Source organism: Arvicola amphibius, chromosome 8 (genome assembly GCF_903992535.2).
Source record: "Arvicola amphibius chromosome 8, mArvAmp1.2, whole genome shotgun sequence".
NCBI lineage: Eukaryota > Metazoa > Chordata > Mammalia > Rodentia > Cricetidae > Arvicola > Arvicola amphibius.
In genome coordinates this window covers 77,154,205-77,225,376 of record NC_052054.1, presented here as the reverse complement: position 1 = coordinate 77,225,376, position 71,172 = coordinate 77,154,205, and the positions used below count along the sequence as shown (strand labels likewise).

Below are 71,172 nucleotides of genomic sequence, written 5' to 3'. Positions count from 1 at the left end.
TAAGAAGTCTCTGTGTGGTTATTTGGGAGCTGTCAAGTGGGAAAGAGGAAAACTCACTACAAATTATGTCAAACATATAAACATAGGCCCTGAGAAAGCAAAAAGAAAAAAGGCTGGACAAAGCCAGATGTAGCTTCCCAGTCCTATAGTCTCTCAGGTAGGCTAATTCTCAGTGATGTACAGAAACATAGCTACCAATCACTGCCTGGAGGCTGGAGTCAGCCACCAGTGCCATGTGCTGCATAGCATGCAATCAGAGAATGCTAGAGGGGCTCAGTAAAGATAGTCCAAACAGGAAAAACTCTAAACAGGTTATAGTGTGTGTTTAAAAAAATTTGCATAACATAAAAAGAAAAAGGGTATGGACAGTCATAGAAAAAGTTGCTTATAAATAAAATAAAGTTTAAAGGCGAAAATAAAATAATATAAAAAGAATAAGCCATGTAGAGATGGGAAATACACAAAGGGTCTGGATCATATATGGTGTTATATTGATTTTAAATTGTTTGATTACTGATGAGAAAATGATACCTGCTCAGAGGCACTGAATTATAAAAACTACTAAATTAAACCAATCTATATATTTTTTAAATGTCTTTGCTTCAAAATGGAAGTAAAAAATATGTTACATTGGGGAAGAGGTTATGCCTTTGTTTCCATAGAAAATGAAAGGCTGTGGATTCCTTCTTGATAAAGATCAGATTTGGTCAGGGAAGACTCCCTGAAAATTCTGGCTACAGACATAAAAAAAACACTAGAAAAACTACAAGACAGGTGACATATATTTATTCTATTTTTACATATATTCACTTACTCAAAAAACAAAAATCATCTTTGGCTGGTTTGTGTACAACACACAATCCATACTTGTGTTAATGGTTCAAGGCTGCTGGCTGAGATGGTCAAGCCTCACAGACTATCAAGCCAGAACTTGACCATCATCCTAATTTTCTCAGAGTCCCCCAAAGATACCAACACCATCAGACAACAAGAAGCAGCCTAGAGAATGCAGAAGTACAATGGATGGGTTTTGGCCAATCGGTGGGCTATGAATACTTGTCATTGTTGGGGGGGGTTGGTTACAAGCTGTTATTGGTAATGGTCAGGGAAAAAGGTTGAACAAAGAAAATTAGATTCAGGGAATTATTCTGAAAAGAAAAGGAGGGATACAAAAATTACAAGAGAAAATTCAAGCTGGTATAGCCCCTTTGGATGTCAGTGTGGTGATTTCTCAGAAAATTAGGAAACAACCTTCCTCAAGACCCAGTAATACCACTTTTGGGTATATATTCAAAGGATGCTGAATCGTGCCACAAAGACATGTGCTCAACTATGTTCATAGCACCATTATTTGTCATAGCCAGAAACTGGAAACACTGTAAATGCCCCTCGACCCAAGAATGGATAAGGAAAATGTGGTACATTTACACAATGGAGTACTACGCAGCAGAAAAAATAACGACATCTTGAAATTTGCAGACAAATGGATTGAGTAGAAAACATTATTTTGAGTGAGGTAACCCATATACAGAAAGACAGTTATCACATGTACTCACTCATAAGTGATTTTTAAACATAAAGCAAAGAAAACCAGCCCATAAATCACAATCCCAGAGAACCTAGTCAACAATGAGGACCCTAAGAGAGACATACATAGATATAATCTACATGGGAAATAGAAAAAGACAAGGTCTCCTGAGTAAATTGGGAGCATGGGGACCTTGGGAGAGGGTTGAAGGGGAGAGGAGAGGCAGGGAAGGGAGTAGAAAAAATGTAGAGCTCAATAAAAACAATAACAATAATTTAAAAATTACAAGAGAAAATAACATGATTGGATCTACTTTAAACTAAAGCAACTATTAGTCTCTAACATTTTACTTTGGTATGGATTTCTGTATACTGACACAAATTTAAGATTACTTTTGTTATACTGTATATGTTTCTACTCTTGCTTAAGATATTTTGTATATTTGATAAAAATTTAAGGCTATTTTTGCTATGCTTTATATATGCTTCTATTCTTATTTAAGGTATTATACCTGTGTAGCTCAATTAAAAATGTAAAGTTTTAGTCCTTGAAAGCTACTTAGGGTAATAAACACAAGTTAATAGTCAACTATAATTATTAAATTTTTAGTCATGTTAGGTATGCTTTCAACATCATACAGAGATATAGTTTAGATAGGTGATTTTAAAATATTTCAAAGATCTACAGAATATGGCAGTTAAAATGTTTTAATAACATGTGACATTTCTTGACAGTGAGAAATGTTTGTCCCTTGCAGTACCAATCTACTTCATGAAAGGATTATGGGCAAAGAAGAACCTCCAAATGGAGCTTGCTTTCTTTGTATCAAAAGCTAGATATTTGAGCAAGAAACTGCTCAACTGACAACTGCTGACAACATCCTATTCAAATTGAACAAGCAAGAAACAAAAGAGCAACTGCCAAACTTTGCCAAGATAGAGTAGGAGAGTCTTTCAAAATTCTTGCTTCACAGAAAAGTCTATCAGATATTTTAGGCCCAATGTATAGAGGAACCTGGGGTGAAAGTCTAGACAGCCAGCTGTTTCTGTCATTTCTTATTGTTTTGGAAGTTGCTTGTTCTACACTCCTGTTTACTCAGGTAATATATCCTTCCCAGGTCTTTAATGGTGTTGAAGACTAGACAGCTATAGTTAAAGTTTTCGTGATTCATGACAGAAAGTAAATTAGTACAAAATTCTGGATCCATCAAAGAAGAATAGTGAATAAAATATTTTCTCTGAATTTGTTGACTACAATGGACACTATGAATGTAATTCTTACTTGATAATTATTCTTGTTATATATACTTTCATTTTGTTGTTCCAATTCATGTTGTTCCAATCTATTTAGACAAAACCTGATACTTGTTCTTATTGTATATCATTTTACTATACTATGATAGAGTTAAAACCTTAACTTTTTAGACAAAAAGGGGGAAATGTTGTTAAATAATCTTTTTGTACACTGAATATTTGTCACTCAGATGGGTTTAATAAAAAGCTAAACTGTCAGCTTTTTATTTTATCTACATATAGACAGATATACATGAAGGTAAAATAAAAAGCTAGGAGAGATTTTTAGGAGAGGACACTGGGAAGAAAATGGAGATGCCAAGAGAAGTAAGGAGATGCAGAGCAAGCAAGATGGGCACTAAAGAGATGAGGTGATAAAGACATGAGGCAGAAAGTAAATTAATAGAAACAGGTTAATATCAGTTATAACAGCTAGCTAGAAATAAGCCTAAGCTATCAGCCAAGCTTTCATAAATAATAAGTCTCCATGTAGTTATTTGGGAGCTGGCACGGGACAGAGAAAGACTTGCTACAGAATAGGAAGATGTTCTGCTTGGACATGTGACCAGGGCGGCGGGTGAACAGACGGTGCGGTGGCAGGTTAACGGCACAGACCCAGAAATAGGCATAAATCTTTATTAAAGGAGAGGAGAGAGAGAGAGAGAGAGAGAGAGAGAGAGAGAGAGACAGAGACAGAGAGAGAGAGGAAGAGGGATGGGGGAAGCAGAGAAGTGGGGAGAGAGGCAGAAGCGAAGCTGCCTCTCTGAGAGGATAATGGAAAAGAGAGTGAGCTCAGGCCGGAAGCTGAAGATCAGCCTGCCTCAGCGGATGGGGGAGGGAGTGGGCGTGGCTTGTCTCTTAAAGGGACAGGGACCAAAACCATAACATTAATAAACTAGGAACAGCAGGGCATGGCAGTGCATACCTTTAGTCCCAGAAGTTGGAGGCAGAGGCAGGTGGATCTCTAAGTTTGAGGCCAGTCTGGTCTACAAAGTGAGTTCCAGGACAGCCAGGGTTACACACACAAAAAAAAATCCTGTCTCAAAAAAAAAAGTGAGAGAAACAAAATCAAGTTAGACACAAGCTCCTGGAATGACAATAATGTCCTGCCTGAAACATGTGCTAGGGCCATGGTGACACAAAGCTTGTGGGAGTAACCAACCAATATATGATTTGACTTAAGGGTCATTCCATAAGATAGAACCCATTCCCAACACTGGATGACTGACCAAGACCTGAGATTAAACAGCCAAGGGATCTAGAGTAAAATCAAATACTATTGTTCTTAAAAAAAAAAAAAGCACAAAGCAATAAAATACCTCCTAATGGCATTCTGCTACACTTATAGATCAGTGCCTTGCTCGGGCATCATAAGAGGAACTTCCTTCTGCAGCAACTAAGAACAAAAACAGAGATCCACAGCCAAATACTATGTAGAGAATGAGAGACCTTGGGATACTCAGCCCTAAAAGGGATGTTTCTATCAAATCTCTCCCTTCACATTCAAAGAACCCTGTGAAAAAGGAGGTGGAAAGAAACAATGTAAAATCAGTGAGATGGAAGACACCAAGAAAATAAGACCCTCTGTGTCAAAATGATCAATGTTCTTTTGATCTCACAGAGGCAGCATGCACAAGGCCTGCACCACCCAACCTGCACCAGGTCCTGTGCATAAAATGAATGTGGGCTCCCATTTAGTGTGCACATGGGATTCATGAGTGTGTAAACAATGGGGTCTCTATTTCTTGTGCCTTCTCTTGGGCTCTTTTACTCTGGTTTTGTTGTTGTTGTTAAAGTCCAATATGTCAGTTTTTGTTTTAACGTATTGTACTGTATTATATTGTCCCTTAGGAGCATGTTTGTTCTCTAAGGACAAAGAGTAAGGGAGTAGATCCAGAAGGAAGGGGATGAAGGGAGGAGAAACAGGGAGGAACAGAGGGAAGGGAAGCAATAATAAGGATATACCATATAGGAAAAATTACTCTCAATAAAAGAGGACAAAAATAAGACTAAGGAAACCAAATAATAAATAAACTCAAGAAGTTTGACACAGAAATTTCCAGAAAACTAAAATCAACAAAAATCTCAATAATCAAAATGGGAAAAACCATAAAGAAAACTGTACTTCCAGTAGTCCTCCTGAGATAATAATTTTCTTAGGATGATAGTAACAGGTTGTTTACAATACCGAGGACTGATGGAAGGTTGTTAGCGGATAATATCCTGCCAGCGGATACAAGAAATTCTTAGAATATTAGTGACTTACATTCAAACAGTCCAACAAAAAGTTTTAAACATGTAGTTGTAGACATAAATACAGCACATAAAGACAAATATTATCAATTAATATACTTAGGTAATATTTTTAAGCTGTTCTAATGGGAGGTAATTGCTTCTGTAATTTGGTTGGGTTTATTATTTTTGTTTTTAATGATTCACTTATTTTCATTTTATGTGTTTATGTGAGTGTCTCCACGTATGTATGTATATCATTTGCTTGCCTGGTCCCCAAGGAAGCCAAAAGAAAACCTCAGATCCTTTGGAATGGACCTATAGGTAGTTGAAAGCCTCCACATGGGTTAGAGAAACCATGTGGGTATTAGAAAAGAAACCTGGGTCCTCTGTTGTTGTCTGTGGTTTCTGTCCTGCCCGGTTCCCGCAGTTGTTAAGTCCCAAAGAAATCACACAGAGTTCAACATTAGTTATAAAACTGATTGGCCCATTAGCTCAGGCTTCTTATTAACTCTTATCATGTATATTAGCCGATTATACTTATCTGTGTTAGCCACATAGCTCAGTACCTTTTTCAGCGAGGCAGTCACATCTTGCTTCTTCTGTGGCTGGGCCAGGACTGTGGACCAAGCTTTCCTCTTCCCAGAATTCTCCTGTTCTCATTGATCCACCTATACTTCCTGCCTGGCTACTGACCAATCAGCGTTTATTTAAAATATAATTGACAAAATACAGACCGCTGTCCCACAACACTCTGTAACATCAGCAAGTGCTCTAAATGACTATACCATCTCTCCAGTCCCTCTGTTTTGAGATGGTCTCATGTCACCTAGGCTGCCCTCAAACTCAGTATGTAACAGAGGACAATCTTAAAGTTCTCATCTTCCTGCTTCCACCTCCAAAACCCTGGTATTACAGATATGTGCCCTGTACTAATCAGGGTTCTCTAGAGGGAAAGAACTTTTCATTCTACATTTACAGAATTTATGTGAGTGGGTGACAGGCTGTCACCCAGCTAGTCCAACAATGGGTGTCTAATAGCAGAAAGTCCAAGAATCCAGCAGTTGTTCACTCCACAATGCATGTCTCCACTGATCTGCAGTACATGCTGGGATCTGAAGTAGGCTCTCGTGCCAATGAAGGAAAGGACTTGCCAGCAGAGTGAGGGAAAGCAGACAAGAATTTCCTTCCTCCACATCCATTTAACAGTATGCCACCAAAAGGCGTGGCCCAGATTTAAGGTGGGTCTTACCACCTCAAAAGATCTGCATTAAAGGTGGGTCTTCCTACTTCAAATGACTTAAGAAAAATCTCTCACAGGTGTGCCCAGATGTTTAGACTTTGGTTAGTTCCAGATGTAGTCTAGTTGACAACCAAAAAGAGACATCACAGCCCCCATGCCAAGCTATGGAGAAGGCTGTGTTGTGTGTGTGCTCACATGCTGTTTCCCTGGCTTGTCCTCTACTCTTTTTGAGTCAGGGTCTCTCTTTTACTTGGAACTTGCCAAGTAAACTAGGCTAAATGTTAGCAAGACAAGGGATCTGCCTTTTCCACATCTTCAGTGTAATAATAAAAAGCACAGGCTACGACCATCATACCTTGTTTAGAGAGACTATGAAGACCTACAGTTAACATATTTAGTATTCCTCACTATGTTACTGCATTTACTTGTGTTCAAATTGTCTTATCATTGGATCAGTGGCTAAGAGCACTGACTGCCTTTCTGGAGGACCTGGTTTGATAGCAGTTATAGTATTGACCTGTAACTCCAGTCCCAGGATCTTACAATCCCTTATGGCCTCTTTGGGTACCTGTAGACACACACACACACACACACACACACACACACACACACACTACATTTAAAATGATAGAAAGAAGGTAACTGGTCCAGTATGAGGGAAGAGGGGAGAACAACTTAGTGACTCATGAACCAGCAGCCCTTGTGGCAGCTTTTGCTATGACCTTGACTTCCTTCCCAGGTCTCAGGCACATTCTTCCACAGGCCCTGTGGCTCTGAAGGGAGTGTGTCAACCCCGGGTCAGGCGTGGGGACCTCTCCGGCCACACGCTGAGATGGCAATGCTGCAGCCCTGCCTTCCTTACTCACCTGGGCTGGGCCTGTCTGCTTCTCCCGTCACAGCCATCCAGGGCTCTCTCTCCTGCTCTAGTAAGGTGATCAGATCGGGTTTGGAAATGGAACTTCCCACTTAAAAGAAAGAAAAAAAATGACACATGTGGAGACTTTTCCTTTAAGACTTGGTCCCTCTAATTATCCCAGGATGTCCTGGAACTCAATATGTAGACCAGGCTGTCCTGGAACTTCCTTAATCAGCCTGCCTTTACCTCCCAAATGCTGGAATTATGGGTGTGTACCAACACAAGCTACCTGTAAAGATTTTTTAAAATGCAGGTGTATTTATTATAATATATGTATATATATATATATATATATATATATATATATATATATACACACACACACACACACACAGGCTGACATGGTGGATCATTCTGTAAGCTCAGCAGATAGAAGAATGAGCCAAGCCAGTCTGTGCTGTATAGCAAAACCCATCTTATAAAAACAGATTAAAAAAAAAAGAGTAAAGAATCCAAATAATGCTGAGAAAAGACTTAAGATAAGAAAAAGAAGCAACCTCAGTGAGAAACCGACTGTTTCAGAAAAAAGTTTATATAAATGCAGATCAGGGCTTGCCACTTAAGAGGAAAGTATAATTTAGTGGGAGGTATCATGAACCCTTAGGCTACACTGTCGATAGAGATGTAAACCCCATCTCTACAGCTCAATAATAATGCCATTTATTGGGCAAGTCCCACCAGATTCTATGCTCAATGTTTCCATCTAAAAACTTGGCATAGTGGCACACATATGTAATCACAATATCTGGGAGGATGAGAAGTTAAAGTGTAAACAGAGCCTTTGGTCCCGCCCGGTCCCTCAGCTGACTTTAAAATAACCACTCAGACACTTATTTATAAATGTTTAGCAGACAGCTCAGACTTATTACTAGCTAGCACCTACATTTAAATTAACCCATATTTCTTATCTATGCTTTATCACATGATTCATGGCTTGTTACCTTATTTTTTTTTACATGTATTGCTTCCTCAGGAGCTGACTGGCATCTCCCTTGACTCTGTCATTCTTTCTCCCTGTATTCCTGCTTGGATTTCCTGCCTCACTCTATCCTGCCTTGCCACAGGCCAAAACACCTTTATTTATTAACCAATGAGAGCAACACATATTCTCAGCATGTAAAGACATCCCACAGCATTTCCCCTTTTCTGTCTAATGAAAAGGGAGATTTTAACTTTAACATAGTAATATTACATATAACAGAACAATTATCAACCAAGAATTATAGTTATGATGTTTACTCTATTTACATTTGGCAAAATTAAAGAAAATATCTAGTCTATCTTTATGAGTCTAGTTTCATATCTAATTTATCTTTTGTTATAACTAAGGAAAACTATAATTATAATTATCTATTCTTCAACTCCATCAAAGACCCCAGAAGGATATAATACTACCTGAGTAAACAGGAGTGAATTGCAAACAACTTCCAAAACTCTAGAAATGACAAAGACATCTGGCTACCTGAATAGTCACTGAAATTTCTCCCGTAATATTGGGGTGTCCATCCTTAGCATACAGGCCTAGAGTATCTGGCAGACATTTTCAACGAAGCAGGAAATTTGAAGGACACTCCCACCTCTATTGGCAAAGCTTGCCAGTCACTTTTCTCTGGGTCCAGAAGAATGTCTGGCAGTTTCTTCTCTAAACAGGAACCTGAAGGACCATCTGCCTTGTTCTGGCAATGTTTAGCTGTCATTTTCCTTTGGGTTTTGTATGTCCAGTTTATGCAGAGTACTGTTAAGCAGTCCAGGTAAAAGCAGTTTCTTGCTCAAAAGGCTAGCCTTGCCACATTGAAGGCAAATTTCATAATGAGTTTCTTCAATGCCCATCACACTCTTTGAAGTAATTGGTGCTGCCAGGAGCATACATGTCTCACTGTCGAGAAAAGTTCCTAAAACATTTTAAATGCCATATTCTGTAGGTCTTTGAAGTGTTCAAGGATTGCATACATAATTGAAATATATTTTTGTATACCTAAAAAAAACCCTAACTAATATGACTTTAAGTTTGACTATTATAGATGACTATTAATCTGTAATTTTCCATTTTCCATTTTTAAATCGGCTGCATGAACACAATACCTTAAACAAGAGTAGAAATAAACATACAGTATAACAAAACTGATCTTAAATTTATACCAATAAACTAAAATCCATACCGATGTAAAGTATTTTGAGAGTAACAGTTGCTCTTTGGACTAAAGTAGATTCAATGATCACCCCTTTTTTGTCCTAATAATTTCCCCATTTCCCCATTACTTCTATATCAATCAAGACCAGGTTTAGTTTCATAGCGAGTCCAAAGCCCCCTAGGCTACATAAGACATAGCTGCAAAGAAATAAATTAATAATAATTAAAAATAACAGATAATAATTTAGATTGAGTTGATAATATCTATTAAATAGGGTTGATCATGATATTAAGTATTACAGTTAAATATTTTGAACACTGTCTGACCTATACTAATGTAGGATCACTAACGTTTTAATCTTTGTTTATTTATTTATTTCTGTCATATATTAGGGATGGAACAGCTACATCCCTAGCCATGAAAAGTGTTGGCATTACTGTGATTTAAGTTGCCTTCTTTCGATTTACACCTCATTCTTACAGATATGATTAAAGAAAAGGACAAATTCATAGCCTGAAACTTCTACAGCAAAGCAAGTAAAGGAAGTACTCCTTGACGGAAACAGAATGGCTCCACTTCTGCTTTAAATGGACTCTATGGACTCATCATTAAGTAAATCCATAAAGGTTCTTATATTTAGCTCTATATGCATGCATATACAGTGTATGTTTTTATGAGGGTGTGTACACAAGTGTGTGTAGGCATGCACGCGTGTATGTGTGTATGTAGGCCAGAGAGTAGTGTGATGTATCATCTATATTACTCCCCACTTTGTTTTTTGAGACAGAGTCCCTCTCTGTGCCAGAGCTCATTGAGAGGATCTCCAAGGTATGAACAAAAAGCAGGTACCTCATGAAGCTCCTGTTTTCAACCAAAGAGATTCCACATTATTCCTTTGAGAAAAAGGAGGAACTCAGCCACCTCTTTAAAATTCTATTGAAATAAATTTATTTTATTTTATGCAAATATGAGTGTATGTATGAGCACCACATAAGTGCATGGTGCCCATGAAGGACAGAAGAGGGCATCAGATACCCTGACCTGGAGTTAACGCTGACTTAGAGCTACCTTATCCTGGTGGGAATAAACTCAGGCCCTCTGCAAGAGCAACGAGTTTGCTTAATGGTCAAGCTATCTCTCTAGTTCCTAATTGTATTTTTTTATTTATTTGCTTTTTTATTTAATTTTGTTTCTTTGTTTTGTTTGAAATAGGGCCTCACCCTGTCGATTAGGCTAGCCCGGAAATCATGATATATTTGAGGGTGACCTTGAATTCACAACCATCTTCCTCCTTCAGCCTTCTGAGTGAAGGAATGACAGGCATGGGGCCATCAAGCACATCTTCAGCTACCACAGGAAATATACTTTGTCTACTCATTTAGAGGGAGGAAAGCCAACAATGTAGAGGACACCCCCACTGATGGGGACGGATGGCCTTACCCACTGTGATGAGGTTTCTGTAGGTCTCCAACATAATGTCCCTGTATAAGACCCTCTCCGCAGCATCCAGGCAGGCCCACTCCTTCTGAGAGAAGACAACAGCCACATCCCTAAACATCACTGACCCCTGAAACCACAAACACAAGTAGAGTGAGATTAGGGAAGCGTTCAAGATAGAAAAAGAGAAGGGAAAGGACTCAAGGGTGGGAAGGAGCCACATGGAGATGCTCAAGGCACCTGACTGCACGAGCTCCCCCAGGAAAGGAGGACTGTGGCCCCTACACATCCAGTAAATGTGCACTTCCATTCCATCCCCAGCCTTCCAGTTACAGCACAAAAGAGAACTGTCACCCAGGCTCAGTGTAAGACACCTAGACCCAGTGTGAGTCCCTGGGTTTATTGTGGCATCAGGTGATAGCAAAAGACTTTTTGTCACAAGAATGATTTTTATAAATTATGTCAGAGTCCATAAACTACATAAGAGTCCATATTACTGGCATATTAGGTTTAAGGGTTTTTTTCCCTTAAAATCAAAAAACAACATTTTACCAAGATAGTGCAGATGTCTCAGGCTTCCTGAACACTGGAGACTTCAATCCCCTCCCAGTCACAGCCTGGATGACCTTCCTTCTCATCCCTGAACTCTCTCTTAAAGTCCCTCAAGCAGGTCACCTTGTCACACACATGCACTGAGGCCATTCACTCTCAAACCCTGTGTCATCAGCCTGAAAACACCAAAGATGTCAATCAGGATCCCCAGTGCACTCAAAGGAGACCATCACCTCAGTGTCTGAAACCCCCAAAGACCCTGATTCCCTGTGGGACTGTGGCCCCTCTGCAACGACAGTCCTCCCTGACCACAGACAGGAGAGAGCAGGTGTGCAGGAATGCACTCAGAGAAAACTGCAGAAGCAGCCGGAAAGAGGCCAGACAGGAAGTGCTCTGACCTTCCAACCCTCACTGTAATGGGGCAGACGGGACTGGAGGATTTCGGGTCCTTGGGAAGCTTCACAAGAGAAAGACAGCAAAGAGTCATCTAACCTGGAAGCCGCCTGTGCAGAGAGAATGACAACTTACACAGACCACGTCCTGAGAACCAGAGCTGGCCATTCTTCTTCAGGATCCTCCCTGGGGGACAAAAAGAAAGCCTTTCATAGGATTGTCACTTGATGTTCCCAGACTCACTTATGACACCATGATTTCATCGACTACTTTTATTCTCAAGCATCCCCACTCACACTCCTCTCCCACGGCTCATGGCCTCCCACAGGCCATAACCATAAATAAAGTGCAGGAAGAACTGCCGGATGTGGTAGCATGGCTATACATTGCCAGCACTGGGGAGGCAGAGGCAAGAGGCTTGCTCAAATTCCAGGCCAGCCTGGTCCAATGGGTTCCACACTAGCCTCTGCAATCCGTGGTGCTGGTCGGATTCAATGTTAACATGCAGTAGATTGACACTAGACCTTCAGTCACAAAACATGCAAAGTCAACTCAAAACAGATTAAAATTTAAGGACAAAAACTGATACTACTAGGGAAAAAAAAAAACAGAGGAAAGCCTCCATGACACCGTATGTATTAGGTATTACTGTAAAAACACAAGTAACAAAAGCAAAATGGACAAATGGGATTTACATTCTACTGAAAACTTCCCACAGCAGTGGAAACCATGCACAGAGTAGAGGGACGATCTGGAGAATGGGAAAGAATACTTGCAAATTACATACCTGATATGGATTTAACATCTAAACTCTGACACAGTGACCTCAGAAGGAATGCAGACAATTCAGCGATAAGGACACATGCTAATTAAGAAACAAGCAAACACATAAATGGACATTTCCCCACAGGGAACATAAAAACGGCCTACTGGAGGTACATGAAAAATAAGCATCAGAGAGACAGACATTAAAATCACAGCCAGTGGCCTCCTCGTGCCTGGTAAGAGTGTCAGTTACCAGAGGGCAGGAGAGAGAGCCCAGTGTTTTTAGAGTACTTTATGATCAGGGAGAGGACCCAGGCTTGATTTCCAGTACCGACATGGTGGCTCATAAGCATCCCTAACTCCAATTTCAGGGGGTCTGACACTCTCTTCTGGCTCCCTCGGGCACCAGGCATGCATATAGTACACGTGTATTTAAGACAAACAAAAGTATAAAAAAATGGAGTAAGTAAATCTTTTTAAAAACAATGTCCACTATACAAAAAGCAAACATAATGTAGAGAACATAGAGGAAAAAGCACATTACTGGAGAGATGTAAATTAATACAGTCATTGTTAGAAACAATATGGCGTGTTCTCAAACAATTACAAAGAGGACTGTCACATGATCCATCATTACCATGACTGAGTAGAGACACACAGAGGAAAACTCAGTATCTGCGAGAGACTTTACATTCCCAAACTTATTCCAGCATTCTTTACCTGGTTGTGATATGAAACCACCCACACACTAAATAAATGGAGAAAACAAATCTAGAAGGAGGTTCACGGGCACAGCAGAATGCTGTACAACCATTTACTACAATATGGAGAGCATGGAGGAACATGAGAGAAATGAGCTAAAGACAAAAGATAAACGCTGGGGCTGGAGAGAAGGCTCAGCGGCTGAGAGCTGGGATGGCTTCTCCAGAGGCCAGGAGTTCAGTTCCCCGACAGCTCCCAATGCCTGTAACTCCAGCTCCAGTAGATCCTAACCATCTGGTCTCTGCGGGCACCAGCGCTCATGTGCACATAACCCTACACGCAGAATTCTGAATAATAACTAACCTTTAAACCAAAATACAGCACCATCTCACTCATGCAGAATCTGAAGCCGTTATCTCACAGGAACAGGTACAATGGTGGGTCATGGGGCCTGAGCGGCTGAGGCTGGATGTGCAACACCATGGTTGAGAGTGGGAGATGCAGACCCGGAAGGGAGTCGGGAAGATGCTGACCAAGGATACACAATGTCAGCGGCACAACACAAGTTCCAGATGTCTCGCGCATCACCGCGGCTATGACTCAGAGAGCAGATGTTGAGTGTGCCCGCTACAAAAACGTGACAGGCAGATTTAGTCATCCCAAAGGACACGAAAACTCCAAATGACCACGCTGTACACAATACGAGAAATTTCATCTTAAAAAAAAATACTGTTCTGCGTTAGTTCATTTTCTTTACCTTGTTATTGTTTTTGAGACAGGGTTCACTGTGTAGCCCAGCTAGGCTGGAACTGACTGTATGGCTAAAATGACCATGAAATACAGACATCCACCTGCTTCTGCCTCTCAGGTACTCATTTGAAGTGTACAACATAAAGCTTACCTTTTATTAGTCATTTTCATAAAAATACAGTCAGTAACCCCATTATTTCTAACACACCTTTGCACTGCAGAAAACTGAAGAGAATGAACTCAAAACGACCACAGAGAGCGACAACTAAACACATTAGGTCCTTACTATACGGCTGGCACTGCACCAACAGGCTTTACAGCTGTCATTCGGAGGCACATGACAAGCCTAGAGACCCAGAGAAAGGCAGAACCAAGACTCTGAGATACCGCAGAGCCGCATCCCCACGTTCAACCCCAGCACTGCACATCTGGATCTGGCCAGTGCTACCCATTTTCATACACAGACACCCTAAAATTACTACTTTAAAAAAAATCCTTTCAAAGATGCCAATTTAAGCAGAAATCGCCTATTACCTCCATTGTGTCCCTGATTTGAAAAGAAAGCCTTTAAAGATCAAAGGACACTGGTCGTGTGATACCATTGGAGCAGTAATTGGGTGACTATATCTGGGTTTGAAAGCCCTAACGCTAACCTCTGGAGCTGACCTCCTATCTGCAACATCTTGGGGAACGGGAGTGATTGTAGAGAGATGTCAAGGGTCTCCGAAACGATCACGTGACTATTGAGTGGAAAGGGAGGGGACAATGTAAGGGGCACAATGGTGGAGGCATCAATTTACATATTTCTACTTCATTTACTGACAATTCTATATTATAAAACTAAAACCTCGTTTCTCAAAGAGGAGAAAGCGCAGACTCATTCTTGAATCTTAGTTGTGTGGCAATAAATCCCGCATTCTTCTCCAAGCCTTGGGAGGCGTCTCCGGCCTCAAATGTGCGCCCCGCGCTCCAGTCTGGACCTCAGGGGCAGCTCCCCGTCAGACTCCGTCCCTGACCGCTCATCACCGCAGCCTGGTCCTCTGCCTCAGCCGCTGTGGCCGTGAGGGAAAGCAGGAGCAGAACCGACTGGCACAGTGACACGGACAATCGGAGAGCTCGAGGTGTGTAAACACGCACACACATGCATATAGACACGCACACCACGGTCCGTACACACACACATCACCATTCACCCACCCCACACCACCGTCCACACCCACACCGAGACCGCAGGCTCCGCCTTACTCAGTGGAGAATTTCTGCCACCTACCAGAAAGCTCTAACAAGACAGAGGAAGTTAATCTTTTACTTCCGGCGCACTGGCCCCTGGGAAATAGAGTCCCGGTGACCAAAAATTTAAGCCTAGCGCTCTATGGTTCAGAGAACTCCCAGCACTCAGCTTGAGCAGTCCATCTGGGGACTGCGCCCACTGGTTTGTCGGAGTTCCCACGGGGTCCGCCTAAAGGGCAAGCTCTCTGGCGTGGTGGCACACGCTTTGAATCCCAGCCTTGGGGTGGGGGGTGGGGGAGGAAGAGAGGGGGAGGAGCAGAAGCAGGCGGATATCTGGGACTTCGAGACCAGCCTGGTTTACAGAGTGAGTTCCAAGACAGCTAAGACTACACAGAGAAACCCTGACTCGAAAAACCAAAAAAAAAAAAAAAGAAAAAAAAAAGAAAAGAAAAAGTTACCTCTGGGTTCTGCGTGTAACTTATTTTCTCTCCTATGTAGTGTACAGAGGACCCTAAGTTTGTTTGAAAGCTTTATTATGTTACAGCATTCTGCCTTCATGTATACCTACATACCAGAAGAGGGCACCAGATCTCATTACAGATGATTGTGAGCCACCATGTGGTTGCTGGGAATTGATCTCGGAACTAAGAGCTGCCAGTGCTCTTAACCTCTGAGCCATCTCTCCAGCCCGAGCCTAAGTTTTAAAGTGCAGACTTGGAATAAAATCAGATCAAGACATAACTGCTTTGATTGTGCTTTGCCTGAGGCCCACTCCAGAGTCCACCTTGCTGTGCTATGGTAGGGACCATGATGAATTTGAAAAGACTGGACTAAAGAATTGGTTGGTTTGGGGTTTTTTTGTTTGTTAGGTTGGTTGGTTTGGTTTTTTGGTTTGGTGTGGTTTGGTTTTTTAAGACAGAATTTCTTTGTGTAACACTGGCTGTCCTGGGACTCACTCTGTAGACCAAGCTGCCCTCAAACTCAAAGATCCAGCTTCCTTTGCCTCCACCAACTGACAGTGAATTGGTTGGTTTTAAATGTGCAGAGGAAGGCCATCAGAGATTTCAGAAAGCCAGATGTCCCGAACCCTTCTAAGGTTCGATGTCCCTGTTATCTATATAAGAAAATGTGGCTGAGGGCCACATTGATATGTATCAACAGAACTGTGTTCACTGGATAGTCATTTACCCCATGTTGAAGGATAGCTGACTAGCACCTGAATGTACCCTAAAAAAACACAAACATCATTCATTACCTTTGTTGTAACAGACTATTGGACTTTCAAAACGACTTTTGCCGTTTCTTATATTTACACAAAACTTTTTTTTCATTACAGAACGTGATTGTAGGGTAAAAAGGACCAATGAAAGAATACCCTGACCCAGAGATCAGAGACAAAGAAACACACCCTGTCCCTAACCAACTGAGAACTTGAAATCTAACCTTCCCTGAGAATGAAAACCAACCCAAGCTCAGGGATTGAGATCACCCTGAAAATCTTCCCCCTGGAAAGTTCTGCCCCTAAGAAGCGCTATTATAAGCCTTATGTTGGAGGAGGCCACTTGTTGGTTCTCGGCTGCTCATCAGCTCAGTCCCAAAATAATCACACAGAACTATATCATTTAAAACACTGCTAGACCCATTAGCTCTAGTTTCTTATTGGGTAACACTTATATCTTAATTTAACCCATTTCTAGTAATCTGTGTATCACCACGTGGCTCTGGTTTACCAGATAAAGTTCCGACATCTGTGTCCAGCGGGGCTACATGACTTCTCTATGATTCTGCCTCCTTTCTCAAAGCATTCAGTTTAGTTTTTCCCACCTAGCTCTGTTCCCCTATAGCTCTGCTGTAGGCCAAAGCAGTTCCTTTATTAACCAATGATATTCACAGCATACAGAAGGGAATCCCACATCAGCCCTGTACCTGTTTAATTTGGGGCTGCCTTTTTTCCTCCCCTTTTCCATTCCTTCCTCCCAATAAATCTCTAGAATGAGGATTATTGTAACAACTTTTGCCAGAGCGGAGCAGAACCTGCTAACCTTTGGCTGGGGAAACTTTCCCTTAGTGGAGCAAAGCAGAGCTGTAAAGGCTCTGGCCAGAGTGAGGCAGGCAGAGCAGAACACTTCTGTGGGGAAAGTCTCCCTTGCCCGAGCAGAGTTGTTACCCTCCGCTCCCGGGGAAGCTGAGCACAACTCCAACACTTCTCTGCAGCAGAGTCGTGACAGCCTGCTAGGGAAACTCTCCCCTGCTGGAGCAGAGTTGTTACAATTGCATTAGGAAAACCTTTCCCAGGGCATAGACCATGACACTTTGCTGGAGAAACCCATCCCCCACTGGAACAGAACTGTAACACTTGGGTTGCAATACTTTCCTTCAGAGCTGTAGGGATTCCTTCGCTTCCAACTACCAGGGTACCTTTTCATTCAGAACTCTAATACAGTGATAGAAAACAAATTTCAAGATAATAGATGTTCATACTGAGACCTCAAATCATATAAAATGCATTGTAAATTATCCAGACACCTAAAGAACACATTGTCGGATTTGTAAACCCAACCATGTGTTAACTACAGAACATATGTTAAAGGTAAGTACTCTGGCAGATTAAAGTGGCCATTCTTACAATAGTCAAAAGAATGATGATTTTTGAAATCAAAGTAAATGGGGGACAAAAACATTGGCAATGAAAATAAACTTGGCTGAGAATGGTAGCATATGGCTTTTTTTCCCCTTTGTTTTTGTTTTGTTTTGTTTTTTGAGATAGGGTTTCTCTTTGTAACAGTCCTGGCTGTCCTGGAACTCACTCTGTAGACTATGCTACCCTTGAACAAAAAGAGATCTGCCTGTCCCTGCCTCCCAAGTGCTGGGATTAAAAGCCTGTACTACCATGCCCAGCTAGCACATGCCTTTTAATCCCAGTAATAGGAAGGCATAGCAAAGTGGATGTCTGTAAGATTGAGACCACCTAAGTTGAGGCCAGCTAGGACTATGTAGTGACACTGTGTCTAAAAACTAAAATAAACTCGTAGAATACTCCTAATAGCATAGCTTCAAAGATGAAGAAGAGGAAAACTTGCTAAAGCATTATTAAGGAATGACAGCCAATCCATCATCAAATGTTTTCTATCTCAGTAACTGATGGAGCAAATGCAGAAAAGCACCAGGGCATTGTCGAATTGCACAGCATTTCAACTATGAATGCTGTCAGAATCAAAATGGAGACAGTAGAACATTAATGGAACCAAGGGTTTCTTGAAGGGAGGGCTTTCATCCTCACACTACTATGGCAAAAATGGTTCTTAGACGCCTTTGAAGTCCACAGTAGTACACAAGGCCCACACGACCTTACACACAAAAGATGCTTCTGTGAGTACATCCGTTGGTTCCGTTTCTCTTCAACTACAGGATGATGTCATTTTGTCATTGCTTCTTGTAGCCAAGGATATTCCAAAACTACTTCTCTTTCCTACACTTCACCTTTACAAACCCTTGCCTCCCTCACCTCCCCAAATTATCAGGTGCTCTATTGTACATCTTCCATATTGCAGTCCTCTGATTGCCCCCGAATTGTTTTAAGACATCTACTCTCTCGGTTTTTAATAAAGTTGACACGCCTCACTTGGTCTCATGTTTATGCAACATTCTTCCCAATGACAAGAGAATTCTTACATGCAGGGAATGTATACTGACATAGCTGTGCTCTGAGCCATAAAACAAGTCTCCATAAATCAAAAGGAATTGAAGTCATACACAACATGTTGCTTGACAAATGGGATTAATAATGAAGGACAGATGGCTATATGATAATGAATTAGTTTTCTTCTTCCTAGGGCAAAATAGCTGAAAAAAAGAACTGAAAGTAGAAAATGTTTGGTTTTGCTCTTGCTTCTAGGGTTCAGTCCAACACAATAAAAGGGACTCATGCTGGGAAGAAGTGCAGCTGATGGTAACACTGTCTGCAGTAGCAGGCAGAGTGCCATGCTCATTTTCAGATAGCTTTTGCTCTCTTTTTTCATTGTTTACTTTTGGGGGGATTTTGTTTGTTGGTTTTTTTTTGTTTTTGTTCTTTGAGGCATGGTTTCTTTATGTAGCCCTGACTGTTCTGGAACTCCTTTTATAGACCAGTCTGGCCTCAAACTCACAGAGATTCACCTGCCTCTGCCTCCCAAGTGTGGAAATTAAAGGTACGTGCTACCACACCAAGCTAGCTTTCTTCTTTTTATGTAGTCTAGGATCCTGCTGTGTCTTGTCTCCACATCTCAATTAACCTTCCATAGATAATTCCTTAGATACAAGTCCACAGGCTAGTTTATCTCAATGATCCCTCAAAGTCATGGCTAGAGGCTCATCTTCTAGGTGTGTCTGGATCCTCCAAAGTTGACAATATCACAAATGCATTATCTAAGTGTTTAAATATGGTGTGAAGACACCATGACCATGGAAACTCTTATAAAGCAAAACATTTAATTGAGGTGTCTTACATTTTCAGTGGTTTAGTGCATTACTGTCATGTTGGGAAGCATGGTGGTGTGCAGGCAGACATGGAGCTAGAGGAGGAGCTGAGAGTCTGCCATCTGGATCAGCTGGCAGCAGGAGAAACTGTTGCTACATTGGGCATAGACTGAGCATAGGAGACCTCAAAGTCCACACCCACAGTGACACACTTCCTCCAACAAAGCCACACCTTGTAATAGTGCTACTCCTTATAAGAGCCATTTTTTTCAAACCACTACACTAAGATACCAGAAATTTGAAAGTATATGACTACTAAAATAACTGAAATTATATAATGTTTGAATCATCCCTTTGTAGAATATCATTATGTTATACTCCAAAGAATAAAAATAAGATGTGTGAATATTGTCAGACCAAAATAAAGTCACTTATGTCAGATGCCGGGCAGCTGGAACCTATAGTATGAAGGGAGATAGTAGTCCTGTGTCGAGCAATCCCTCCATACCCCTCCACCTTCCTGATGGATCCTCACTTTACATCCTCTCTTCTGGGTCCATTCTGTGTGACAGAGGTACCCCTCTCCACAATGAAGTTTGATCTCCATTCTTCTGTGTAGATCTTATATGGGTTTTGTTGTTGTTGTTGTTTGTTTTGTTTTTGAGACAAGATTTCTCTGTGTGGCCCTGGCTATCCTGGATCCTGCTCAGTAGACAAGGTTGTTCTGTATTTCAGAAATCTGCTCCCTCTGTTTCTCAAATGCTAGGATTAAAGTCGTGCACCACAATCCAGCTGTATCTTATGTTTTAAATAATGTCAGGCATCAAGCTAATGAATATAAAGTATGCCTACTATAATTAATGAACCTGAGTGGCTTCCTTTCCTTACCATCAGTGCAGAGCTCTCTGTAAATCCCATGGAGTTCTGAGTGGCCTCTGAGAAAAGCATTTACTGAGTGAATGCTGTTTATCCTCCCTTTCATTTTCCATGTGTATGTACTGTGTATGTTTGCATGTGTGAAGAGTTGTGTGCACAGTGTAATGGTCTGTCCTGTCCCTTTAAGAGACAAGCCCCAACCACTCCCTCCCCTGTCTACCACCAAGCCAGGCAAATCTTCCTTCTGCTTGCAGTCTGAGCTCCTTCCTTTTCCATCTGTCTCCCAAAGAGGTAGCTGCTGCTGTGGCTCATCTTCTCTCCCCTCTTCCTCCCTGCCCCCCATTTCTTTCCTCATCCCCATTCTCCCTCCCTCTCTCCTTTCCTTCCATAACCCACTAAATAAATATCCAACCTCACTCTGCGTGGCGTGCCTATCTGTCTGTGTTTCTCTCTCTCTCACCCGCCGCAGCTGCAGCTCCTCGTGGGACTGGCTGCCCCACTGAGGTCTCTCACCTGCCACATGGCTCCCTGCTAGGGATCTGCTGCCCCTCGAGGCTCATGGGCTCCTCAGGGAATGGCGCTGTTTTATTTTTACCATAACATGTAGATGTGCACAACAAATGCCAAAATATCATAAAATAAAGCAAAAAGCTCACAAAGATCATTGAATTCACTGTGTTTTGGCCAGGCCTGCCCTGACGTGTGGTTGATATACCCAGAGAGACTCCATTGGAGAAAAGCCATCTTTCCTTTGGCAGCAGATTTCAATTACAGACAGTTCATTGGTTAGTTCACTTCCCTTCTCCATATTGAGACTTCTCTTGCTTAAACCTGTACAGACCCTGTTCATGCTGCATGGACTCTATGAGTTCATCTGTGCATCTGTCCTGCTGTGTCTGGAAGGCAGACTTTGTCACACATCCCTTCTGTCTCCTACAGTCTTCCTTCTTCTTTTGTTTATTTTGCTTTTCTTTCCCAGTCTAGTCTGAAAGTCATTTTTTATAATCCAGGTTTGCCTTTAATGTCTGAAAAATTCTCCTGCTTCAGCCTCTCAACTTCTGGAATTACAGGCAAAAGCTACCACATCTAGCTCCAAACCTTAAAATAAAGGAGTCTTTGAATTGTAAACATCCAGAACTTTTCTTCTAGACATTAGACCTTTCGGGGCTCTGCTGCTGCTGCTGGTGGTGGTACAAAGGCACAGTCAGGCACACCACCCCAAGTCCCTCACACTTGAAGGGTCGGTGTCCTGTGTCCTAAACCTGTAGGGAGTACAGGACAACTTTCCTTCAGTCACTTCTGGCACCATCTGGGACAGGCTCTGAACACTCAGTTAACTTGGACAATTAAGATGCTGATAAAAAGTTGTCAGAAGACTTTTCTGGCAGACCTTGTCACTGGAGGCAGAAATAACACAATGACCACAGGTCCAGAGTGAGACAAAGTTGAGAAGTCATACCTAATGATCTGTCCTGTCCCTTTAAGAGACAATCCCTGCCCATTTTCCCCCACCCCATCCGCCGAGGCAAGCAGATCTTCCTTCTGCTTACAACCTGCGAGTCTTTCCTTTATGTCTCTCTCCCAAAGAGGCAGCTTTTGCCTCTCTCCCTTCTCTCTATTTCTCCCCTTCCTTCCCCCTCTCTATTTCTGTTTCTCTTTCTCGCTCTCTCTGCTTCTTTCTCTGCTCTTCTTCCTTCTCCCCTTCCCTTCTTTCCCCTCCATAACCCACTAAATAAATACCCACTTTCTCTATGTGGTGTGCCTAATAGGTCTCTGTCTCTCACCCACTGTGTGGTTCCCTGTCTGGGACCCAGCTGCCTTCATGGCCCGCCATGGTCTTGTGCCCACTGCCACCACTCAGAGACTTGTGGTGTTTTATTTTACCATAACATTGGTGCTTGTGACTTGGCCAGGCTCTTTCCACATTTCCTCTGGCCCATGGGTGGGCCAGCTGAGGACACATGAAACCCTGGGCTCCAGAACCAGGTTTCTTTACCTAGTTCTGTGCTCTATCTGCCTGAATGCAGACCTCTACACTCACCAGCAGCTTCAGTGGTGAGTTTTCCCCTTCCAGTCAGCCAAACAGCCTTCACAGCTACGGTTGGGCCCTTCGCTGACATTCATCTCTGCTTGCTTCCCATAGCTAAAAACATGACTGGGAAACCCGGGGTTGGTCCTCCCACACTAGCACTGTGCACACTGTGCAGTGCATTCATTTTTGGGCCCAGGATCTCTTGGATTTTTCTTTTTCCTTTCTTTATCTTTTCTTTTGGACCACTCGTAAGGGGTCCCTGCCATGAGAGACCACTTGGAGTGGCCTCTAGCCTCTCTGGCTTCCGAGTCATCCAGACCAAAGCCAGTCAGGTTTTAATACCCAGCCTGTAGAGAAAAGATGTTCTTCTATAGGCCCTGCTGTGTTTGTTCGCTGTTTTCACAGGTTTTCACGTTTTCAGCTATGGTATAAACCCTCAAACTATCAGCCACCCACTGTGAATGTTCTGCCAGTGTCCTGCTGGCTCTGCTTTCCTTCAAACTGTCCCTGCCACCACTACCACTGATACCGCAGAACCAACAAGATTAGTTGGATCTGCGAGGCATCAGTTTTTAATTCCAGCCTTTGTTCCCCACCGTGGCTTGTGGTGGTTGGCAACAGGGCAGATCATACCTCTAGATCTCTTGTTATTATGTTTAAAACTCCTGTGGCTCAAAAAAATGTGTCTTCTCCATAAAACGTGATCATTGCCATTTTGACTGAGGTCAGGTGACCTTACCATCATCTAAACTGAGGTCAGGTGACTACACTGCCATCTTAACTAAGAGCCAGGTCTTAGTGACCAAGTCTTGCCATCTTTACTGATGTATACCCTGCCTGATCCCCCAGTATACTTATGTTTTTGTCTCTAAATTCTTCTTCCTGACTCTGTTACATGTGTGTTTTGTGCAGTGGCATGCCTTTGGTAGTGCCCACCAAGAGCATCCACTTCACCCAATTCCTGTTTACTATGTATGTGTGCATACATGTAACTTAAATTCACCTATGTTTACTGTTAAATGTTATAACTGTATGCCCATTATATCTCATTCCAAACTAACAAAGCAATAAGTTTCATGTTTTAAATTGGTATGTACTTTTAAGTCTCTTATGAAAATATGATATAAAAATATATTAAGCTGTTCTCTACTATTGTCAATTCTGCTGTTAACCTTCTATTGCAAGTTTTTTCTTCTTTCTGTCTTTTTCCGAGTGTAAATCTTACCTGTTAAGTTAAAAGCCAGTACAGTCAAGCTCGGACCCAGCTCTCCAGGCAGATTCTATACTGTAGTTTTAACTGATAAAAAGCCCTCAACTGCTCAGAGGGCTTTGTAGTTGTAGTTTAAAGATCCACCTTAACAGGTCAGATACACCCTTCTTAATTGCCTGGTCCTAAATTTTTTTTTGTAAACTTACCTTTGTCCTCTGTTCTGCCAATACATTAAACAGGTGTGAGAGATACTAGACATTTCCATACCACAAACACCAGACAGGAGTAAAGAGACCAGCTACCCCAGGATGTGGCCAGCACCCCCCCCAAGATGGCACCCACAAATAAGCAGGAAGCAGTGCTGAGAACCTGCTGCCCCAATTCCTTTAACCTGTTGCACCTAATCTCCCACCTTCTTACTATAAAAAAAAAGAGATGGGAATATAGTGGCCTGGCCTGTCCCCACCCCGGCCACTGAGGCAAGCAGATCTTCCTTCTGCTTCCAGCCTGCAAGTCTTTCCTTTCTATCTCTCTCCTGAAGAGGCAGCTTCTGCCTCTCTCCTTCTCCCCACTTCTCTCCTTCTACCCTCCTCTCTATCTCGCTGTTTTTCTTTCTCTCTCTGCCTCTCTCTCTACTCTTCTCCCTTTCCCTCCTTTCCCTCTCCACTCCATAACCCACTGAATAAATACCCACTTTCTCTGCATGGCATGCCTAATAGGTCTCTGTCTCTCGCCCGCCACACAACTCCCTGCCTGGGACCCAGCTGCCTTTGTGGTCCACCATGGCCTCATGCCCACTGCCCATTGCTGCCACTTGGGGACCTGTGGCATTTTATTTTTACCATAACAACTATAACTGAGGGCTCATCATTCCCTCCAGTGATGAGACTGGTAAACCCCAGGCCCAGCTTCCTGGAACAGAGGTGAGTTGTGTTCAGAAATGTGTGGAACATGCTTGCAACCCTGTGGAGGCCCCAAAAGGCCTATTTCCACATTGACCAAAGGTGGGAGAGTTGGGACTTGTTTCTTGTTCCTTCAAGGTTATTGTGCTTCTACCTCTGACAAAGGTCCCACCTAATTGTAAATTAGAGAGCTCTGCTCACTCAAGGTTATGGTCAACAGGGGTGACTAATTGCTAGACCTTGTGCTCCAGGAATAGAGAAGTAGATCTGTTCCCACCTCAAACAAAAGTCTAAGGATCCAACTAAGTTTCAGGTCCCTTTATGGAGATAACTTGGGATTCCACCCAGGGAGTGGTTTTGCCTACAGAGTGTTTTGGTTGTAAAAAAAAAAAAAAGACAGTGACAATCCTATTTCATATGCTTCAGGTGCTGGAGGCAGGCAGTCACCAGTCTCTGTGGATGGGATGGGTGTGCCCATCCTCATTCAGACTGGAATCGAGATCCTGGGAACTCTTTCCCCACCCCTCCCGTCATGTGTACTCTCTTCTTAGAAGACATAGTATCGTAGTTTAAAAGAAAATGACCCCGTAGGTTCATAGGGAGTGGCACTATTAGGAGGTGTGGCTGGAGGAAGAGTGTCACTGTAGGTGGACTTTGAGGTCTCAGATGCTCAAGTCAGACCAGTGGCTCATGCATGGTCTCTTCCTGTTGCCTAGGGATTAGGATGTAGAATCCCCAGTTCCTTTACCAGAACCATATCTGCCTGCATGCCGCTGTGCTTCCTCCCATGATGATCATGAATTATACCTCTGAACTGTAAGCCAGCCCCAATTAAACAATTTCCTTTATATGAGTTGCCATAGTCATGGTGTCTCTTTACAGCAATGCATACACAACTAAGATACATGGACAGAGGGCATGGGAGCAAATAATCAACCATCTTATGTTGGTCTCTGGCTGAGAGCCTGAAGAGCTGAACAATGTCTTTGACCCTAACTAAACCTGATATGCTACTCATGAATGCTTGACCTACTTTAAATGCATGAGATAAATTTTTACTGCTTGGAGCAATGGAATTTTTCTATTTTAATTCTTGAAATTTGCTGTTGCACACAATGGTCACCAGGTGGCAACAGGAGTCCAAGGATAAAAGCAAAGAGAAAGTGGTCCATTGCCCCTCAGTTGTTCACAAACCCATCTCCATACCATTACAAATATTATCAAGGAAAACAAAAGGAAGGGGGGCAAGAAAGAGGAGGAGGTGGTCAAGGTCCCCAACCCCCAGCCAGAGAGAAGAAAGGAAGTGTGGGATAGGAGATGATCAAGATTTTGTTTTTCCTACAACTAGGCAACTTTGTTATGAAGTTCACCTTTAAGTTCAATAAACAAATCATGGGGAAAAATGAAGAGAATTAAAAGGCAACATGGTAGCTCTGCCAGATATTAAAAGCAATGTAAATGGGGCAGGGAGGTGGCTCAGCCTATGCTCCATCCCTGGTACCCATATGGGGTGAGGGGGGGTGAAGAAAGCACAATCCAGGAAGTTATCCCCTGATCTCCACACATTGATGAGGCACACGGATGCACACATGGAGGCACATACACAGGCAGACATACCTGATTCTAAAAAGGGGAGCCAGACATGGTGGTCCACACCCACCTGAAATCTCAGCTTTCAGGAGAACAAGGCAAGAGAATCAGGAGTTTGAGACCAATCTGGGATAAATAGTCTGTCTCCAAAAAACTTCACATAATAATAATAGTAATAACAAATTTCAAGTAAAAATATAGGGAAATATGAAGAAACTATTAAGAGGGCATAATATATGAGAATCCACACACAAAGATATGGAAACATTTTGTGAGTACATACTTATGCATAATGAAAGCAGCACAGTTTAGCTGGGTATAGAAGTGCTTGCATTCCCAGCATCTCAAAGCTGGGAAGATGGAAGAAGGAAGCCCAGGAGTTCAAGCCAGCCTGAGCTACAGGTTGGAACTTGTCTCAAAAAGAAAAAAAATGATAGGAAGAAAGAAAAGTGGGGCTGGGGAGATGTCTCTGCATTTAAGAGTGGACACTGCCCTTACAGAGGATTCAAATGGGTTCCTAGCACTCAACTGAATGGCTCACAACTGCTTGACACTTCACCTCATGAAAATCTAATGTTATCTTCTGGAATCTGTGAGTACCTGTACTCATGTGCAGACAGACAAACAGACAGACAGACAGACAGACAGACACACACACACACACACACACACACACATACACACACACACCCCATAATTAAGAAATTGAGGGAGGCAGGTGTGGTGGTGTGGTGTACACCTTTAATCCTAGGCAGAGCTCTGTTAGTTCAAGTCAGTCTACTCCACTGAAAGAGTTCCAGGCCAGCCAGGGGTCCATAATGAGACCCTGTCTTAAAAGAAAAAGAGGGGAAGGTGCTGAGAGATCACTGCTCATTCGGTGCTCCTGAGTTCAATCCTCAGCAACCACATGGTAGCTCGCAATGGGATTTGATACCCTCTTCTGTCGAGCATGCATATATGCAAATAGAGCACTCATATACATAAATAACTACATCTTAAATAAGAAAAAAACAGAGAAGGAAGGAAAGAAGGTAAAGAAGAGTCCAGCAAAAATCCCAATGTTGGATGACACTGCTGGCAAAGCCGGGAAAGGGGCTCTGCATCCCTTCCTCTCTGCCTCCACAGAGTGAAAGAAGCTTATGTCTGAAGGGATGGGTTGCTGATTAGCATGATTTACTCATGGTGTGCTGTGCATATGTGTTGAAATGTCACACTGTGGTTGGAGGTATGGCTCTCAGTAGTAGAGCACAAGACTAGCATCCACCAGTGAAGACTATGGGTGTGTCTCAATGGTAGAGCCCCTGCCTAGAATCCCCAGTTAGGGGCTGGGGTGTGGCTCAGTGGTAGAGCCCCTGCCTAGAATCCCTCAGTGAGGGGCTGGGGTGTGTCTCAATGGTAGGGCCCCTGCCTAGAATCCCCAGTTAGGGGCTGGGGTGTGACTCAGTGGTAGAGCCCCTGCCTAGAATCCCTTAGTGAGGGGCTGGGGGGTTTTCATTAGTAGAACACCTGCCTAGAATCCTCCAGGAAGGGGCTTGGGGCATGACATAAACAAGGACCTGGGTACCATCCTCTGCACAAGTAAACAGGAGGAGAGGGTCTGAAGGATGCTGAGGGAAGTCAGTTCCTAGTTAGTTTTTGTGAGGAGAACTGAGGCTGGGTGAGCTAACAGGGAGGAATGTCTGGGTGGCATACAAATTCTATTTTTGATTTGTTCGTGGTTCTAAGTGGTTCACCCTAAAATAACACAATTTGGTTTGTTGCGAATTCCAAGAATTCCTATTTTAAGAACTTTCTGGGTTTGTTTTAAGAAAGACTTGGCTTTTTATTTTTATCTTTTTTATAATATATTTTAATTTTTATTTTATGTGCATTGGTGCTTTTTCTGCATGTATGTCTGTGCAAGGATGGCAGATCCCCTGAAACTGGAGTTAGAGACAGTTGTGAGCAGCCATGTGGGTGCTGGGAATTGGACCCGGGTCCCCCAGAAGAGCAGCCAGTGCTCTTAACTGCTGAACCATCACTCTAGCTCCTTGTTTGTTTCTGGGTTTTTCAAGACAAGGTTTCTCTTGTAGCTTTGGAACCTGTCCTGGAACTTGCTTGTAGACCAGGCTGGCCTCAAACTCATAGAGACCCACCTGTCTCTGCCTCTCTAGTGCAGGGGTTAAAGATATGTGCCATCATCGCCCAGCTTTTAACTTGTTTTTTTTTTTTAAAAAAAAAAAAAAAGAGGAAAAATTTTGTTCCTTGGGTCAGGCTCTCATATGCCAGTGCAGGCTAATCTGGAACTCACTTTGTAGTACAGGCTGGCATCTGACTTGCAGCAAATCTCCTGCCTCAGCCTGGCAAATGCTGGGATTATAGGTGTAAGCCACCATGCCTACCTGAAGGATTTCGCTATTTGAAACCAGTTTCTAATAGATTAGAAGCAAGGAGCAAGGGTTTGTTGCTAGGAAACACTCTTCGCTGTCAAGCCATCCCTCCAGCCTGCAGTGTAGGTTGAATGAAGCCATGCTTATTCTTTGTGAGCTTCTGACATTCCACCCATTTCCCAAGAATGGCATGATTTCTTTTCTTCTTTGTGCTGAATAAAATGCAATGATGTAAATAGAGCACATTTTCCTTGTCCATTCCTCCTAAGACAGGCATGCCAGCTGGCTCCATCATTTGGCTTTCATAGTGCTGTGTATATGGACCTGCTGTGGAATAATCTTCTTGTACACTCTAAAGATTTGTCACTCGAATTGGTTTTTTTTAAAAAAAAAAAATTCTGATTGGACAGTAGCCAGGCAGGAAGTATAATCTTTTTTTTTTTTAAAAAAAAAAACACTTTACTTAACTTTATTTCATGCACATTGGTATAATGATGTCAGATTCTCTTGAACTGGAGCTACAGACAGCTGCAAGCTGCCATGTGGGTGCTGGGAATCGAACCCGGGTCCTCTGGAGGAGCAGTCAGTGCTCTTAACCACTGACCCATCTCACCAGCCCCAGGAAGTATAATCAAACCTGCTGTGTAGACCACACTGGCTCAGACTCACCAAGATCCACCTGCCTCTGCGGACATGTATCATGATGCCCAGCTTCTTTAAACAGTTGTGTGTGTGCTGTGCATGTGTGTATATGTGTTGTGTGTATGTAAGTATGCATGTGTGTGGATGCATGTGTGCATATATGTTGTGTATGTATGTAAGTGCATGGGGGAGTACATGTGCACATGTTTGCATGTGGAGGCCCCAGACTGATGTCAGCAATCGTTATGGATCCCAACCAATTTTACACTTCACTCATTTTGTCTCTCAAAATCAAACCCAAACCTGACTCTTCAAAACACCTAATAACTAATGTTGTTGTGCAACTTGGTGTGGGCCTCCCCTGTCTTCACCTTTGGAGGTTAGAATTACTGATGACTGCCACACACATACAACATTTACATGGGTAAGCAAACTCCAGTTCTCACACTTGCCCAACAAGCATTTAACTGCTGGGCCATCCATAGCTCCTCTCCCTCTCCCTCTCTGCCTCTCTCTCTCCCTCCCTCCTTCTCTCTCCATTCCTTCTCCCCCCCCTTCTCTGCCCCACCTCTTTTGTCAAGGTCTCATGTATCGCAGACAAGCATCAAGCTGACTATGGAGCCAAGGATGACTTTCAACTTCTGATCCCCTTGCCACCACGCCAGGGAGTGCTCAGCCCCCCATGCCTGCTGGGAAAAAGGTACTTTCATGCCAGAGGAACACCTCTCTCCCTTCTGCCCTCCCTGACTCCTGGTGTTCTCGCCCCTTCTTGTCCCTCAGTGTTACCCCACCCAAGGCTCCACATCCTGCAGAGGTGTCTCGGACAGTCTGGAGTCTCAGAAGGTCACTGCCTGTCATCAGACTCATTCTCCAGTGACTTTGTACTTAAGCATTTTCCCTGCATGAACAAAGCCATCCCTGGCACCCGCAAATCAAAGGCAAACAACTCTCAGAGAGGACACACTGCAAAGAAAAAGACAGAATCCTCAGGCGAGACGCAGTCGAGGCCTGGGCTTCTTAAATCCCTGTCAGATTAGGCTATGAATTGGGAGTAATGTGGACAGAGCTGGAAAGACTCACCGCAGTCCCTGAGTCAATCATGGCTCCAGGTTAAATCAGCGCCTGAAATCACAGCCTCGGAGGCTGTACTGGTCTACCCCTCTGCTCCGCTGCAGTGGCCCAGCCTGGGTGGCAACCCCCGCAGCAAGGCATCCTCTCGTGGTTCTCAAGTCCACAGTCAGGGGGTCCTCAGGTTTGATTGCCCCTCTAGCTTCTATCCTAAGGTTTCAGATGGCTTCGTCACCATTTCCTTGGACAGCCTCTCTCCCCTTATAGTCACGTCTCTGGTATGTCTCGGCTTTTCTTCCTTTCCTTCTTTCTTTCTTTCTTTCTTTCTTTCTTTCTTTCTTTCTTTCTTCCTTTCTTTCTTTTTTTTAATGATGCTGGGTCAAACCCAGAGTCTAGACAAGACTTGACTATGTAGTGAGTTAAAGGTCAGCCTAGGCTACTTAGTAAGACTATCTCAAAATAAAAATGTTATAATGGGCTGTGGATGTAACCCAGGGATAGAGCACATGACTATAGCACAAATCCTAACTGTTCTTAATAACAAAAACCAGGAACCAGATATGGGGTAAATGCTGAAAGATGAGAGGAACAAAGGTGCAAGCCACAGCCACCTCTTACCTCACCAACTCCTCAGCCTGAAAGGGGCCAAGCTCCTGTTTCCCCTGCCTTACCACTTCCTCTTTCCACCCAGCCATATCATTTCTTGTTTTCTCCTCCCGAGTGCTGGGATTAGAAGTGTGGGCCACCACTGTCTGGCCTCTGTGGTAAACTAGTGGCTTAGCTCTGCCCTCTGGACTTCAGGTAAGCTTTATTTGTTAGAGCATAAACAAAATATCACCACACACGACCTTGCACAAGGACCCTTACTTCAATCCTTAGTACCACAAAAAGCAGTCAGAAGTGAAATCAGTTGCTTTTGGTCGACTCATTTTGAAAGCAAACATGCTACTAAACCTTCAAGGGATGTAGTCAAATGTTACACAGGCACACGAATTTACATTAACACTTACATCAATATATTCATATAATAAATATATCTTGGTGTCATGGGGCACACCTTTAGTCCCAGCACTGGAAGGCAGAGGCAGGCCAATCTCTGAGTTTGAGACCAACTTATTCTACAGAGAAAGTTCCAGGACAGAGAAACTCAATCTCAAATAACTAAACAAAAAAAAAGTTTTTGTAAGTGTGTGTGTGCATGTGTGTGTGCACACCAGGCACAGATGAATGTATGAATATATAAAAACTGCTATGTTTTGGGAGGGTTTGTTTTCATTTTGGTTTTTGAGACAGGGTTTTTCTGTATAGTCTTTCCTATCCTGGAACTCACTCTGTAGACCAGGCTAGTCTCAAACTCACAGAGATCCTCCTGCCTCTGCCTCCTGACTTCTGAAATTAAAGGCATGTACCTCCACTACTAGGCTGAGAACTGTTTGTGGTTCTAAACATGTGTCAGCATAGAAAAGATAGAGACAGGATCTGGGGAGCCACCTCAGTGGGTATCATGTTGGCTGCACAAGTATGAGGACCTGAAATCAGACCCTTAGAGCCCATATTAGAAAAAAAAAATCTGTGAATTGATTGGTAGCTTGCCCAAAACTAGAGAAGCAAAGACAACAGATCTCTGGGGCTCAGTGACCAGCCAGTCTATTCAAATCAGTGAGCTCCAGAGTCACCGAGAAATCCTGCATCAAAAAATAAGGAGAGTGAGCTGGAGGGGGGTGGTGCACACCTTTAGTCCCAGCACTAAAGGGAGGCAGAGGCAGGTGGATCTCTAAGTTCAAGACCAGCCTGGTCTACAAAGTGAGTTCCAGGACAGGACAGCCAGGGCTATACAGAGAAACCTTGCCCAGATAGATAGATAGATAGATAGATAGATAGATAGATAGATAGATAGATAGATAGATAGATAGATAGATAGATAGATGATAGACAGACAGACAGGCAGGCAGGCAGGCAGACAGACAGGCAGGCAGGCAGGCAGCAGACAGACAGACAGACAGACAGACAGACAGACAGATAGATGTGACTGAGGATTAGCCTGGTTTGGGGATCATCATCTTCTTCTACCTCTTCTTCCTCCTCCACCTTTGCCTTATTCTCATTTTGAGACAGGGTCTGGTTACATAGCTTCACTAGCCTGGAACTTACTATATAGATCAGGCTGGCCTCAAACTCATAGAGAGAGCTGCCTCTGTCTCCCAAGTGCTAGGACAAAGGTGTGTGCCAAACCTGGCTGAATTTCTGATCGTCTTGTCTCCACCTCCCAAGTATTGGAATTACAGGCATGTGCCGCCATGCCCAGTGTGAGCAATGGTTTTACTTCTGGTCTTTCACTGCAGCAACATGAGCTGGGTGCCAGAAACCCGGGCTCAAAGTGCCACTCTGTGAGTTGTAGTATGAAAATATGGTGGAAACCATTAGCTTCAATGACACTGACCTGAAGAAAACTGAGATCCAGGAGTACACTGCAAACCGAGAGAGATCACTGGGAAAGGAGAGAAACTTGGTTAAAGCCCTAGATTAAGATTACCTACTCCATTCCTGTCATCTCCAAGATCCCTTCTGCAAGTAAGACAGAAGATTCAAGCCACACTGATGCCACTGACCTGAGGGCTTCTACATGGGGTCCGCCGACCTGAGGGCTTCTACACGCGGTCTGCCGACCTGAGGGCTTCTACACGGGGTCCGCCGACCTGAGGGCTTGTACACGAGGTCCCCCAATTGGGCTGCCAAATTTTACCATTTTGCTTGGGATATTTTAGAAAATTGCTTGTCTAATAACTAAAATAAAGCCTCGTGGTAAAAGCATATTTTCCTTTATCTTTTTTTTTTGTTTTTGTTTTGGCTTGTTTTTCGAGACAGGGTTTCTCAGTGTAGCCTGGCTGTCCTGGAACTAGCTCTATATGCCATGCTGGCTCTTGAACTCACAGAGATCCGCCTGTGTAGCAAGAGTTCCTGCAGAGCTTTCCAGCTGGTCTATTCAACCTGATTTTGATCTGTCTTTGTGACTGTTACCTTTTATGTCCTGTACCTTCTGTCTGAAGTATATAATCTTATCTAGCTGGGTGGTGGCTGCGCTTTGCCTTTAATCCCAGCACTCGGGAGGCAGAGATCTCTGTGAGTTTGAGGCCAGCCTGGTCTACAGAGTGAGTTCCAGGACAGCCAGGGCTACACAGAGAAACCCTGTCTCAAAGAAAAACCGAGAGAGAGGGGGAGGGAAGGAAGGAGGGAGGGAGAGGGGAGGGGAGGGGAGAAGGAGGGAGGGGGAGGGAGGGGAGGGGAAGGGAGAGGAGGGGAGGGGAGGAAAGCCCTATGCAAAACTTGGTCATGGTGTGGACTCAGGAAACTAAGGATGACTGGGGAATTGCTTTGGCATTTGTCTCTTTGGGGAGCTTCAGAGAAGAGATTTTGGTATGCGGAAAATTAACTTGCTAAAGGTTGTAAAACTGTATAAACATAAAAGAGCCTCCTGCCAAGCTACAAGAATCAATCCGGTTCACCAGAGACTGACTCCCCCAGTGGCTTGCGCGAAGGCTAAAGTTCACCCTCAAGTGACCCGTGATCCGCATAGATCCAACACCTGACCAACACGCCTGCCTCTGCCTCCCTAGTGCTGGGATCAAAGGTGTGCCCCACCACTAATTGGCTTATATTTGTTATTTCTTTAATATAGGAGCCAGGCATGGTGGTGTATACCTGTAATTCTAGCACCTGAGAGCTGAAGGCAGAAAGATCAGTAGTTCAAGGTTACACAGTGAATTCAAGGTCAACCTGGACTATGTGAGACCCTGTCTCATGAACTCTTCCAAAAACATAAAGAAAAAAAAGGCAAAAAGTAAAGGTATATCAGTTAATATGAAATCTGAGATACAATATTTTTCTAGGAAACTGTCAATTTTCTTTAATTTTTTTATGAACATTGGTGTTTTGTGTGCATGTATGTCCTTGTGAGGTCATACATGTCAGGTCCCCTGGAAACTGAGGTTACAGACAGCTATGTGCTTCATGTGGGGGGTGCTGGCAATTGAACCCAGGTCATCTGGAGGAGCCACCAGTGCTCTTAACTGCTGAGCCATCTCTTCCAGTCCCCGGAAACCACAAATTAAAACAACTTGTTCCAGAAGAAGTAATATTCTGGATAAATTAATAGCCACAAGAGGAGTTGAATTTGTGGGCTGGAGAGATGGCTCAGCGGTTAAGAGCATTGCCTGCTCTTCCAAAGGTCCTGAGCAACCACATGGTGGCTCACAACCATCTGTAATGAGGTCTGGTGCCCTCTTCTGGCCTTCAGGCATACAAACAGACAGAATACTATAAACATAATAAATAAATAAATAAATAAATAAATAAATAAATAAATAAATAAATATTTTTTTTAAAAAGGAGTTGAATTTGTAGGCAAAGACCTACCAAATAGGCATGAAGCCCAGCAGGGCTACACAGAACCATGGGCCAATTCCATTTATTAAAAGATATGTAGAGGGCTAGAGAAAAGGGTCAGAGCACTTGCTGCTCTTGTAAAGGACCTAGGTCTGGTTCCCAGCAACGAACAACCATCTGTAACTCCAGTTCCGGGAAATCTGACATCTCTTCTGGACTCCATGGACACCAGGTGTACATGTGAAACACACACAAGAAAAACACTCCTACACGTAAAAATAAAACAGATGCAAAACACCACTGAATAAACTATCATGACATCAAATCCAGTGATGATGGAAAGGGGGCTGGTGCAGTCTCAACAAGATCAGAAGCCAATAAACCCAGAATAATGGGTTTAAATAGAACTTAACAAAATTTAGATATCTTGTACTGCTGGTCTTATGTCAACTTGACACTAGAGTTGCTAGACTAGCTAGATTTATCTGTATGGAGGGAACCTCAACTGAGAAAAATGCCTCCATAGATCCAACTGTAAGCAGGGTGGTGCGTGGCTCATGCCTTTAATCCCAGTACTCAGGAGGTGTTTATAACCAGGTACTTGTCCCCAAATGAATTCATAGAGCCCAGATTCCAATGTAAAGCACAAGAGGGTATTTAATGTTCAAACCAGAGTTTGGACCACACCTCCAACACGCCAACGCAGTGGGTGAGGGACGTAGGGCCCCAGCCCAGGGAAGGGGACAACTTTGAAATGCCATAATCAGGGGAGTTCACACCCTGTCGTCTTGGGATTGGGTGAGGAGTACATAGGCTAAGGTAGTTTCTGAAACAATCGGTCAGTTTTGGGGTGAGAAAACTCTAACAAAAAGCCATTAATAACAGACAAGGTATCTTCAAGGTCAGGAGACCTCCTAGGCACATCTAGACCACGTGAAACTTTATGGCCCTGCTCTCTAGCTCCTTAATTGACTATTTTCAGGGTATCTATTCAAATTCCACTATTGCAGCACATTTCTGGAGCTGAGATCGCTCCCCCCCCTCCCCGCTTATATGGCTTAAGATGAAGCCCCTTCTTTAAAATGGAGTTTGCAAACTCAGGTCCTCACAGAGGCAGAAACAGGCAAGTCTCTGAGTTTGAGACAATCCTGGTCTACAGAATGAGTTCCAGGACCACCAAGGTCACACAGAGAAACCCTGTCTCAAAGAACCAAGCAAAGGGGTGGGGGGGAGGGAGGGAAAAGAAGGAAGGAAGGAAGGAAGGAAGGAAGGAAGGAAGGAAGGAAGGAAGGAAGGAAGGAAGGAAGGAAAAACAGAAAGTCTGAGAAAGAATGTGGTGAGCTTGACCTCTGCATGGCTCCTGTCTCCAGGGCTCTGCATGAGCTCCTGTCTCCAGGGCTCTGCATGAGCTCCTGTCTCCAGGGCTCTGCATGAGCTCCTGTCTCCAGGGCTCTGCATAGCCTCCTGCCTCCAGTTTCCTACCCTGTTTGAGTCCCTGCCCTGGCTTCCTTCAATGACTGACTACAGTGTGGAGGTGTAAGCCCAATAAACCCTTTCCTCCCCAATTTGTTTTGGTCATGGTGTTTCACTGCAGCGATAGAAACCCAAACTAAGACAATCTTAACTAAAGAACCCTTAGCAAATTAGGGATAGAGCAGTGCACTGTTTTCAACCTGTAGGTCACAACCCCTTTGGCAAATTTCTATCTCTAAAAATACTTACATTACATATCATAACAGCAACAAAATTACAGGTATGGAGTAGCAACAAAAATAATTTTATGGTTGGGGGTCACCACACATGGAAACTGTATTAAATCCCTCAGCTGAGGATTCACTGAAATAGAGCATAATAAATGAAACCTGGGATGAAGTTCAGTGGTAGAGCCCCTGCCTAGAACCCCCAGTGAGGAGCTGGGGTGTGGCTCAGTGATAGAGCCCCTGCCTAGAATCCCCCAGTAAGGAGCTGGGGTGTGGCTCAGTGGTAGAGTCCCTGCCTAGAATCCCCCAGTGGGGGGTTGAGGTATGGCTCAGTGGTAAAGCCCCTGCCTAGAATCTCCAGTGAGGGGCTGGGGGCATGGATCTGCAATAAAACACTTGTCTAGAACTCACCAGAGAGGGATTGAGAGTTGGCTCAGTGATAGAGTCAAAGAGATCTATAAAAATTGACAAATTTCATCCCAGTCCACCCCATTCCCATGAAAGGATCCACTAAGACCTAAAACCAAGCAAAGTTCCTTTCCTCCCTCAAAGCTAGGTCCCTGCTTGAAGACAACCTGTTCCAACCACTCACGTGTTTCATTGACATTGAATCACCCCATGGGGTTATTCAACAGACTAACCCGAGCATGTTGGTTACTGTGCAATTTTCACTAAGAAGTTAATATCTTAAAGCATCTTATAGTTAAAGGGCCAGTCTTAGTAACAAAAGATTTGTAACTGGGCATGGGAACCAAGCCTTCAATTCCCGCATTCAGAAAACAGAAACAGGCAGATCTCTTGAAGCCAGCCTGGCCTACACAACAATTTCCTGGACAGCCAGGGCTACAGAGAAACCCTGTCTCAAAAAAACAAAACAAAACTGTGTGTGTGTATGCACACACATGGGCACAAGTGTGTATGTGAGTGCATGTGTGTGTGAGTGTGCGTATATGTGCACATGCACATGCGTGCATGCATTTGTGTATTCAATGTCAACCAAAATGCACATGTCGAGGTAAAAGGACAAGCTGAAGGAGTTATTTCTATCCTCCTAATCATTTCTATCTCAGAGTCTGGGCTCAGACTCTGGCTTGACCATCTCAACAGCTAACAAGCATTCAGAGTTTCTCTGTGTAACAAACAGCTCTGACTGTCCTGGAATTCACTTTGTAGACCAGGATGGCCTCGAACTCACAGAGATCCACTTGCCTCTGCCTCCTGAGTGCTGGGAGTAAAGGTGTGCACCACCATTGCCTGGCCATGTTTATGGTTCTTGACCAAGCCACTGACCTGCCACACCACTCAGTTTGTGAGTTCTATATGTGGAAAAGTGGCATTTTAAAAACATGGTGCTAAGGGAAAGTTAGAAAAATATACAGGCAGGTAAAGAAAGCAAAAATGGGTTTCCTGCCAGGGTTGCGTCATTTCATGTGAGGAAGGCTTAAAGGAACTGGTGGGCTCAGGGTCAAATACCCTTATCTAGGCAAGATAAGATGGGAGGACCCAGTGGTTTTATAAAATGCCTTGGGCCTGGCAATGGTGGCACACACCTTTAATCCCAGAACTCGGGAGGCAGAGGCAAGCGAATCTCTGTGAGTTCGAGGCCAGCTTGGTCTACAAGAACTAATTCCAGTACAAACTACAAAGCTACAGAGAAGACCTCTCTCGAAAAACCAAAAAATAAAATAAAATAAAATGCCTTGGACAGGCTCCCAACTCAGAAATATGTTAGTCTGCCTCAATAAAACCTCATTCCCTCCCCCACCCCCACCGCTCCACACACACATTCTTTTGTCTCCCTCAGACAGTTAATTCTTTGCCTGTCCCACAGGCAAAATGAACTCAGCTAATGCCAGAATCTCATTTACTAATGTAGGGACCCCAAAGATGGATCTGTGCTGAAGAACCCATACTGCTTTCGTAGAGAACCTGAATTTGGGTTCCCAGCACCCAAGTGGAGTGATTCACAACTGCCTGGGACTGGGTCTAGTAGATCCGATGCCCTTTTTGGGCACATGCATGTATACACACACAAACACATACACACACACACACACACACACACACACACACACACGCACACACACAATTTAAAAATAAAATCAGAAGCCCGTTTGGTTTGCTGGGGGTTTTTGTTTCTTAAACTACCTTTAATTCTTGTCTTGCCATTCATAATTTAGCAATCTTGAACAAGTCACTTCATTTCTCTGGGTCACCTGTAAACGAGGCTCTTCGTGGAAATTTATGACATCATTTGAGCAAAACCTTTGGCGCAACCCCCCTCCCACTCCCCCACCAAAATGAAGCCCATTATAAGAGACGAGAGTATGGACAAGTTCTGACTACAGAGGCAGGAGATCCAAGAGCTAGCGAGGGAAGCAAAAGTGGCTGCGAAATCTCGGGGACAGTATACTTCGCCGGCCAGCCTACCCTTGCCCACAAAGGTACCAGACAAGCCAGGCGCCCTAACTGGCTCCTCAAGCTCCCTAAGCCTGTGATTTCATGCAGCGTAATGTTCCAACATCAGACTACATTTCCCAGCATGCATTTCCAGTTAGTGCCTCAAGAGACTATCCCGCGAACCGAACCGCTTTCGGAGTTCCGGGCCGTAATCTCCATTCATTCAGCTCCTGTGTTTCTTTTGGTTAAACGTGTTAGTTAACGTCAACACCAAACTGAGCCGGGCTCCTGCAGGGTCTGTGGGAAGCGATGGTGCCTTCTCCCCGGTAGGAGTTAAGGTCTAAGGCCGCGGGGTTGTGTGGCCCTGGACGAACCCAAAATCTCGCAGCCTGGAACTACATCTCCCAGGCGGCATTGCGTTGGCGGCCGCGACACGTCACTGGACACCGCCAAGAGCCCCCGGGGGTGTGGGGGGAAAGAGGGACCTTGGGGGCCGACCGGGAGCCGGCTGAGGAAGATGGGGGCCACCCGTCCGTTCCTCGCGTGAGGAGGCCGAGGGGCGCGCCACCCCATCCTGGGGCGGCCGCCCCCGGGGTGCCACCATCCCCGCTCGGCCCTGCGGTCGTGGCTGGGGATGCGGAGCCGGGGGCCGCCGGTGGAGCTGCGCGGGGTGAGAGGCGCGGGGAGGGGCGGCCGCTTGCTGCCCTCGGCCTCGGCCTCCGCCGGCGGGCCCCGCTCAACCCGGCCCTCCTTGCGCCCTGACATCTGTGGTGACAGGTGAACCTGTCGCCTCTCTGCACAGCCGAATTCGAGGGGACGGACCTGTCCTTTGAAAAAGGGTTTTGGGTTTTTATTTCAGTTCTTATTCCCCACTCCCGGTTCCAGCGGAGGTCCTTCCCCAGCCATGGTCCCCAGGAGCCCCCGGGGTCTGCAGGGATTGCCTCCCACCCCGGCCTCTCCGCCCCGCGCCTCAGCATCCCCGCGGGCAGACTGCGTGAAGCGGCCTCCCGCAGCCCCCGGCCCCTCCCCCATGGAGGAGGACGAGGGGGCGGGGCCAGAGAGTGGGGCGCGACCCCCGCGGGGGCCGGTGTGGACCGCCGTCTTCGACTACGAGGCGGTGGGCGGACGAGGAGCTGACCCTGAGGAGAGGGCGACCGCGTCCAGGTGCTTTCCCAGGACTGTGCGGTGTCTGGAGATGAGGGCTGGTGGACAGGGCAGCTGCCTAGCGGCCGTGTGGGCGTCTTCCCCAGCAACTACGTGGCCCCCGCCGCACCCGCCGCACCCACAGGCCTCCAGCTGCCCCAAGAGATCCCCTTCCACGAGCTGCAGCTAGAGGAGATCATCGGTGTGGGGGGCTTTGGCAAGGTCTATCGTGCCCTGTGGCGCGGCGAGGAAGTAGCGGTCAAGGCCGCCCGTCTGGACCCTGAGCGGGACCCGGCAGTAACAGCGGAGCAGGTGCGCCAGGAGGCCCGGCTCTTTGGAGCCCTTCAGCACCCCAACATCATTGCCCTGAGGGGCGCCTGCCTCAGCCCCCCAAACCTCTGCCTAGTGATGGAGTATGCTCGGGGAGGTGCATTGAGCAGGGTGCTGGCAGGTCGCCGGGTGCCTCCTCATGTGCTGGTCAACTGGGCTGTGCAGGTGGCTCGGGGCATGAACTATCTACACAATGATGCCCCTGTGCCCATCATTCACCGGGACCTCAAGTCCATCAACAGTAAGTGCTATCCTCTCTCCCAAAACTCTTCTGCTGAACCTGTGAGGCCAAGCCCAGGTGGTTGGAAATGACAAGGGACACCAGATGGCACTGTGCATGAGGCAAGTAGGGGTGGCAATAGACTGTCAGGGCCAGGTGAGGGAGGCGTTGTCCCTATTAAGAAGAAAAAGGAGGCTTTGAAAGGTTGGAAAATAGACTGTCTTTCAGGCTGTAGTCGCAGTGGGCCAATGGTTGTGTATCTGTGAACTATGACAATCCCTGTGTTTGCTGCCTCTTGCAGAGCCTGTCCTCATGATACCCACCACCTGGTAATGGCATCAGAGTCTACCAGGCAGAAAGAACAGAATCTAGCTTAGTTGGAGCCAGGGTTTTGCAAGCCTGTCTCTACTATCATTTGTGGTCTTTCATTGGTGGGAGCAGTGTCCTGTGCATTTTAGGTTGTTTAGTGGCATTAGGCCTCTCCCCACAAGAGGTCATTAGTACTCTGCACACCTGCTCCCAACTCTCAAAACCAAAAGTGTCTCCAGACACTGCCTTGTGTCCCCTGGAGATGGGGATGGAGGGGGCAAGTCATCTCACCTGAACACCACTGTTGAAATGCTGCTGCTTCTCCAAAGCAAACTGCAACAGCAAACCGGATAGGAAGAGTGTGGCTGATATAAAAGCTACCAGGCTGCCCTGCCAATCAACGGGATCTACAAAGCTGATTGGTAGTTGAATCAACAGTGGGCCAAATAGACAAGAAGGGTCCCTAGAAATCATATTGAGACCAAAAAGCATCTCAAGGCATCAGCAAATATTAATGGAGTCACTAGTAAGTTAGGCCCTCTTCAAGCACCAAGACATCGTGGTTTCTTTCCCAGAGAGTTCTCATAGATGACACAGTACTTTCATTCATTCCAGATCATTCTGGTGTGCTGGGTGCTAGATATTCCCCCCTAGCTCTCCCATCCTTCCTGAGCCTCATTTCATGCCCCTTCATTTTTATTTTTTAAATTGATGGCCTCCTTATTGTATTTGGTATTTACAAGACCAGATCATGTGCAGGAGGGTTGTACAGCAAATGAGGCCAGTGTGTTCCCTGCCCTCAAGTGGGTAATACTTAAGCCAGGAGTATGAGAATCCCCCCTTTGCCTTCAGTGCTCACCCTTTGGCAATTCCTTTTTACCTATTGACTTATATTTTCATATTTGTTTGAATCCACTCAACTGTTTTTGTAAGCTTGTTGCCACGTCACCAGCTACAGCCTTAAGCCCCCTAGAAGAGAGGCCTGAGTGGTCCTTGTCTTCTGTGCCTGGCATTCGTACATTCCACAGAGAGAGTGACCATGTACCCATGACCGTCTCTGGCCTATGCCCAGTCTGGGAGACTTAGCAAAATAGAAGCAGGTGGTCCCTTCCTGCATGGATGCCCACATTCTAGTGCTTCTAAAATGCTGGGGGAGTGGCGGCAGGGCCTCTGGCATGCTCTTGTTACAAGCTGCGGATCCTTGGCCCTTCTTCACCAAGAGGATCCATGGTACACCTCTAATACAACCTGGACAAGGTGGCTGGGCTCCCAAGTCCAGGGCTTCTTCTAAGACAGTAAAAGACATGGGCTTCTGCAACAGTGTCCCTATAACCTTTCCCAAGAAGTCCCTCATCTGATGTTATTTGTCCGTTGCTTCAATAATTCATTCGTTTGAATTGCTTTATTTATCAGTGGGGGATGGGTGTATACATCACCATGCGTGTGTGGAGGAGAGCACAGCTTGCAGGAGTCACTTCTTCCACCATGAGGACTCTGGGGACGGAACTCAGGTCATCAATCTTGGTGGCAACTACCTTTACTGGCTCAGCCATCTTAATGGCCTGTTTGCTTTAGTTCTGGTGTTTGGTTTGGTTTTTTGAGATGGGGTATTGCTACGTAGCCTAGCTGGCTTTGAACTTGCAAACCCGCTACCTCCACCTCCCAAGTACTGGAGTTATAGGTGTATACTACCAAGCCTGACTTAGTTTAGGTATTCTTAAGCATCTACTGTGTTTTATCCTTGGCTCTAGGATTATAGAAGAGACTAGGGACAGGTGGGTACAGTGGCCCACGCCTGTAACCCCAGCATTAGAAGATTGAGGCAAGAGGATTGCCGTAAGTCTGAGACCGGTCTGAGCTACATAACGAGAAGTAACCAGCATAATGGCCAGCCAGGCAAAGGCACTTGCTGCCAATCCTGGCAACTTGAGTTTAATCCCTAGAACATGGATGGAACAACCTATACACACAAAACAGATGGAGAAAGGAAAAGAAGAGCCAACCATGATATTGTAAGACTTTAATCCCAGTACTTGGGAGACAGAGGCAGGCGGATCTCTGTTAGTTCAAGGCCAGCCTGATCTACAGAGTGAGTTCCAGGACAGCCAGGACTACCTAATGACACTGTCTCAAAAAAAAAAAAAAAGGAGGAAAATCCTGCCCGTTCCCAAAGTGAAATTTTTATTCTAGTAAACAAGAATAGCTGATTGATTGATTGATAATCAATCCATCTATAGATATGGGGATGATAGAGACATACACATATATGTACAGGGCCCATAGGTAGAAGAAGGATAGGAAGAGAGAGAGAGGAAAAAAGATGATAGATAACAGATTTTCAGAAAGTTACAGCAGCTCCCAGGGAATAGCGACGAATTCAGAGTAAGATGGTGATCTTTCGAAATGATGGTCGGGAAAGACAAACATGGGGCGGGGATGACTGAGCCAAAAGAACTCATGTTTACAAAGAAAGACCGGGAAAGCAGGGCAAATGTGAGTTGGGAAGAGTGTGCCTCAGTGGAGAAATAGTAAAACTGGCAGAGCCAGGGACTGGGCTAGAACCGCGGTACTTGGGAGGCTGCAGCATGCAGACTGCTACAGATTTGAGGCCAGGCTGGGCTAGTGAGACCTCTCATAACAGCAAAACCCAGGCTAGAGGCTGCAGAGGCAGCTCATGGTTAAGTTTAAAACAGGCTTCTCTTGCAGAAGACTTCAGTTCCCAGCACCCACACAGTGCCTCACAAACTTCTGTGACTGCAGGCCCAGGGGTTCTACACTCTCTTGGGGCCTTTTTGAGCACCAGGCATGCACATGTTGGACCTATACACATGTATGCAAATGTATACATTAAGAGTTTTAAAAAAATATATCAAGCTGAGGCCGTAGCATGGTCTTAAAGTGCTTTTCTCATGCATGAGGCCTTGGGTTTAATACCCATGACTCACACATTCACAAACACGAAAAGCATAAACTGAGGCATGGGGCAAAGCTAGCTAAAGTCTTTGTTGTGTTGTCTAGAGAGCCTATGCTTTTGGTCAAGTAACTTCTCTACTTTTTGGTTCCCTCGGCAGTAAAAAATGAGCTATGAGGGGCTGGAGGGATGATTCCGAATTTAAGAGCACTGACTGTTCTTGCGGAGGACCCAGGTTCAATTCCCAGCACCCACTCTGTGGCTCACAAGTGTTTGTAACTCAGCCAGGCGGTGGTGGGGCATGCCTTTAATCCCAGCACTTGGGAGGCAGAGGCAGGCCGATCTCTATGAATTCAAAGCCAGCCTGGGCTATAAGAGCTAGTTCCAGGACAGGCTCCAAAGCTACAGAGAAACCCTGTCTTGAAAAAAAAAAGTGTCTGTAACTCCTCTAGTTCCAGGGTACCCAACACCCTCATACAGACAAAACACCAATGCACATTTTTTTAAAAAAAAGAGTTATGAATCTATTCTTAGAAAGGATTTAGCCCCAGTGTAGACACTAACCACAGCTATCATCACTGTTAGATGACCCACTGCCTCCAGTCAGCTAGAACTATTCCGTATGCTTGGTTGTATCAGTCAGTCTTGATTACAGTGATGCTGCATAACAAACCACACCTAAAACTCAAGTGTGTAAAAACAGCTGCTTGTTACTGTCTATGTTCTTATAGCTAGACAGGGAGCAAAATGATTTAGCAGGACTTGGGTAGAAGGATTCTACTCATAAGTGTTTCCCATCTCCTTTGGACCAGCGGGGTACTTACAGCATGTTATCATGGTGGTGGCAGAAGCTCTGGAGGCCACGATTGTACCAGAGGTCTCTTACAGGCTCTGCCTGGGTCTGGTCTGCCGTGCTCGTTTCATTCTGTTGATATTTTAAACAGAGTCTTGCTATATAGTCCAGATTTGCCTCTAATGTATGATCCTCCTGCCTCAGGCTCCCAAGTTCTGGGATTATAGGCATGTGCCACCATGCCCAACTGTGTCTGCCTTTTCCTTTAAAAGTGTGGGGGGGGGGTGAGAGAGAGAAAATGTGTATGAGTGCGTGCAGGTAGTGCACACTCTTAATGGCTGAGCTATCTCCATCCCCCCTCCCCTTTCTCTTGGCTAGTGTAAGTAGTATGAATATCCTAGAGTTAAAGCATAGGGTGATACAGTCGTCAGCCTGGTTACTGAAGAAAGTCAACACGTGACTGCAGGCGCCGCCCTTGGGAAGCCTGAGGGTTAGAAGCGATGAGGCACTTCTGGTGTCCATGGCAGCAAAGAACTGTGCCAAGTGGGGACCCATAAGCTATTGAAGGGAAAGAGGAAGACGGGACTGGGACACCTGCAGCCTGGCAGGTCTTGGTGACTCACCCTTCTTCCGCCCGCAGTCCTAATCCTGGAGGCCATTGAGAACCATAACCTCGCTGACACGGTGCTCAAGATCACAAGACTTCGGCCTTGCCCGAGAGTGGCACAAGACACCAAGATGAGTGCCGCAGGGACCTACGCCTGGATGGCTCCCGAGGTTATCCGCCTCTCCCTCTTCTCCAAAAGCAGCGATGTCTGGAGGTGCTTGAGAGGCTGGCAGGTGTCCTCAGGGAGGGGGAGGAGGAACTGGTGGGGGACATCTGTGGGAGACCAGTGGCCAAGCACTTAAGTGTTCCTGCGGCCTGAGGCAGGTTCTGAGGAAGGATTTGAACCTGAATAAAGATTTCAGAAGAAGCCAGGCGGTGGTGGTGCACACCTTTAAATCCCAAGCACTTTGGGAGGCAGGGGCAGGTGGATCTCAGTGAGTTCTAGGCCAAGGCCAACTGGTCTACAAAAGTGAGTTCCGGGCCAGCCAGGGACTATTACACAGAGAAACCCTGCCTCTCAAAAAAAAAAAAAAAAAAAAAAAAGCTAACAAAATTTCAGAAAGAAAAATACATGTTATCACTAAAGGGCTCCTTAAAAGACCATCCACACACAGCTCTTGAATTGGGTAGTTGAGGCCCTGGATGCAGCCATTCATTCTTCTAGCTAACACAGCTGTCTGGGGATACAACAATCAGCAAACAAAAAGAACCTCGCCTAGTAGCATAGGTCTGTTATCCCATCTACTCAGGAGGCTGAGGCAGGAGGAGTGCAAGTTCAATGCCTACTTGGGCAATCCTAGTTAGAGCTTGTTTCAAAATCAAAATTAAAAAAGGTTAGTGGATGTAGTTCAATAGAAGAGCACAGCTGGAATCCTCTAGTGATGGGCTGAGAGCAAGACTCAGTGGTAGCTCTCCTAAACTGCACAATGAAAGGCTAAAAAAGCGTGGCTCAGTGGTAGAGCCCCTGCCTAGATTCCCCAGTGAGGGGCTGGGGTGTGGCTCAGTGGTGGAGCCCCCTGCCTAGAATCCCCCAGTGAGGGGCTGGGGTGTGGCTCAGTGGTAGAGCCCCTGCCTAGAATCCCCCAGTGAGGGGCTGGGTGTGGCTCAGTGAGAGCATACTTGCATAGCTTGCTGCAATGCCTTGAGTTCAATCCTCAGGAACACAACCCTCAGGTTCGTAACAAAAAATTAAAGAGAATTGTAAAATGGGGGGGGGCGCCTCTAAGGAGACCAGTTCAGTCAGTAATATGTTCTCCAAACAAGCGTGACAGCCTGAGTTTAACCCCAGCACCCACCCACATAAAAGCTGGTAATCCCAGCAACATTGAGGAGACAGACGGGATCCCTGCAGCTTGCAGTCTAACCTAATCCACAAGCTGCAGGTCTCAGTGAGAGACCCTATCTCGAAAAAACAAAACCAGGGATTCAAGGCATGGTGGTGCACGCCCTTAATCCCAGCACTCGGGAGGCAGAGGAAGGCAGATCTCTGTGAGTTTCAAGCCAGCCTGGTCTACAGAGTGAGTTTCCAGGACAGCCAGGGCTACATAGAGAGACTTTTTTTCAAAAAACAACAAAACAAAACAAAAACCCAGGTGGGTAGGTAGCTCCTGAGAATGACAGCTGAGATTTACCCTGGCCTCCATATGCACACACATTTGCATACACACCCATACATGAGCAGGCACACACTCAAACACAAAACCAACTTTTAAAGAATTGACTAGATCGGGGCTGGAGAGATGGCTCAGAGGTTTAAGAGCAACTGGACTGCTCTTCTAGAGGTCCTGAGTTCAATTCCCAGCAACCACATGGTGGCTCACAACCATCTATAATGAGATCTGGTGCCCTCTTCTGGCATGCAAGCATACAGGGAAGGAATGTTGTATACATAATAAATAAATAAATTTAAAAAAAATAATTGCTAGATCTAGTCATGCACACTGTTAATCCCAGCATCAGGCTACAGAGGCAGGTGGGTGGATCTCTGTAAGTTTGACCAGCCTGGTGTACACATAGCCTGTTCCAGGCCAGCCAGGGATACATAGACCTTGCCTTTTGGGGAAAAAGAAAAGACTTGAAAATTGTGAAGTAATTGTAAAGGTGTGAAGATGTAGGAGTGAACCGGGAGGCGCCTCTTTGTCTCAGGACCGCTGTGGTGGAGTTCTAAAGGACAAGGAGCAGGTGCTGAGCTGATAGTGGTTTCAGGATGTACAACTGCAGCAGAGCAGGAAGGGCTGAGAAGGAACCTGTGGCTGAGGGGACACCCTGGGTACTACTCTTCGGTGCCATGAATGCTAGCCACTGGGACAGTTTATGAATACATGGTCTCATTGGAGTCACATCCTGCTGTCTCCATTGACTGTCAGTACACTAGTCAAGTTGCAAGTTGTTCAAGCACAAAGTAATGTATTTGGAGCAGAAACAAGTCAGACAGGAGGTCCCACTGGCTCTGGCACAGCCGCTGTTTGGTGAAGGTGTAGCCACCTTTGTATGTGTGGCCGAATCTTTGGGATGCCCTGATGATAAGGTGCCCCAGCCTCACAGGTTCCTTCTGGCTGTGTTCCTGAATAAGGTGGTGGTGTCACAGGTCAGGACACCAGGTGCTCATGTGTCCCAGCCACCAGGTATCAGTAGCACTCCTCAGTCTAATAGCAATCAAAAACCTACCCCTATCGGCTTCCACATGGGAGGTGGGTGGCATCGTGATCCAGAATGCGCTGCTTGAGCTCCAGGCTTTGTGCCCTACATTCCAACCAGAAGGAGAGGAAAGGGAGTTGCCCTTTGCCATTGAGGATGGCAAGATGGGAACCTGTTAGTGCCTTCTGCCTTGAAGCTTTATTGTAAGGATGAGTAATCCTGCCTGGCAACATGGTGGTGCGTCTGGAATCGTCCTACCTTGTGTTGACAGGTAAGGGTCAGGAAGGCTTTCTGCAGAGGGGGGCAACCTCAGCAGAGACTTGAAGGACAAAGTTAAAATGCAGAAAGGGAAGAGTGTTCTTGACAAAGGGACAGCGTATACAATGGTCAGAGGTTCGGAAGAGCCTGGCTGTTTAGAGACAACACTACAAGGGTCATCAAAGGTCAGTGCGTAGGATGTGTGCTTCCTAACATGGTGGCATACACCTGTAATTACAGTCCTCACGAGGCAGAAGACTTGAAGTTCAGGGTTATCATGGACATACAGTGAGCGCCAGGTCAGCCTTGGCTATGGTGAGACAAAGTTGCATTGGAGGCAGAGGAAGAGGAGGTTGCTGCTGCTGCTGCTGCTGCGGCAGATGCTGGGCTGTGCCTGAGTGCTCGCCTAGTATGCATGAGGGCCTAGATTGAATCCTCAACAGTTTTTAAGATCTGATTGTAGCCTCTACAAGATTGCTCCAGTGGGTAGATGTTTGCCACCAAGGTTGAACAGCCTGAGTTAGACCCCTGGGACCCCGTTGGTAGGAGAGAACCAACCCCTGCAAGTTGTGCGCTGACCTCCATATGTGAGCCATTGCCCCCGTCCACAATAAGCAGTTTTTTTTAAAGAGACAAATAAATGGTGACTTCATTAAAAATGTGTCTCTGGTTACAGTGTTGCTCCCTTTTAATCCCAGCTTTTGGGGATGGTGGAGCAAGTGGATCTCTGAGTTTGAGGCCAGGCTGGTTGACATAGTGAGTTCCCGGACAGCTAAAACTAGAGGGACTCTATAAAAATAAAAATAAAATAAATTAAAATAGGCAGGATTCCCAGTAGCATTGGGATCCCACTCTAGTTTTGAGGAGGGGCCAGAAAGTAGTCAGAAAATGGGAGACCACCCTGTCTGCCTTCTGAAGAATAAACCTGTGGAGGTCAATTATGCTCTTGTGGCCTCACCAGCTAGGCTGGAAGTAGGAGTAAGGGAGGGCTGGAGTACAGGTGAAAACTGGGGTGGGCTGCGGCATCACCCTCCCTCTCCCTGCCTGCAGCTTCGGGGTGCTGCTCTGGGAGCTGCTGACCGGGGAGGTCCCCTACCGAGAAATCGACGCCTTGGCCGTGGCTTACGGTGTGGCTATGAACAAGCTGACGCTACCCATCCCCTCCACGTGCCCCGAGCCCTTTGCCCGCCTACTGGAGGGTGAGCCAGGGCCCTGTGGAGAGGGTAGGCTCAGCTTTGGGGACAGGGTCCCATGGGCCACACCTTTCCCCTTTATACCATCCTTGCATTCCAGTGGGCCCAGGAATGGGGGAGAAGACTCTGGAACCCAGGGGTCCTATGGATGTCATCCCCATCATTGCTTCCATGGCTCCCAGACCCATGTGAGCACCTGAGGGCATGGGACACTGGGGTTCCTGTCTGTCCCTGGATCCCTCCGAGGGATCTGGGGTTCTCCCCATTGTCTCCCGTGGCATGTTAACAGGAACTTAGCTAAGTCTTGCCTTGCCCTGAGCGTGAATGCTGACCCTCACCCCCACTTCCTTCCCACCCCAGAATGCTGGGACCCAGACCCTCATGGGCGACCAGATTTTGGCAGCATCCTGAAGCAGCTGGAGGTCATCGAACAGTCGGCCCTGTTCCAGATGCCACTGGAGTCCTTCCACTCGCTTCAGGAAGACTGGAAGCTAGAGATTCAGCACATGTTCGATGACCTTCGGACCAAGGAAAAGGTGAAGGCAGGAGACAAGGGTGGGGTGCAGCAGGATCCCGGCTCTCATGCCTTGGGCAGCTCAGAATCCAGGCTCCCTGAAACCCCTCACCCCTTTTGGGTCCATGCAGGGTGTTTTGCATGTTAAGACAGTTTCCTGTTGGTGGACTAATAAGAAAAAGGCCGCCTGTACTGAAGTACTTACAGGTGATTCGGCATGCTGTCTGGGATTGGCTTTAAGTATGACAGCAAACACTAAGAGGGAGTGAAAGAAAGGAACAGACTTGGAAGGTGTAGGTGACCGTTGAAGTGAGATAATGGGGAATAGGTGTGCCGTTCTCTGTTTTGGGCCTATTTGAAGCTTTCCTCTGTTTGCTTTTGTGGATGCTTGTTTACCAAAGGACAGTTTACTTAACAAACCAGAGAGCTGTGAAGGTGGTAGGGGTATAGCTGGGGTGTAGAGCACTTGCCTGGCATGCTCAAAACCCTGGATTCCAGCACAGCACAGCATAAAGCAGGCATGGTGATGCATGCTGCCCTCCCCTGTCTGGCGCTAACTCAGCCTCCTGCCCTGCCTCTCACCTTAGCTAAGTATGAACTGGAGTGTGAACCCCGAGCCTGGTGCCCACAAGATCCAACGGCCCCGGGACTACGGGCGGGCGGGCCCCAGAAGCTAAGCCCCGCCCCTAGACCCGCCCTCCTCCCTCCAGGAGTTGCGTAGCAGAGAAGAGGAGTTACTGAGAGCCGCGCAGGAGCAGCGGTTTCAGGAAGAGCAGCTGCGGAGACGGGAGCAGGAGCTGGCAGAGCGAGAGATGGACATCGTAGAACGCGAGCTGCATCTGCTCATGAGCCAACTGAGCCAGGAGAAGCCCAGGGTCCGCAAACGCAAGGGCAACTTCAAGCGCAGCCGCTTGCTCAAGCTGCGGGAAGGCAGCAGCCACATCAGCCTGCCCTCTGGTACCACCCGGTCCCCTGAGCGCCCCCCAGAACCTTCTGGGGGGCTATGTCTCCATAGAGGGTTGCTTGATTTGTTTGAACAATTATCTGAGCCAGGGGATCGTACATGCTAGGCAAGTTTGTTTTCCCACCGAGCTAAACCCTCAGTACCTTAAAGGTTTTTTTCTGTTGCAAATGCATCATACCCCAAAAAGCCTGGTGTGGAGGCTCATACTTGTCATCCCAGCATCCATCCTGAGACTGAGGCAGGAGAATCACTAGGAGCTCAAGGATAGACTGGGCCGTCCTGGTTAAGGGTTGAGACCCTCACAAAAAAAAAAAAAAAAAAAAAAAAAAAAAAAGGACTTAATTCCCTACCTGGCACACTTGACTGAGGTTAAAAGTCACAGAGCATGGCCGGTCAGTACCAGCCAGTGGAGATAACATCCGGCAGCCACATTGAAATGCTGAAAAGAAGCCAGGCATGGTGGAGGCAGGAGAATTAGGAGTTCAAGATTGTCTTCCCGGTATAACAAATTCGAAATCGATTTAGGCTACATATGACCCTGCCTCAAATAACAATACAAAGAAACTATAGGACAGTAGCTGTTTTATTCAACCCAATATAGCTATATAAGCTTTATCAAAAAAAATGTTGCTTTCTTGTTTTCACACTGAATCATTGAGATCCAGTGTGTTTTATATTTATAGCAGCACATCTTGATCTAGGTGTTAAGTTTCCAGGTCAGGCATGATGGTGCCTACCTATAATACTAACACTGGGAAGGCAGAGGCAAATGATCAATTTGAAGGCAGCCTGGGATAGAGAAATAGTTCAGGGCCAGTCTGAGCTACATAGCAAGACCATATCTAGAAATAAAACAGGTGCTGGGCCAGGGGCTCAGAGAGGGGTTGGGGGTGTGGCTCAGTGGGAGAGCACTTGCACTAACAGGTGCAGAGCCCGGGGTTACATCCCCAGCACCACCACCCACAAATGATCTGGGAGCCTGGGCAGATATCTCAATGGTTAGGTACTTGTCTAGCATTCAGAGGCTGTGGACTTGCAAATATTCTCCTGACACTGCAAATATCTGTATATTTTTTAAATTTATAGTAATATTTTATAAAAGTTACAAGTTGATGAAGGTAGACTCGCCTGCCCAGTTTGTTTCCAGCATGCTTCAGTGCCTCCAGCAACCAAATATACTATCTTTCTTAAACTTAGTCACAAGTAGATATTAAATTCCACTCCTTCGGGTGCCTCAAGTGCTCCATGCTCACATAGTATTTAACTGCTGCCCTGGCAGACTCTCAGGCCTGGATCCTTGGTTAAGTTAGATTTGGAACCTCCCTAAGTTTATTCATTCAGGAAGAGCCTAAGAATCTCCATTTCAAGAGAATCCAGCTGCTCTGGGTGCTGAGAATGGGACTTTTGAGAGCCAGTGCCACATGCCCCCTGCTATCAGTTCCTGCTCCTGCAGATGATGCCATGTTCTTAGGAAGGCCTCTTTCTTCTTTCAGGATTTGAACATAAGATCACCGTCCAGGCCTCTCCTACCCTAGACAAGAGGAAAGGGTCCGATGGGGCCAGCCCTCCTGCCAGCCCCAGCATCATCCCCCGCTTGAGGGCCATCCGCTGTGAGTATACACAAGGCTGGCATGCCTGGTTCTCATCTGGGGCAGCAGATAACACGTACATCACTAAACAGCATCCTTCCCAGGAACAGAGTGGACGATAAGACATTGGTGCTGGGAGTTATGTGCAGCTCAGGGATAGAGCCTTACTTAGCATATTATGTGCAGCTCAGGGATAGAGCCTTACTTAGCTTATTATGTGCAGCTCAGGGATAGAGCCTTACTTAGCATATTATGAAACCTTCTTTGCTGTCCCAGCACCAAAAACAGAGAGGGGGAATGTATTAGGGCTCCCTAGAGAGATTCTATCAGTAGACTATAGTTAAGAGGGTTGGATCAGAGTTATAGACCCTGGCGTATACATCCATCCTGCAAGCTGGAGGAACAGGAAGCATGCTACTCTACATCACACCCACATCCAAAGTCAAGGGACTCAGAGATGGCAGTTCAAGGTCAAGTTCCAGAAGCAGGATCTCCCTCTGCCTCTTTGTTCTGTTTGGGCCTGGAATAGACCGGTGGAAGAAGGTAGATGGTCTACTCTGTCCACTCAAATGCTCATTTTCCCCAGAACCACTTTAGCACACTAGAAATGGGAGGTGGGCAGCATTCTGGGCATCCTCAGCCCGGGAGAGGGGAGGCCACAGAAAGACTGATGCTGCCCAGCTGGAGGTCCTGAGCTGAGGGCTGTCGGTGCCTAGAGTGGAGGAATCGGTGTGCCCCATGGGAGGGATGGTGGCCCTGCAGGAGAAACAGCAGAGGCAAGGCTACGAATCAGAGTGGCCTGGTCCAGCCTCGAGGCCAGCTTGGCAGAGCAAGCAGGGGAAGGAATATTCTGTGGAGAGGGGGATGCAGGGCCAGAACATACAGCCCTGGAAACACAAAGAATCTGATTTTTAAAACTATTTTTTTTAAAGATTGTATTATTTATTTTTTTATTTCTTGGGTATGGGTGTTTTGCCTGCTTCTGTGACTATGCACCATGTGCATGCAGTTCCTGCAGAAGCCAGAAGAGGGAGTCAGATTCCCCCCCAGAACTGGAGTTACAGGCGGCTTTAAACTGTCATGTAGGTGCTAATACACAAACCAAGAGCCTCTGAGAGAGTAGCCAGTGTTCTTAACCCCTGAGCCATCTCTCCAGCTCCTGATTTTTAAAAAATGTTTGGCAGTGCTCAAGGCCTCATGTGTGTAAAGCATGTGTTTTTCAACTAAGATTAGCCCTTGCCGTTGTTGGTGGTGTATGTGTGTGTGTGCACGCGTGCACATGTGCGCACATGTGTGTGAATTTGTGGTTGTATAGGTATGCCTGTGTCCAATTATGCATAGGCATAAATGGGAAATGGAGGATTTACCTTAAAAGTTGACTTGAGGTTCATACAATTCATACTAGGTCAGCCCAGATACTTGGGGGTACATTTAAATGGGAACCACCCAGATACGATTGTTAGCAGGGGTAGAGAAATCTATGTTATTTGAAGAGGGAAAGTTCATGTAGCCTGGCATAGGTTGGGGGTCTGGGGGTCTGGGTTGCTAGGAGCATTGTTTGGGGGTGTGTGTGCATATTCCTATAGGCGAAGGGGTGAGGCTGCCAAGTGCATCAGTACAAGGGGAGTGTGCAGAACCCAGGCAGTGTAATCCCAAACTACTGAACTTGTCCCTTTGTTTGCCTGACTCACGGTCTCACGTAACCCAGCCTGGCCTGGAGCTTACTGTGTAACTAAGGATGACCTTGAACTCCAGACCCTTCCACCTCCACCTCCTTGGTTCTGAACTGTAGGCACATGCCGCCGTGCTCAGTTTACACCGTGCTGAGGGCAAACCTGGGGCTTGGTGTACAAGAGGCAAACACTGCAAACTGAGCTTCCTCCTCAGCCTTTTGTTGTTGTAAGGGTCTCGCTGTCTTCCAGGAGCGTCTTACTTGTGCTTATTACAGCTGTTTATATGTGTGCAGGTGGATGGGTGAAGATTAGAGGACAGCCTGGCAGGGGGTCAGGTCTCTTTCCACCAGAGAGCCACACAATAGGAGATAGTAGAACCAGAGTGAATTCAGGAGCATGGAGGCGAGAGCCCCATCCCCAGAGCTCAGGGCTGTGCTGGCTAGAATGAAGCTGAAGCCTTGGTAGCGAGTGAGGACACAGGCTCAGGAGCTGCAAGGGGGGGGTCCTTAAGGAGAATCCAACTGCTGTGTTGGGTTTGAGGGGCCCTGATAGCAGTGGAGCATTGGGAAAGATTTACCGCAGGAGTAGCTATCAGAAAGGGCCCTAGGGTGGCCGGGTCTCTTCATGACTCACTTATTAGTCCTCTCCACCCAGTGACTCCTATGGACTGTGGCAGCAGCAGTGGCAGTGGAACGTGGAGCCGAAGTGGGCCACCAAAGAAGGAAGAACTGGTTGGGGGCAAGAAGAAGGGCAGGACATGGGGCCCCAGTTCCACTCTGCAGAAGGAGCGGGCCGGAGGAGAGGAGAGGTATGGGCGTACAACTGCCTGCCTGCCCCTGTGCCTGCTTAACCCACGCCCTGACGCCATCTCCCTGTGCCCCTGCAGGCTCAAGGCCCTGGGGGAAGGAAGCAAGCAGTGGTCCTCAAGCGCCCCAAATTTGGGCAAATCCCCCAAGCACACCCCCATGGCCCCAGGCTTTGCGAGCCTCAATGAGATGGGTAAGAAAGTGCGGGTGCTCCGGGGAGTGGAGGGGACAAGAGAAATCGTGGCCTAGGGAACAGCACTCAGGCCTAGGCAGACATACCCAGAAGAAGAAACAGCAGCTACTGGCCAGAGGGTTGGTGCTCATTTTTAGAAGCATGATTTTGGGGAGAGATTTGAGGATGACATCTAGTGGCATCTGTAGAGTGGGGATCTTGCTTTGGGAGGTCATTGGGGGAAGTCCTTGCCACCAGGTCTGGGGGAAGGTGAGGAAAGGTGGGATCAGCGAGTGATGGACCTCTCCGGTTGCAGAAGAGTTTGCGGAGGCAGATGAAGGCAACAGCGTGCCCCCTTCCCCCTACTCCACCCCGTCCTACCTCAAGGTGCCTCTGCCCGCCGAGCCCTCTCCTTGCGCGCAGGCGCCATGGGAGCCGCCGGCTGTGACCCCCTCCCGGCCAGGACACGGAGCTCGTAGGCGCTGTGACCTGGCGCTGCTGGGTTGCGCCACGCTGCTGGGCGCAGTAGGCCTGGGCGCCGACGTGGCTGAGGCGCGTGCTGGGGACGGCGAGGAGCAGCGGCGCTGGCTGGACGGCCTCTTCTTCCCACGCCCTGGCCGCTTCCCTCGGGGTCTAAGCCCGACTGGGCGCCCCGGGAGTCGCCGTGATGACACAGCTCCCGGCCTGGGCCTGGCGCCCTCGGCTACCCTGGTGTCACTGTCCTCTGTGTCCGATTGCAACTCTACGCGCTCCTTGCTGAGGTCCGACAGCGACGAGGCTGCGCCCGCCGTGCCCTCCCCGCCGCCCTCTCCCCCGGTGTCCTCACCTAGCACCAATCCCCTTGTGGATGTGGAACTGGAAAGCTTCAAGAAGGATCCCCGCCAGTCGCTCACGCCCACCCACGTCACCGCCGCACACGCAGTGAGCCGGGGACACAGGCGGACCCCATCGGATGGGGCGCTGAGGCAGCGAGAACCTCTGGAGCAGCTCACTAACCAGGGTGAGTGAGGCCTGTACAAGCCACCCTTCCCGGGGAAGAAGCCTCTGCGGCTCCCCCTGCCCTCATTGCTGGAGGCACTGTGGGGCTCGGGATGCCTGAGACAGGACCAATTAGAGGTGACAGTATAATGCCTGCAAGGGTGGGTGGGTGACTTGATGGCGACTGGAAGCATGGGTAGCTATCTTCTGTCTACTTATTTTCGCCAAAATGACGGCAGGTCAGGACTCGCTGTGCCCTGCCCGCGGTGGCCTCTGTTTTACAGCCGCTGTGGTCAGATCTGAATCTCTCTGCCCAGGCAAGGCATTCAGAGATGACCACACGGGCTGGTGGCACTCTCCTGGGAAGCCAGAACTCAGGTCATCCTGGTCTACATGCAGAGTTTGAGACCAGCCTGGGCTACATGAGACCCTGCACCAAAGAGGGGGAAACTGGGCTGGGGCTGTAGCTCCTTTGGTTGAGTGATTGCCTAACATGCAGGATTTGATTCCCAACACCACAGAAAACTGGTGTTTGCACAAACACGGGAACCCCAGCACTCTTGGGGCCGAGGCAGGAGGTTGGGGAGGCATTTCAGGTCATTCTCTGCTACACAGGCTACCCAGCCACCAGAAGCAAAGACCATCTTCCAGATGAATGAGCCATTGGAAGCTGTGGGACCTATTCGGGTTCAAGTGCAGGGCTCCTAATGGCTGTGGTCTTACTAGGAAATAGGCAGAGCAAGATCTGAGAATTTTCTAGAGAAGCCAGGAACACCACTTTCTGAGGAGGGTTGTTGACTTAGAAATGGCACCCTTTACCCCAACCCCTCACCCATGTGACCTCTTTCCCTAGGTCCTCGAGACCCCCTTGACTTCCCTCGACTACCCGACCCTCAGGCCTTGTTCCCCAACCGTCGCCGACCCCTGGAGTTCCCTGGCCGTCCCACCACCCTCACCTTTGCCCCAAGACCCCGGCCAGCTGCCAGCCGCCCCCGTTTGGACCCCTGGAAACTGGTCTCCTTTGGCCGGACACTCAGCATCTCGCCTCCCAGCAGGCCAGACACTCCAGAGAGCCCTGGACCCCCCAGTGTGCAGCCCACACTGCTGGACATGGACATGGAGGGCCAGAGCCAGGACAACACAGTGCCCTTGTGTGGGGCCTACGGCTCTCACTGAGACCTGCCCGCCACCACCCGCCTGGGCAGCCATGAATGTAGTGCCCCAGGCCCCGCCACAGCCCGCCATGCCCCAAGGTGGGGGAGGCCCTGGGCAGGATACTAACTCTATTTATTGGGGAAGGGGGGGAGGACACTTAATTTATTCCTTTGTACCCCAGGGGGGTGGAGCTCTGAGCCCAACCTGCTGTGGGGAGAGGGTGGGCAGGGATACTCAGGGACAGGACATTGTGGGGGATTTGGCACAAAACACAGCATTAAAGGTAACCCCTGCCCCCTACCAAGCTTGGCTGTGTATGCTTCCCCAGCCTGGGCCCTAATGCTGAGTTACCCCACAATGGGAAATCCTTACACCCCACACTTCCTCCTGGGCCTCTTGATTTCTGAGGAAGTGAGACCCAAGTGTGGATCTCCTGCTTCCTTCCCACAAAAACATAACACAAAGGAGACACCAGTGACAGGCGCTTTACCGGTAAACACATGAGCCAGGGGGAGTTGCCTGGTGAGGTTAGAGGGAATAAGGTAGAGGCTGCCCTTTGCCCTCAGCCCAGGACATCCCGAGCTGGGCTTCCAGTCCCGCTCTCGCTGTCTTCCCGCTGGAGGCTGCAACGGTTCATCTTCAGCTGAGTCAGCTGGATGTAGCGGAGAACATTGGTGTCTGCAGGGGAAGAACGTAAACATTATCTTGGTGTCCTGAGACAGGGTAATGTCCTCATGACCTCAGCTCACAGCCAGTGGCTCCACCCCCAGCACCTCGGCTGTCAGCAGCCACTCGTGGACATTTCACACCTCCCGTCTCACACGTGCCACACTGTGCAGGAGAGGCTCCTGTCACACCTCCACCCACCCCCCAGTGACAACTGTTCTCACCAAACCACTTCACAGGAAAGCTAATCCTGCCTCTGATCACACAGCCCTGCATCCAGCACCTGCTGTGTCCCCTCTGGCCTCCTCCGCTTGTGTCATGCCTACACATACATGGACAAACAATACCCTGACTGATCTCCGCAAGGGCAGAGGACAAGTGTTCTGAGCCCCTGCGTGGAGGGCAGAAGGTCGCTGAGGAGCTGGCTGACTAGGAGGGAGTAAGGGATATGGGTGTGGGGCAGGAAGTGCTCAAGCAGTCCTAGGTGAGCAGTCAGGGACACAGGGTCGATGGGTTGGGGATTTAGCCTACGAGTGCTTACTTTGCGTGATTGAGGGGTTGGGGAGATGGCAGAGGAACAGGGTGAGGAAGCCTTTGGTGAGGGTGGACGGACATGGACGGTCTTGACCAAGAGCTGGCCACAGCACTTCCCTGAGGTAGTTCTGACCTGCCCTGGCCCTCCTGCCTTGGCTTCCTTTGCTCCAACCCCTTGCCCAGCTCCACCCAGCCCTGCCACTCACCTGTGGGCTCCCGGCTTCGGGCTTCCTGCAGGTAGCGCAGCGCACGTGCGTAGTCACCCAGGTGGTAGAAGGCGATGCCGGCGCGATAGGTGGCCTTGAAGTTGCCCTGCTGTTTCTCCAACACCTTGAGACAGTACTCGCGCACACGCTCATAGTTCACCAGCTCCGACTGCAAGAGGCAAGCTGCGGGGGTGTGGAGACCCTGTACTTTCAGACACTGTCTGAACCCCCTAGGACTCACATGACCTCAAGTAACCTGGCCTCTTCCGCTTGGCTAAGGGATTGCTCTGGCCACCAGGGGACGCCAATCTACTATCTCGTTAGTAGAGAATCGATCTGCGCCGCCGCTAGAGGGCACAGGACAGACAAGTCTAAGGCAGTTAGCTGGAGATCTCCCAAACAATTGCAGAAGTGAGGGACTAAGAACCAAATAGCCATGAAGGAAGGGTAAGCCTTTCTAACCTTGGCTCACGCGCGCGCGGCAGATCGGGGAGATTAAGTCAGGGAAGTGAACTCTGAACCAAGTCCAACGTCCCTGCTTCCTCCATCCTAGAACCCTTCCTTGTTCATCTACTTCCAACTCCTGTTCTCAGTAAGTTCTGAAGTCTCCCCGTCAGACCACAACCCTGATTCCTTCAGCCTCCAGCCACCACCCTCAGGCCCTAAGGCCTCCTTATTGCCCCTTACCACCCACCCGTCTCACCCATGTCCTCTGCTCCCCCCTGCTCCGCCCCCGACGGCCCCATACCGGTGAGGGAGTCATAACATTCAACCTCTGTGTTCTCCACCAGGCGCCGCTGCTCCTCGCTGAGGCGGGCCGGCCCCGGGCTGGCTGCGGGTCCGGGAGAGGGGGCGGGCAGGCCGCCAGGGCGGGCCCCCTGAGCTGCCTTCAGCTGCAGCAGTGCCCGGTGGTACTTGCCAATGGCTTCTCGGAACTTCTTTTCTCGGTAGCAGCGCTGACCCTCCGCCTTGAATGCCACGGCGGCCCGCAGGCTGTTGTCGAGTGCCGCAGCCAGGCCCCCAGACGGCTCTGGGGCAGGACCCGGGCGAGCTGAGCCATGGCGAGGCGCTGAGCCTGGGCCCGGGGGGGAAAGGGCGGGAGGCGGGCGCGGTGGAGGCTCCGGGGCAGCGCTGAGCATCAGCACCGGGGACAGCGCGCCGCGCTGCATTGTGGGAAACTCCTTCGGCCGCCGCTGCAGCTACCGCATCGCCCCCCCGCGGGGCCGGTCCCCACCCTTTCTCCGCCCCCGCATCTCTGGCTGCCGTCTCCGGCTGCCCCCTATGGGTCTACTAAAGCCCCTCCAGACTCCCCCTCGCTCACCATAAAATCAGCCCCGGTGTATGGTTTTCTGGTGCCTCTCCCTTGTCCCCACAGTCCTTAACCTCCCCACCAGCCTTCATGCTCTCCCCGAGATTTCTAGAAGAAAAGGCTGAGCAGGCTGACATCAGTTTCTGGAAAGCTGGTTTTCAGCCCACTAGTCATTTGACATGTTGGATAAGAACACAGGATAGGAAGTCAAGTTGCCCAGATTCAAATCCCTACTGGTTTCTCACTACTGTACGAGTTGGACAGTCCCCTCAAATTACCTGTAGTCCTGTAGTGCGGAATAACAGTACACACCCTGGAATCAATTCTTTATTTATGTAACAAACAGCCATTGCTCGGTTTCTGTTCTGGGGGCTGCTGGGCCATGATAAAGCAGAAGTCGAGCGGGATGGCACCTGCCTATAATCACACTCAAATATCTGAGACAGGAGGGTGGACTGTTTGAAGTTAACCTGGGCTAGAGAGAATTCCAGAGCAGCCATGGGCTACAAAGAAAAGGGAGGTGATAAAAAGGAGAGAGGAGGAGGAGGAGGAGGAAGAAGAAGAATTATTTAAATAGTGCCCCCATCTCCTGGGACCACAGTCTAGAGGGAGACAGACCAATGACAGCTCAAAGTGAGTGAGCCTGGAAGGCACAGAGGGTCATGGCTAAGATGGAGAAGCCAGAGGAGACCTCTGCCCTGGGGTGAAGTGGGACTGGGGACTTCCTGGAGGAAGGGCAACCCCCAACCAGAGCAATTTGCCCCTTGCCTTCATTCCCTTCCAGAAAAGTCAGTGAGAAGCTGTCAAGTCCCCACTGACAGCCCAGAACCACCAGCACAATAAGGACCGTCATGGAAACATGACTGGGTGGTGGCAGCGCACGTGAGTACCACCCCTGGAAGGAACTCCTCAACATGGTCACCTGACTTCTCCCTACATGCTGTAGTACATGTGTATGCACACATGTATATAAAAAAATAAAAATGTAAATTTAAAATAATTTCATTAGATTATTACTATAGGTTTCTTTCCCAGGATACTCATATGCAGCCAACACCTCCCTCCCCCCAAAACACCAAGCTCACTACTTGCTGAGGGTGACCTTCATTTCAGATTTCTATGCCTCCACTTTTCTAGTGTTGGCATTACGGATACACATCCCTGTGTCTGGAGTTTGAGCAATGTTGGAGACTGGATCCAAGGCTCATGTATGGCAGACCAATAGTCCATCAACTAAGCTACATTCCAGCCCTCAAATAGGAAAGACTTTCACAAACTGATGACCTTTGCAGGCCTTCATATGTGGTGTACTGGTTTCTCTAATCAATTAAAAATATCAAATTAGGAGCACTCAAGGGGCAGAGGTAGGCAGATCTCTGAGTTCAAGGCTGTTCTGGTCTACAAAGTGAGTTCCAGGACAGCAAGACTACACAGAGAAACCCTGCTTGAAAAAGAAAAGAAAAGAAAAAATATTGAATTAGGAGCTTAAGAGAAGGCTGCAGGGTTAAGAGCTTTACTGAGTTTGCAGAGAGCTTGGGTGCAGTTCCTAGTACCACAAGTGGCTCACAGCCACATGTAACATCAGTTCCGGGGATCCAGCACTCTCTTCTGGTCTCCGAGAGCACCTGTGTTTGTGTGGTGCACACAAACCCACTCAAACACACAAAAAGAAAATAAATCTTTTCTTCTTTTTTTTTTTTTTTTTTTTTTGAGACAGGCTTTTTCTGTGTAACAGTCCTGGCTGTCCTGGAACTCATTTTGTAGACCAGGCTGGCCTCAAACTCACTCACTGAGATCCACTTGCCTTTGCCTTCCAAGTGCTGGGATTAAAGGCATACACCACCACTGCCCGGCCAAATAAATCTTTTAAAACATATTGAATTAAGTTGGGCATGGTGGGCATGGTGGGCATGGTGGTGCATACCTTTAATCCCAGCCCTAGGGAGGCAGAGGCAGGCAGATCCCTGTGAATTCAAGGAGTGATTTTCAGGACAGCCAAGCCACACAGAGAAACCTTGTCTTGAAAAATAAAAACAAACAACCAAAAAAAAAAAAAAAAGCCAAACCAAAAAACACCATGGTGAATTAGGCAAGAGTCATGACACATGCTTGTAATCCAGCACCTGGGAGGCTAAGGCAAGAACTGTGAATTTGTGGCCATCCGGGGCCACTTAGCAAAACCCTGTATCACATTAGGTGCATATATATATATATATATATATATATATATATATATATATATATATACACACACACACACATACATACATACATACATACATGTGTATTAGTTGAGAGCATATCAAGAGGTGTTTCTGGAATCCTAGATCTTCTGTTAATTGAACAAAGTCTGTAAAGTTAGCCACCAGGTCGAGGCAGTGGTCTTAAAAATAGGGCGGGCGCAGTGAACCCTCCTTTCCCGTCCTTAGCAGTTTCTTCCCACCACTAAAAGGATCCTAGCTTTTTGTCGTTTTTTGTTTGTTTGTTTGTTTGTTTTTTGTTTTGTTTTTCCTGAGAGCAGCCCCGGGTAAACCAGCCCGCGCCCCCTGGCGGAAGAGTTTAGAATTTGCCTCTTCCTTTCTGTAAAAGATTTGCAGAGATTATCCAATCAGAGAAATAAGAGGGCAAGATACAACCAATCAAAATCGAGTGCGGGGCTAAACTTCAACCAATGGAGAGCTCTCCAAATTAAAAAAAAAAAATTTTATTGAAGAAACAAAAACAACAACAAACAAACAAAAAACCAAACAAGACACTTTGGGGTTTGGTTTTTGTTTTTGTTGGGCTGGGGCTCAGAGAGGTGCGGGCTGAGGGCTGCAGAGCAAGCAATTGGCGGCCAGGCTAGTGTCCTGGCCCTGGGGTCACGCGTACTTGAGAAAGACGGCTACACCGCCGGGCACCTGGCCTCGGAGCGCAGCAAGCACTCTGCACGGTTCCAGGGGCTCCAGTTCCAGGGGGCAGCATGGAGAAAATGGAGAAAGTGAGGCAGGGAACGGAGTTAGAGGTTTGAGCTAAGAAGGGAGATTGGTATAGGTCCCAGAAGCTGGGGGTAGCTGGGCACAGATCTTACAAGGCCGTGACTAGGGGATACCATGGAAGGGCAGTCACGGATTATTCTTCTCTAAGTGTGGCTAGAGGGGGACCAGAACCCAAAGAGGAGCTAAAGTGCCCAACCCCTCCATCAGAGGGACACAGCTGTGAGAAAAGAGGATTGCAGGGGCCTTCCAGCTTGCTCCACTAAAGCCACACCCTCAGCCCCTCACTGGGGGATTCTAAGGAAGAACATCCTGAGGCTAGGTTGAGAATCCCCACGAATGCACAAACACCCTCAGAGAAAGACAGATGGATCCCTAAAGCTAGAGAGACAAGACACCTCATTTTCACCCACTCAGAAAAATAAACAAGTGGTGCCCCTATTATTTTCTCTTATTCTCACAGATGGTAAGGTTGGTAACCAGGGAGGTAGGATCCGCGAGGGCGCAAGACACAATCACCCTCCGCCAAGACATCCTCTGTAAAGCGCTGGGCCAGGCCTGGAGCCCATCGGATCCAGCACGTGGTTCGCCAGTCTCAGAGCCACAGCTGGCGGATGATCTGGTTCCCCTCATGCAGCCTCAGACGCCAACAGGGACAGCTCCAGGAAGTGGCAAGGAGAATCACCTAAGGGGAGGTGTGGGAGACACTATACAAGGCCACTACAGGCTGCTAAGTTCATTGGTGTGGGCCACGCCTCTACCCTTGAGTACCAGCCTACTGCAGAGCAGTCAGTGGGTCTAGATGGTACAGACAGAAATCCAAGACGCTGTGGTTCTCTGCGTGCAGAAGCTCCACCCGAGAGGAGGAGCCCGCACTCAGCAGACAGAGCGAGAAGGACTGTGTTTACAAGGGAAAGGAGTTGGGGAAGCTTGGACATCCTGCTCTGGAGTGTTGGAGACGGATGGATGTGGTCCAATTTCCAGACTTCAATTTCCTGGTCTGTAAAATGGGACTGCTGGCTTAAATCTGCAAGTTGTGGATAAAACCTGCTTCCATGTTCAAATGACCTGGTTTAGTACAATTGATTTACTGGCTCTTCATTTAAATGCTTTGCCTGTATTTTGTTTGTTTAGGTTTTGTTTTTGAGACAGGGTTTCTCTTGTAGCTTTGGTGTCTGTTCTGGAACTAGCTCTTGTAGACCAGGCTGGTCTCAAACTCACAGAGATCCGCCTGCCTCTGCCTCCTGAATGCTGGGATTAAAGGCGTGCGTCCTACCACCTGGTGCTTTGCCTATTTTTATAGTATTTATTTTATGTGTATGGGTGTTCTGAGTGTGTATCTGTGTACCGCATGTGTGCCTGGTGCCCATGGAGGCCACAAAAGAATGTTGGATCCTCTTGAAATGGAATTACAGACAGTTGTTACTGTCTGTACTGGGAATAAAACTCAGGGCCTCTGGAAGAGTTGCTTTTAACCAATAAACTACCTCTCTCCAGCCAGCACAGTTCCCTTTTCAAAGACAGGTCTTCATGTAACCCAGGCTGGTCTCGAAATCACAGTCCTCCTACCTCAGCCTCTCAAGTGCCGAGATTCCAAGAGTGAACGACAACAGCTGGCATCGACCTTCGTTTCTTTATCCACAGACCAGAGATGGTGTCTGCTGCACCATACAGTTCTGTTGAGGCACTGAATAAGACAGCACTCCAGGGCTGGAGAGGTGGCTCAGAGGTTAAGAGCACTGACTGTTCTTTCTGAGGTCCTGAGTTCAATTCCCAGAAACCACATGGTGGCTCACAACCATCTGTAATAAGAGCTGGTACCCTCTTTGGGCCAGCAAACATATAGACAGACAGAACACTGTATACATAATAAATAAATACATCTTAAAAAAGACAGCAGTCCACTGTACCTAAGATGGACCGCTTGAGTTCTGCCTGCAGACGCAAGGCAGATGCCAGCCCTGCTCTGTGCCTCTTCTGTTAAAGAGACACATTAGTCCCTGCCTCATACAGATTTCTTATGGGCAGTATAACATGCTTGGCATAGTGTCTGAAGCAAACCCTGGAAGTACTTCAGCCAACACACATGCCTCCATTTTGCAGACCAGGAATAGACAGGCCACGACCAGCAGCTGCAGGTGATGAAGGCACACTCAGCCAGAGCACAGGTGACAATCCAGCTAAATGTGTCCCCTCCTGGGAGTGGCACAGGTCACCACCAGGGTCCCTGGCAGGGACCCAGGCCCAGCCTCCTCCGTCCCCATACATACACGTACCTGAACTAGTCAGTTCACTAATGTGCCCAAGACACCTTGCAAGGCAGGGTCCTTCCAGACAGTGTGTGGTGCGCTTAGAGACGAGCAGGTAGATGTTCAGTGGGCACACCTGTGCCGCAGTTTCTCTTCTGAACTCCAGCCTCCCCCAGCAAGTTGGACATAGCACAAGTGCCCCGATAGCCCCCAACTGCAGTCTAGTCTGAGTCTCCACCTAGATTTAGAACCCAGGCCGTTTTGCTGCATAGTTTCCCTAATTCTTTTCCAGTGTGGACACCATGGGCACCTGACCTCCTAGCATCTGTCTCCCTCTGGGCTTTCAGACTTCATCCTCAGCAACCAAGCCTGGGTTTGTCACCCTCTGAGTTCTTCAAGGGTTCTATCAAAGGCAGATCCAACCAGGAAACTTCTGGCTTAAAACCCCGAGATTCCCCCCAATCTTCCCAGCTCCCTGCCTTTTCTTTTGTCAAATCCGTTATAATCTCTCTGCCCCGGTTCTCCTTCCTCTGCTCCTCCCCCTTTTCTTCCATCGTTTGTCTGCTCTGAGTTCAGAGCACAACTTAGAGACCCCCCTCCCCACTTTTTTAATACCACATGGGGTCTGGGATTCAATTCAGCTGTCAGGCTTTAGGGCAAGCGCCTTCACAGAATGTCATCTCGTGGCCCCATGTGGGTTTTTTGCAGGTAGAAGCTCTGTGAGTTCAAGGCCAGCCTGGTCTACAAAGGGAGTTCCAGGACAGCTAGGGCTGTTACACAGAGAAACCTTGTCTTGGGAAAAGAAAGAAAGGAAGGAAGGTAGAAAGGAAGGAAGGAAATCATATGGTTATTTCGGAGCTGGCTGGTGGGATAGAAAAGTCTGCCTACATGGGACAATTGCAAAAAGGTATGCTAATAAATCCCCAAGGGCTGGGGGCACAGAACATTAGCCTCACATCTACCAGTGAGGGCCTGGAATGTGACTCAGCCTTGGAGTGCTTGCCAAGCATGCATAATACTTTGGGGTCCCATGCCTGGCAGCACTGAATGATGACGACAATCTGTCAAATGAGCAATTGTGGAGCACTACTGCAAGGATCTATGAAATATTAGAGGAAGGATCGCCAACACCCAGGCAGGACCGTGAGAAACGGCATTCTGAGTCATGGTTACTGCACTGGTAAATGGATGAACTGAAAGAGAAATGGTAGGCTGATAATCCCAGCAATTACTACATAGTGAGTTCAAAACTAGCTTGAATTACATGATACCCTGTCTTTAAAAAAAATCAAAATAGAGAGGGAGAGAGGAAGGGGGAGCTGGTTCTGGGCTCATCTGACCCTTGGCTCGCTCACAATGATTTCAATGAAGATGTCACCTTCCAGGCCCGACCTAGTTGTTAGCACCTCTTCCAGCCCTGGTGAAGTACTCAGGCCCAGGGAGCTTTTGTCAGCATCCTGGGGAGATAATGGTGCCGGTGACTTTCCCATGAGGGCCAGCACACTTTGAGGCTCTAGGTCAAAGGAGACAGAAGAATCCTGAAAAGTAGAGGCTTGGAGGTTAGTGTTTGGAGCGAGGTTCGAGGTGGGCCTTGGCTCTCACCAGCATCCTGCCAGTGGAGCTGACTTCCGGTGGGAGCTGCGGCTTCGGATGCTCCAGGGTGCAAGGTCTTCCAGAGCAGGTGCAGTCGTTGAAGTGACTGCTAGCAGGCCGTCCTGCCTCCTCCAAACCCTGGCTTCCTGTCTAATATGGACTGTTCCCAGCGCAGCGTGCGGACTGTCCCTGAAGGTAAGACTGTTTATTAGAGCTATGCCACAGCTTGGTTAAGGCAAAGCTCCAGAGGGGACTCACGTGCACTGCCGTGTGTGTGTGTGTGTGTGTGTGAGAGAGAGAGAGAGAGAGAGAGAGAGAGAGAGAGAGAGAGAGAGAGAGAGAGAGAGAGAGAGAGAGTTGAGGGGACTCATGTGCACTGCCTTGTATGTGTGTGTTGACTCACGTGCACTGCCTGTGTGCATGTGTGTGTTGAGGGGACTCATGGCCACTGCCCTGTATGTGCGTGTGTGTTGTGGACAAGGCAGCAATCATCCTGCTGCAGCTGCTTGTCTTTCCTGCCCTGACAGTTTGTTTCCTACATCAGCCCAGGATTGGGGAAGGGGTACCGTGTGCACCAGGACCAGGCCATAGTCTAAGAATCTCAGGGCTTGCTGGGGGGAGGGGGGTTGTCGTCTTCCTCGAGGTTAAGGCCCAGGACACCCAAGAGTTACGTTCCTCTACTACACACTTGGAGCTCATCTTCTCTAGTCCCACTGGGCCCACACTTTCCCCTGCCCCCACCCCCACCTGCAACAAGGAGTTCTATCTACCCCAAGGCTTCTTCACCAGCCGCCTTCCCTTCCTTTGGAGATCACTCCCCCCACAAAAAAAACAAGTTGGTTTTTGTTTGCTGGCTTTTGGGAAAAGATCTCATGCAGCTCAGGCCGACTTTAAACTCCATTATATAGGCAAGGATGGACTTAAATTCCTGATCTTCTTGAGATTATGCCAGGCTTCTAAACCTCTTCTAAGATATTGAGCCCAGGGCAGTGGTCACCGGCTCAGCGACTAAGAGTGTTTGCTGCTCTTTCTGAGGTCCGAGTTAGGCTCCCAGCACCTGGTCCAGCAGCTCTGGGGGACCTGCCACTCTCTTCGGGCCTCTGAAGACAGCCCTTGCCTCAGACACATAAATGTAAAAAAAGAATCTTTTTAAAAAGACACTGACTCCCTTATCTCCATGGAAACCACCATCCTACCCCAATTCTCTGCACTTACTCTCTTCTAAGCGCTTTATTTTTTGTAGACAGTGGCTCACCAGGCAAGGTGACACACATCTTTGATCCCAGCACTTGGGAGGCACAGGTGGGTCTCTGAATTTGAGGCCAGCTTGATCTATACAGTGAATTCCAGGACAGCCAGAGCTGTGTATAGGCTCTGCCTCAATAACAGCAAAAGACGTGCAGTGTGCATGCTTTAACCCCGGCACTCAGGAGGCGAGGCAAGGCAGCCCCATGACTATGAGGTCAACCTGGTCTACAGAGTAAATTCCAAGTCAGGCAGAGATATACAGTCAGATTCTGTCTCAAAACATAACAAAAACAACAGATAATACAGAACTCAGTGTTTTTTTTTTCTTTTTATGTGCACTGGTGTTTTACCTGCATGTACGTCTGTGTAAGGGTGTTAGATCTTGGAGTTACAGTTGTGAGCTGCCATGTGGGTGCTGGGAATTGAACCCAGGTCTCCAGGAAGAGCAGTGAGTTCTCTTAACCACTGAGCCATTTCTCCAGCCCCCCTCCCCCCTTTTCTTGTTTGTTTTTTCAAGACAGGATTTTTCTGTTGCCCAGGCTGTCCTGGAACTTATTCTGGAGACCAGGCTGGCCTCGAACTCCCTCCCGAGTGCTAGGATTGAAGCCATGCACCACTACTGCCTGGCTTTAAGGTTTTCATGAGCACTGGTGAGTACATGTACTTACTGCACACCATGTGTGGACTTGGTGCCTGCAGAGGTCAGCAGGCAGTAACCGATCTCCTGGAACTGATGTAGATGGTTGCAAGCTGCCAGGTGAGTGCTGGGATCAAACCCAGGTTCTTCGGAGGGGCAGGCATCTCACCGGTTGAGCTATTACTCCACCCCCAGAGTATGTTTGGAAGATTTCTATGTGTGTGTGCCTACATGTTTATGTGTGTTTGTATCTCACCTGTGAAGGTACCAGCAGAGGGCAGATGAGGGCACTGGATCCAAGAACTGGAATAGGCAGTTGTGAGCACTGAAAACCAAACCTGGGCCCTCTGCAGGAGCAGTACCACTTAACTGCCAAGCCCTCTCCAGCCCATAGAGCACTTTGTTGTTTCTCTGTGTAACAGCCCTGACCTTGAACTCACAGAGATCCTCCTGCCTCTGCCTACCTCCCACGTGCTGGGATTAAAGGCATGCACCACTGCCACCACCACAACTCCCAACTCCTAAAATACTTTTTAAAGGCAAGAGCTGACTTGTAACTAAGATTTGATCAAGATCTGTGGAGAGGAACAATGTGTCCACAGTAACTTTCCTATCTTGGTGGTAGGACCTTGAGTAAGAGAATGTTCTTGTCTCCCAAAGTGGACGTGTGCTGAACAGAGCTGGAGAAGACACGAGCTGGCCACGTGCTGAAGAATGTAACACAGTGCTTTGTCTCATTCTGCAGGGCTGGGAACTGAACTCAGACCCTTCCCATCCTGGACAAGCCACGGAGCCACACCCCACCTACGTGCAGGTTTTACTTCCGGGTTTATAGGAAGCTCTGAGCTATGCAATCCCCATCTTACTGGGATTAAGCTCTGGAGCGGCACACATGCCAATAAGCACAGATCTGCTGTTAGCTAAACTGGCTGAACTCACCTTTCTCCTACGTGGTGGCTTTTCTTGGCTGCCAACTTGACTAAGTCTGGGATTAATTAAAACTGAAGCAGCTTGGTACTACCATGTGGGATTTTTTTTTTTTTTTGCTTTTTTGTTTTGTGTGTGCCTGCAATTTTTTTTTTTTTTGCAAGACAGAACTTTTGTCTTTTCAAGACAGTGGTTCTGTGTTTAACCTTGGGTGTCCTGAACTCGCTCTGTAGACCAGGCTGGCCTCGAACTCACAGAGATCCACCTGCCTCTGCCTCCTGAGTGCTGGGATAAAAGACGTGCACCACCACTGCTTGGCAAGACAGGGTTTCTCTGTGTAGTCCTGGCTGTCCTAGACTGCTCTCTGTAGACTAAGCTGGCCTCGAAACCTCGAATTCACAGATGTGCCTGCCTCTGCCTCTGGAGTGCTGGGACTAAACGCATGCGCAACCACCACCCTGACTTATTTTTGGACAGGTTTCTTACTGAACCTGGAACTTGCTGCTTTAGCTGCAATGTCTGGCCAGCAAGCCCCAAAGAACTTGTCTCCATCCCCTCAGTGCTGGGGACACAAGCCCAGGCCACCACTGCACCTCCACTTTAAATGACTTTTATTTATGTGTATGTCCCAGGGTGTATCCAAAGGAATCAGATCCCTGGGAGGTAAGAGTCACAACAGTTGTGAGCTGCACAGCATGGTTCTGGAAACCCAATTCCTGTCTTTTGCAAGAGCTCTTAGCCACTTAGCCCCACCTGGGGTTGAATTCATCTTCATGCTTGCAGGGCGAGCACTTTACCAACCGGGTCCCTGCACTGTGGGTTATTTCAAGCAGGTCCAAGAGATGCTCTCAGCTCATCTTATTCCTAATACTCCAGTCCTGAAATCATGTTCCCTTCACTCCAACTCCATTGCTGAGGTCTGAGAAGTCTCATTCCAGAGGCCTTAACCTTGTAATCCCTCCTGCTTCCAGTTATAGGCATGACCCACCACTCCTGGCCAGAACCACTTTTGAAATTTTCCCTTCAAATCTGAAACCATTTAAACATTAAGCATTTAAACAAATGAATCACTATACTTTCTGGATGCTAACTAGCACATCTTAAACTCACATGATGTAGGCCATATATACCAAAGTACAAACAGATCCTTATTTTTATTTTTTTATTATAGCACTGATGACAGCAGTGAGGAGGAGGAGAAAGCAGAAACTTAAGTTCTTGGTAATGGCAGGCACTCGCCTATGCAACCTTATGAAGCAACTGGGGGTATAGGTTGCTGTGTCCCGATTCCTGAGAATGCATTAGTGCAGCTCCAAGTCTCATTTCCCCTAGGACCCAGAGGCTAACGATATCTGCAATACCCTGAAGGTATGGAGGCGGAGGGACATACCCCAGGCATGGACTCAGCTGGGAGGAATTAGGGATGAGCAGAAGGCAGGGCGAGCGTTCATGGTTATATCACTGGAGACCCTGGGCCTGTGGGGGGCCTCATTTCTTCCTGATGTAAGACGGGCTCCGATGAAATGGAGAGCGTTTATTATTAACTCTTTCCCCTAATCTTTGCAGCATAGGCACATGTGAGAATGTGTGTTCTATGGGGACAGTTGGCTGTGGGTCCCTCACGTGGAGCTGCTCAAAAGCCTGAGGTAGACAGGAATGCATCCCACTGGGAGATGAGTCACACAACGTGACAGAAGAAACTGTTCCATCTGTAACGGAGGGGCTGGGAAACGGGAATAAAAGGTGGTTCTCTTTTTCCTATGCTAGAGAGGGAACC

General features: G+C 47.2%; 3 protein-coding genes across 3 annotated transcripts in view; 1 reads left to right on the top strand and 2 right to left on the bottom strand.

Moving 5' to 3' along the window:
- Positions 1-13,426, bottom strand: part of LOC119821419 (zinc finger protein 780A-like) — a 22,629-nt gene extending 9,203 nt beyond the window's left edge. The window contains exons 1-3 of the mRNA XM_038340420.1: positions 11,861-13,426; positions 10,784-10,910; positions 7,162-7,260 (exon numbers count right to left, since the gene is read on the bottom strand). Of these exons, the coding sequence (XP_038196348.1) occupies positions 7,162-7,260; positions 10,784-10,910; positions 11,861-11,893 (259 nt within the window). The 5' untranslated portion in view covers positions 11,894-13,426. The remainder of the gene's footprint in view (positions 1-7,161; positions 7,261-10,783; positions 10,911-11,860) is intronic.
- A 25,831-nt stretch (positions 13,427-39,257) lies between these two features.
- Map3k10 (mitogen-activated protein kinase kinase kinase 10) lies at positions 39,258-57,351 on the top strand. The gene is given in 14 exon segments (XM_038338807.1): positions 39,258-39,922; positions 39,924-39,947; positions 39,949-40,513; positions 45,146-45,204; positions 45,206-45,233; positions 45,236-45,326; positions 49,058-49,206; positions 49,561-49,736; positions 50,425-50,671; positions 52,172-52,288; positions 54,595-54,748; positions 54,827-54,939; positions 55,235-55,918; positions 56,750-57,351. Coding segments are annotated over 14 exon segments (2,949 nt in total). The 5' UTR covers positions 39,258-39,703; the 3' UTR covers positions 57,073-57,351.
- A 184-nt stretch (positions 57,352-57,535) lies between these two features.
- Ttc9b (tetratricopeptide repeat domain 9B) lies at positions 57,536-59,626 on the bottom strand. The gene is made up of 3 exons (XM_038340557.1): positions 59,206-59,626; positions 58,458-58,640; positions 57,536-57,729 (listed from the first exon to the last, which is right to left on the bottom strand). Exons 1-3 carry the CDS (start codon positions 59,624-59,626, stop codon positions 57,614-57,616), a joined length of 720 nt encoding a protein of 239 aa, XP_038196485.1. The 3' UTR covers positions 57,536-57,613.
- Positions 59,627-71,172: the final 11,546 nt, after the last annotated feature.

Bases quoted from the DNA above. Each gene is read 5' to 3' on its own strand.
- Ttc9b (XM_038340557.1), bottom strand. From the start codon at position 59,626: ATGCAGCGCGGCGCGCTGTCCCCGGTGCTGATGCTCAGCGCTGCCCCG. The intron at 58,641-59,205 runs GTATGGGGCCGT...ACACCCCCGCAG, and splicing joins ATGTTATGACTCCCTCACCG to CTTGCCTCTTGCAGTCGGAG. The intron at 57,730-58,457 runs GTGAGTGGCAGG...CTTCCCCTGCAG, and splicing joins CCGAAGCCGGGAGCCCACAG to ACACCAATGTTCTCCGCTAC.